The 60040-nt window shown below is 41.4% G+C and overlaps 2 protein-coding genes and 1 long non-coding RNA gene across 3 annotated transcripts; 2 read left to right on the forward strand and 1 right to left on the reverse strand.

Annotated features, from left to right (window-relative positions):
• Positions 1 to 11853: 11853 nt before the first annotated feature.
• On the reverse strand, positions 11854 to 23091 carry LOC115142819 (uncharacterized). Its single transcript, XR_003865565.2, has 3 exons — positions 17711 to 23091; positions 17103 to 17221; positions 11854 to 16970 (listed from the first exon to the last, which is right to left on the reverse strand). It is a non-coding gene; the product is annotated as an uncharacterized LOC115142819 (long non-coding RNA).
• A 4478-nt stretch (positions 23092 to 27569) lies between these two features.
• LOC115142820 (ubiquitin-conjugating enzyme E2 variant 1-like) lies at positions 27570 to 33473 on the forward strand. The gene is made up of 4 exons (XM_029682583.2): positions 27570 to 27664; positions 30664 to 30812; positions 31584 to 31709; positions 32212 to 33473. Exons 1-4 carry the CDS (start codon positions 27634 to 27636, stop codon positions 32356 to 32358), a joined length of 453 nt encoding a protein of 150 aa, XP_029538443.1. The 5' UTR covers positions 27570 to 27633; the 3' UTR covers positions 32359 to 33473.
• A 20559-nt stretch (positions 33474 to 54032) lies between these two features.
• LOC115143627 (transcriptional repressor scratch 2-like) lies at positions 54033 to 58424 on the forward strand. The gene is made up of 2 exons (XM_029684116.2): positions 54033 to 54557; positions 56464 to 58424. Exons 1-2 carry the CDS (start codon positions 54410 to 54412, stop codon positions 57294 to 57296), a joined length of 981 nt encoding a protein of 326 aa, XP_029539976.1. The 5' UTR covers positions 54033 to 54409; the 3' UTR covers positions 57297 to 58424.
• The last annotated feature ends 1616 nt before the right edge of the window (positions 58425 to 60040 follow it).

The raw sequence follows: 60040 nt of genomic DNA on the forward strand, positions 1-60040 counted from the left end.
GCGACCCCAATACTCCAAAACTGAGGTTTAATGAGTTTTTAGAACAAAAAATAGAATATAGATCAGGGGAAAGGGACAATGGAAGCACATGAAGAAAGTTTGGGAGGGTTTAAAGCTAAAATGGACACAGGAAGGTCATTTAGGAGGAGGACCGCCATCCGCAGTTCAGCTGAAAACAATGGAATGTGGGTTAAAAGAGACGTTGCAGGAAGCTAGAGAGAAAGAGACAGAAAAGAACAAAATTCAAGTATTTAAGAAAGAAGGGTCAGATACGAAGGGAGCGAGATTAATGAGAATCCTAATTGAGGGAAAACTTTGGGCGTTTAAATTAGTGCTATTTTCTGTTGTTCAGATGCCGGAGTAACAAATACAGATAACTGTAAATTGGGTCTATTTGCGGAGAATCTCAGTTCCATAGCATTGGTGGTTCAGTGGTGGAGTTCTCGCCTGCCACGTGGGAGGCCGGGGTTCGGTTCCCAGCTGAGGTGTAAAGAATAGTTATATATGTCTGAGTCTTTGGTTGTAATTGAACTGGTTGTTTTGCAGAGAAAGTTATAGTCACTAGTATTGGTATAAGATATAAACTGAACGTTTTAAATAGTTTGTTTGGTTCAAATTGAAAGACTAATTCATTCAACTTAATATAAGAACGGAGATTTTGATGCAAGGCGATGTCTGTTCACTAAATGATTTGTTGGGAATAATACATTGGGAAAAGAGTCGTAATTAAAATGCTAATTCAAAGACGAGACAGTAACTTAAATCAAATTAATTCTGAATAATAACGAGGGAACAATTACGATAGATTTGTGTCCATCGAAATGTTTTTATAAGATTAGCGAATTGAGAGATGTTGATTGATGTTGTAAACTCTAAATCAGGATTCAACAGATGTGATAAATTAGGTTTGGTTTATCGAACCCGAAATACTGTTGTTGCAGACAGCCAACCATTATTTACAATGAGTTGAAAATCGTTGCGAAATAAGTCAAGATTGAGCGCTTGTTGATGACATCACTAGCGAGGTTTCCGTCGCCACGGAAATGATGTCTTGACTGGGGGTGACAGAGAAAATGGTTAGTGTCCTTAAAAAGGAGTATGTAAATCGTCAGGAAAGATGCTAAAAACTAGCAGCTGATTCGCTGGGTGGGTATCATTGATTTGTGGCGTTTATTTGGACTGTAATTGGGCCGTGAGAGAGAGGGATTGGATGTCTGAGTCATAAAACATCGTGATGGTGGATTCTGATGGTTGTTGATTTTTGGTTTGATCGTTTGAATAGCACCAGTGAATTTGAGCACTGTTTCCATTATGTGGAACGGTGTCAGGGTATTAATGGTGAAAAGCAACCTCTATGGTAAAACATAATTGTACATGTTTCGGTAAACTAGCGAGGTTGAATTTGGTTATTTGAACATTTCCCTTGATACGTAACAGGGGCAAGTTGTTTTTCCTTGAGGAGCACGCAGATGGTGTTTTGTTTTATTGAGATGTAAATGTGAGTTGAAGGAGCCAAGGGAAAATACGTTATTTTTATTAAATATCAGGGATTATAATATTGGGGAGAATGAGGCCATAAACGACCAAATTGGAAAGGCCTGGAAGTTTTGATTAATCATTAAGGTTTGCAAATATATACACATAAAACATTTGTTAGGACTATTTGTTTTGGTGCAAAGGTATTTTAAAGAGACACGCTCAAATATGGAACTTTATGAGTTTTTATTTTATGAGTTTTAAATTACACAAGTGAATTTGGATTTTAAGGATAAAGGGTTCTTTAATATGTCTAGTGTAGTATAGAACTTGACTATAAAAGGGTGGGTTGACTCATGGACCTTATCATGACTGTCTTCTAAGGTCTGATCAGCCTTAGGGAGAGTCATTGGTATAATGAATGTGGTCATATTGAGTACTAGTTTTAAGGTAAATTCATTATAAAGGAGTTTAGGTTATGAGGTTAGGATAGGATATATATTAAGCCAATAGGGCAGGGAATTACATAGAAAAATAAGTTTCAGTTCTTAGGGGTGATAAATCACTGTAGACAAGGAATTCTGCACTCTGCAACATATATTAAATTCATGTTATTGTCAGATAGAATACTAAGAGTCCTTGAAGGAAGGATTTTGATATGATAAGCATTTGTTTTGAATTTTTTTGACCATTAGGGGTTTAAAAAAAAAAAAAAAAAAAAAAGTATTAAATTTAACAGGTATATAGGACATCTGTGATGATTTAGGATTATTGTTAGATGGATTAAGGAAATGTAAGGACTTTAGAGATTGACACTCATAGACATGATTTTGGATAAAGTCAAACAGTTAGAAGCTTAGTGGTATTTGAGAAATATGAGAGAAAAGGTTTAAATTGGTAAATATATATTTAAGAAAATATATAAGTAGTGCAGATAGTTCTTAAGTAGATAAGAAACTTGACAGGGAATTGGTACTGGATTGACGCCCAAGGGAGAATTGGACATGTGGAAAACTAAAAGGGGCTCCTTCATGATGTCAGACATAAAGATAATATACTAATCTTACCTAAGTCATTATTTAGAGTAGGTAAGGTTGATACCTGGGCAGAGTCAGGTATCAAAAGGGGGATGGGTAAATTGTGGTCTAGGATAGGATGGGGCTTATTGGATAAGAAAAAAAAAAAAAAAAAAAAATGTAAGCTAACAATTGGGCATAGAAGTTAAAGATATAATCAGATAAAACATATGAGAAATTGTTTGTTAACCAAGCCTGTATGTCCAGGATTGTATGCATTACAGGTGAACTACAGGTGAAGTCACTCAATCCAGTCCCAGAGGCTTGGGGACCATAGAAGACCCCTGGTGACAGCTAGCTGAAAGAGCTACCCAGATTCATATCGCACGGCGGAAGGGTAAGACATTTTTCACTGTCGGACAATAAACAGAGTTCGGGAGAAGAACTGGAATTAACAGAATTCCGGGGCCAACTCTCGAATGAAGTAACCCTACCTGTCCTATCACCCCTGTTTTTGTTCATAGAGGTGAAGATGTGTCTGGCTCTGGCTAAGTGATGTGTATTTTGTTCCAAAATAAGCATAAGAGATCCCTAGATCTGGGTAGATAAGAAGTTAGAATAGAGATTACACGGTAACCGACTTCGGACAGTTCTGGGATTGGAGAAGAGGGTATCCTTATAGCATGGAGGATCCCACAAGGGTGGATAGGTTTTCCATGATATGGGGAAATCTGGGAGCAATGTTGAACTTTGTAAAGGTGATGAAATCCTACTAACCATCAAAACTATTAAGCTCTCTGATGCAGGAACTCACACCCTCGGACTACAAAGGACGAGGACAGACATGATGGGTGTGTTTTCTATCAAGGTACTGCCAAGACCAGAGGTAACCGGACACACTCCTCTACCACCACTGTGTTAAAAAATACCATTCAGGTAATTAATGTTAGAGACTATTCGGCTATTGATTAATTAGAAACTGAGACTGGTTTTGATAGTAGGGACAATTTGTGGCTGTCTTATATGAGGTACACAGCTAAAACCCTGAGAGGAAAGGACTGTATTATTTGAAGTTATGCTAGACCTGTTCTGGCTACACCCATTTGCTGTAGGAGAAGGAGAGGGGTGGTTGTGTATTTTGAGAAGTTTTTACCAGGTTAAGCCCAATTCAACCCTCTGTTCCTCTTTGAGCCTTGTGTTTCCTGCAGTACCTCCTCATCGGGCCTCTTGGGGTGTTGAGGCATATGGGGGCAATTACGAGTGCATCACGGGTACAGGTAATGGCATTGATTATGGGAGATTGCCTGAAGCTGATTGCAGGAGTAACATAACCATTAATTCCACTTGGCCAGTTACAGGCCTAAACCAAACTAGTGGTCTGGCTGATGTATGGTGGATGAGTGAAGCCAAAAGAGGGCTGAGACCCATTCTTAGAGGAGAATGGCAAGGTACGTGTGGTCTGACCAGTTTGATAATTCCACTGACCATTGTTGATGTTGTTGCTGAACAGCTGCTGAGTTCTGTAACCAGGGGACCTGAAAACATTCCATCCCATGGGAGACAAATGTAGTAGTGCTCCATGGACAGAGGATGTAGTTGACATACACACTAACCTGTTGGGAGTGTCAGTGGGGATTCCTCATGAGTTTCAGGCCTTGGGTAGGAATGATGGACTCTGGCACTTACTACCTACTATGGGTCCAGCCATGGTGGATGCTGGACAGACTGCATGGATTAATTATATCTACTATGATCAACAGCGTTTTGTGAATTACTCCCGTGATGCACTCACTAGTATGTCTGAACAGCTTGAGGCCACATTTGGGGTTTCCAGACAGAATAGACTTGCCTTGGATATGCTTCTTGCCATTCAGGGGGACGTCTGCAAGATGTTCGGTAAACAATGTTGCACGTATATTCCTAATACCAGTCCAGATGATAGTTTTTAAACTTCACAATCTAAGGCGGGGTTGATGCACGATCTGCTAAGATGAGGTCCACGGGGGTGGAGGAGTCTGTTCTCTTGGCCTGGTTTGGTAAGTGCACTGGTAGGATGGTTACTGGATTTCTGACCCTAATTCTTGTATTATTTGTTATTGATGTGATGTGCTGCTTGCATCATACTGTGTTTTGACAAGTCTGTTACAGATGTGGTGAGGGCTTCAGGCATGATGCCTTTGCTTGATGCTCCAGTTGGCGATGCCGATACGGAAGCATGCTTTCAGGGGAGGATGGGACTGACTGATGATGACACATGGTTTGGAGTCCCTGGGTGGCAAGGAGCCCACTTGGTACAGGATAGAAGTAGCTGAGAGGACCAGATGGTTTCTAATAATTCTTTACTCTGTTTTCCATGACCAAAGTTTTATCCTACATCTTACATGTCAATAACAATAAAGTTTTATCCTGTTTTTGATAAGTGACACCCTTGGGGGGAACAAAGGCATACAACAAAGGCATATATAACTTGTTATTAGTAATAAACTTTTTATTATTTTCATGAAATGCTATGACTGCTGAAATAAAGGATAATTGAGTGACACCCTAGCTGGTGTCAAAAGGGGGACCTAAATTTCACACTATTTTCTTTTGTTCTGTTTTTGAATGAGCTGTTCTCTTTTGACATGAAGGTAGTTTACACTTTGTAACTGTTATATGATTCATTGCTGAGTTTTTGTTCACACCCTTGGGGTTATTTTACATTATAGCCATTACCATATATATGATTGAATATTATCTGCTGTTGCCTTGTGTGGATGTATGTATGTGTTATGCTACCTAGCTGATTTGAACCATTCTTAAAAGTATCAGGGCCATGGAACTTTCTCATGCTGGAAAAAATACAGAAGGGAGGGCACATTCAGAGCGTGGGGTTGCGAGAACAAGCGGTCTTTTTGGTTAGATAACAGGAGCCAGGTGCGAGATAACGGTATGGAGCATGAGACCCATCTTTCAGTTTTTGCAGCAATTTTAGGAGGGGGATCCAGTTGCTTTTAATGATTAAGCTTCTCCATTGTATGTCGTGTCCCATCTGGGATGGGAAGAGGGGGAAATTATTTTTCTTTGTGGGCCATTTCCGGATAGACATACCTAGTTTAGGATATTTTTCCTTTTTGGATTATGTCTTCGTTTTTGCTTGGAGTAATGTATCTGGACTATATCACATCTCTTAGGAGATGTGAAGAGAGGGTATCAGAAATTTTTCCTGCTGGAAAAAGCTGCCTAATGTGGACAATAATTTTTACTTTTATTTTGAGCTGTTCTCCGCTCTGTTAAATGAGGGTTATAAAGCCAACTTAGTACATAGTGGGATTGAATGGAGAACATGATGGTAATACATAAATATCTATTTCTGTTTAATACCGTGCCTTATTTCATAGTCCTTTTGGGAGAAGTTTCTCTTTGTGTCTGGATCCAGTTAGGTTGTGTCACGTCTCTGGTGAGACGTGAAGAGAGGGTTTTGTAAGGAATTGCTATTTCGTATGCAAGTGACTAACTTACTGCTAATTACATGGCTACAACTCACAGTAAAGCCTGTGGGGTCCCCCACAGGATAGCTCCCACATTACACACATAATCTCCTTTTATTTTTAACCGAACACTGTGCCCGAAGAAGATCCTACGATGACGGACAGACAACTGAGCCAATGGCGGAAGACTACAGACTACAACCAGCTGAACCAATCCGGAGATCCGATCTTCCTAGGGTCAACCTACTTTCTGTGACGTATATAAGAGCTGTGCTGACTGTTTACGCTCTCTCTGCCTGCCGTTCCACACGAACTAACGGAAGAGCCGTATTTACGTGTACCAGATATTCTCCCTCTGAAATAAACTGTCGCTTGTCGTACAATTTTAACACCTGGTCTGAATCGATCCTTAACCGGCTCACCCTTCTAATATCCTTTTATCAACACAACTCACAGTAAAGCCTGTGGGGTCCCCTACAGGATAACTCCCACATTACACACATAATCTCCCTTTTAACCGAACACTGTGTGCCCGAAAAGGATTTTACGATGACGGACAGACAACTGAGCCAATGGCGGAAGACTACAGACTACACCCAGCTGAACCAATCCGGAGATCCGATCTTCCGGAGTCAACCTACTTTCTGTGCCGTATATTAGGGCTGTACTGATTGTTGGCGGCCTCTTTTCCTGCTGTTCTGTGCGAGCTAACGGGAGAGCCGTAATTACGCTGTACTAGATATCTTCACTCTGAATAAACTGTCGCTTGTTATACAATTTACCACTTTGTCTGAATCGATCCTTGACCGGCTCATCCTTCTACATATCTAATTACTAACACTCGCCATTATTTTGAATGAATTAGTCTCTCAATTCAACCTAAACAAACTATTAAAACATTCAGTTCAGATCTTGAACAAACACTAACAACCGTATTTTTCCGGGCAAAACCTATAAATATTTGAATTACAATCTGAATGAATTTTAGTCTATCGGTGTCAAGGCTGAGATACGAACCCCAGTATCCCGCGTTGTAGGCAAAAACTTGACCTCTGAACCACCAACGCTATTGAGACAAGTCCCAGAATATATTACAATTCAAAGGTCCAAGCTTTTCCCCAGCGAGGATTCTCCTTACTCTTTCTATCTACTCCGAACTGCTTTTATATGTTTTTCGTTTCAGTGTCTCCAGTATTTTACCAAGCTCCCCGTCGACTGGGAGCCCGTTGGGCGCGGCAATACTGCCCTCTTCTGTCCATTCTCTGTATAATTTTCCCCCTCATTTCTTCCAGTCCTTTCCATCTTTACCTCCGTTAATTTCCAGTGTCGATTTCAATGTTTACAACACCTTCTCAGCCTCCTGACTAGTCATTGTTAAGTACATTTGGGGTGTTTATCATATCATTTTTTGAATTATTTCCAACACCAATTCGCCACTTTTTATTTAACGTTGCTACCTCCTTAGTCAATTAACAGTATGACTTCAAGAAATACCCGTAGGTCATTCAAACTGGTATTAGCTATTCCCACTCAATACCCAATGTACTACATTCATTCAGTGAACTTATCTTATTTCCAATAAAACCCATCTCATTACCCTTAGGTCATTTAAAATGTTATTGTGCGCCGACTAATAACTAATGTACCACAGTCACTCGATGAACTTATCTTATTTGGAATATAACACAGGTCTCTTGCCTGTACTATTATCCGTAGATCATTCAGCCCGTCATCAGTACGCCGACTGACTAATGTACCACAATCATTCGATTTGTCCTTGTCAAATCTTCATTCACACCAGTAAGTAGGCCGACTCACCCACACACCAACCAGTAGGTACGCCGACCCACCGAGTACGTTACATTCGCTGTTATATTGCCGTTCATCCACACTCACACCAGTAAGTTCGCAGACCCACCCTCATATAAACCAGTAGCTTCGTCGAACTACCTAGTACATTACATTCACTGTCATACCATAAAAGTGATCGATCAGTTCAAAATTGCATTTACCACTATGTATTCCCTATGATCCTTTACTAAACTAACCTAAACTAATGAAATTTGGTCACTTACATCAAACAGGTGTCTCACAAAAATACATTTGGATAATGCCAATATGCAGAACTTTAGTTTATTCACAATAGGTGTCTGCTTACCTTTTTAGTTGACCGGTCTAGTTTGTAAGGTACACCGTTCAACGACAGCAATGGTCAATTGAATCCTACAGACGAAGAACCATATATGTGACAATTTTTCCATTTTAAGATAATCAGTTATTTTTATATTATTAATTGTGTGTACCACATTAGGTGTTTTATGGTTGACAAAAAAATTACCATACCCATATCTTCCAACAAAAATTTATATTTCTTTGTTATTTCAAAAAATACTTTTTTTTATTGCCGTTTTAATTTTAAGAATGTGGAAGAACAGTATATCTCCAGTGATGATTTCAGTTTGTGGAAGAACAGTATATGTGACATTTTGCATGACTTGACTTGTAAGATGTCTTTTTTTAACACCTGATATGATGTTTTAATAAGTACTTTCAAGTACAGACGCCCTTCATGTAAATAACTTAAATGCAATATGTAGTTAATTCATTTGTATGGAGGTTCATTTAAAGGTGGTCTATCAACTTTAGCACTGATGACTTTTCTTAAAAGTTGAGTCATGAAATCTTAGTCTCATTTAAAATGAAGCCCTCAATGTGAACATACCATTGAACTACAAAACACTCACAATCTATACACAGAATGAGTTTGTCTTGCACCATTGTGTAACACAGCACTTTTAGAGTTAATGTTAATGTACGTATCATTACTGTCAAAGTTCAACTATGCAAGTGTTCAATATAGCTATTATAATAATAGGCGTTTTGTCTTATTTCTAACCTGTTCTAAGCCGGAGAGAATCAACATTTAACATTTACATTTAAGTCATTTAGCAGACGCTCTTATCCAGAGCGACTTACAAATTGGTGCGTTCACCTTAAGACATCCAGTGGAACAGCCACTTTACAATAGTGCATCTAAATCTTTTAAGGGGGGGGAGGGGGTGAGAAGGATTACTTTATCCTATCCTAGGTATTCCTGAAAGAGGTGGGGTTTCAGGTGTCTCCGAAAGGTGGTGATTGACTCCGCTGTCCTGGCGTCGTGAGGGAGTTTGTTCCACCATTGGGGGGCCAGAGCAGCGAACAGTTTTGACTGGGCTGCGCGGGAACTGTACTTCCTCAGTGGTAGGGAGGCGAGCAGGCCAGAGGTGGATGAACGCAGTGCCCTTGTTTGGGTGTAGGGCCTGATCAGAGCCTGGAGGTACTGAGGTGCCGTTCCCCTCACAGCTCCGTAGGCAAGCACCATGGTCTTGTAGCGGATGCGAGCTTCAACTGGAAGCCAGTGGAGAGAGCGGAGGAGCGGGGTGACGTGAGAGAACTTGGGAAGGTTGAACACCAGACGGGCTGCGGCGCTCTGGATGAGTTGTAGGGGTTTAATGGCACAGGCAGGGAGCCCAGCCAACAGCGAGTTGCAGTAATCCAGACGGGAGATGACAAGTGCCTGGATTAGGACCTGCGCTGCTTCCTGTGTGAGGCAGGGTCGTACTCTGCGGATGTTGTAGAGCATGAACCTACAAGAACGGGCCACCGCCTTGATGTTAGTTGAGAACGACAGGGTGTTGTCCAGGATCACGCCAAGGTTCTTAGCGCTCTGGGAGGAGGACACAATGGAGTTGAGCATAATTTGCAAATACATTCATTAAAATTCCTACAATGTGATTTTCTGGATTTTTTTTCTAATTTTGTCTGTCATAGTTGAAGTGTACCTATGATGAAAATTACAGGCCTCTCTCATATTTTTAAGTGGGAGAACTTGCACAATTGGTGGCTGACTAAATACTTTTTTGCCCCACTGTATATATTTTATGGCAGGGAAATTCGCACTGACACTTAATGTTAGCTTGATGGCTATTCGTTTTACCAATCTATGGTACAATGTTATTTGCAATTGTATAAAAATATATATAATTTAGGTCAAACACTTGCGTGGTGCAAAGGACTGTTTTTATTTGCAACTAGTAAGAACTTTTCTTTTTGTGAGAACCCGATTTATGTGAACGTATACAAGTTTCATATTCTTCACATAGTCACTGTGATAGTAAATGTCAATTTCTGTTTTATCTATTAATGCCAGGGGAATCCGTAATATTTTGAAAAGGACATCTTTATTTTTGTATTGTAAGGGTAAGAGTGCCGACTTTAAAAAATTGTATTCAAGAAACTGCGTTTTGGAAGTGTCAGTGGGGGAATACTATTTGGTTTTCATTTGGTACTAATCGGTCAGCAGGTGTTGCTGTTTTAAAAGGCAACTTTAAGGGTCATATTGAGTCATGAAGCAGATAATACTGGGTAGATGTCAACCGATTAATGGGAATGGCAGATTAATTAGTGGCCGATTTCAAGTTTTCATAAAAATCCGAAATCGGTCTTTTTGGGGCGCCAATTAATTTAACCAATATAACAGACATGTTTCATTATTTACTTGAGGCTAAATAGATTTTATTGATGTATTATATTAAGTTAAAATAAGTGTTCATTCAGTATTGTTGTAATTGTCATTATTACAAATAAATAAAAATCGGCCGATTAATCGGCATCAGTTTTTTTGATCCTCCAATAATCGATATCGGCGTTGAAAAATCATAATCAGTCAACCTCTACAGGGAGATGGATTATACCATTGGTAGATGTCAACCACGTTCAATTAACTCTTGTAAATACTTATGCTTCCAATAACAAGTTATTTTATTTAGAGACATTGAAAGGAAAATAAGTAAAATTATGTCTAAATTTCCATTGGCCAAAGAAATATGGGGTGGAGATTTTAATACAGTGTTACATGATAATCTAGATAGATGGCCTCCTAAGGATAGCAATTATGTTTGTGAGATAAGGGATATATGTACACGGTTAGGTGTTCTAGATATTTGGAGACATAAGAACACAGATAAGATTGTTTACATTAAGTACTAAAGATTTATCTATACAATCCTGTATTGATTTATGGCTGATATCTGAAGATATGGCTGACAAGGTTGATACAGTCTCGATTGAACCATCTATTTTAACAGACCACAAAGGAATCTCAATAAAGATAAATATGCATGGTTTGTCAACAAAAAAAAGTTAGTAAAGGTTACTAGAAAATGAAGACTTTACTAGAGAATTGAGTATTTAAGAAGGAAGTAGCATGAATTATTGATAAATACTGGAATTGTGCCTGTGTTATGAATACGTTTAGAAGTTACTGGGAGCTAATGAAATTTGATATAAGGCTTTTGGCCATTTCAATGGGGAAATAAATTGCTCGTGCCAAGAGAGAGAAAGAATATGACATAAAGGGAATAATGGATTATACAACAAAAAAACTGAATTTGCTAATCAGGAATTACTGGAGCTATTATCATTGCAAATACAGTTAGACTGTATCTATGAGGAAAAGGCCCAGGGAGCGTTTGTAAGAACAAGATGGAAATGGATGGAAGAGGGAGAGAAAAATACAAAATATTTATTTAATTTAGGGGGGGGAAGGCAGGCGAAAAGACTTCCATATGTAAATGAATGATTAATAATACTCCCAGTGACAATCCAAAAGAAATCTCGGCATGTTGCCCAGTTTTATCAGAGTCTATACATCAGCCCAGTCAACTTCCAATATGGATCTTTTCTTAGAAAAGGTAGCAAACATTGCTAAGAAGATAGATCATGATTTCAGGGATTTTTGTGATGATGAGTTATCTGAAATTGAGATAAAATACTGTATTAAAAGCCTTAAGGACAATAGCTCCCTGTAACGGCTTTCTTCCTGGGAAAGAGAGGACCAAAGTGCAGCGTCGTGAGTGTTCATCTTCTTTAATAATAAATCCCAACTGAACACTCCAAATTACAAAACAACAAATGTGAAACCCGAAAACAGTCCTATCTGGTGCATAGACACAAAGACAGGAAACAATCACCCACAAACCCCAACACAAAACAAGCTACCTAAATATGGTTCCCAATCAGAGACAATGACTTACACCTGCCTCTGATTGAGAACCATATCAGGCAAAACACAGAAATAAACAAACTAGACACAACATAGAATGCCCACCCAGCTCACGTCCTGACCAACACTAAAACAAGGAAAACACACAAGAACTATGGTCAGAACGTGACAGTCCCCTGGAAATTATGGTTTAATAAGCGAGTTTTATGAAGCATTCAATGATAAATTGATTCCTTTCATTCTTGCTATGTTTCAAGAATCAATATAAAAAGGGGAGTTATCGGGTTCCTTAAAGCAAGGTGTAATTACTTTGATTCTTGAATTACAAAACAACAAATGTGAAACCCGAAAACAGTCCTATCTGGTGCATAGACACAAAGACAGGAAACAATCACCCACAAACCCCAACACAAAACAAGCTGTGCTTCTACACCTGCATTGCTTGCTGTTTAGGGTTTTAGGCTGGGTTTCTGTACAGCACTTTGAGATATCAGCTGATGTACGAAGGGCTATATAAATACATTTGATTTGATTTCCAAACCCAATAAGGATACAACTGGAGACCCATTGGCCTGTTGAATAATGATAGGAAATAATTTGCCCTTGTATTTGCTAAGAGGTTGAAACAAAGCTTGCATCATATAATTCATGAAGAACAATCTGGTTTTATGCATGGTCGACACATTAGTAATAACATCAGGTTGGTCTTAGATATGATTGACTAAAATGACCTCATTCTTGATGATAGATTTCTTATATTTGTTGATTTTATAAAGCTTTTGACACTGTAGAACATGAGTTTATGTTCAAAGCAATACGTTTTGGGGGGTTTGGTGACATTTTTTGAAAGCATTCTAAACTGTATATAGAGGTTGTTCTAGCTCTGTAAAATTAGCTCACGGGACATCCCAAAGATTTGATATTGGCTGTGGCATTAGGCAGGGCTGCCCAATTAGTAATTTTTTATTGGTCACTCAAACTATGGCTCTTCATATCAAGCAAGGGAATTTTCAAGGTGTTTCAGAACTTGGCAATGAATTTAAACTATCTAAACTGGCAGATGATCACCATATTTTAAGAGACAGGAATGAGGTTTCTAAAGCAGTTTCCTGTATTGAAGCATTTTCCTTAGTTTCAGGTATGAAAATTAATATCGATAAGTCAGTCTTATTTCCATTCAAGGATTGTGTTTTACAGGAAGTATATGTTATCCCAATTAAAGATAAGGTTACTTATCTTGGAATTGTTATATGCAAGGATGAAATACAAAGGAGTGAATTGAACTTTAACCCCATTATTGAGAAAACAAAGAAGAAGAACCTCTGGTTGATGAGAGATATTTCGTTATACGGTCGGGTTTTATTGTCCAAAGCTGAAGGGTTATCCAGATCAGTTTATGTCTCGTTATCACTTAACTTACCCCCTAAAATTGTAAAGGACTTAGATAAGCTTCTTTATAATTTTATTTGGAGGAACAAGACTCACTATCTACGAAAATATATTCTCACAAATACCCAAGGACAAGGAGGTCTTGAGGTTTTAGATTTCAATACTCTAAATAATACTTTTAAAATAAATTGGATTCTGAAGTATGTTAAGAACCAGAACAGTATTTGGAATGTCTTCCCTAAGTATTTATTTGACTCTGTTGGTGGTTTAGAATTTTTGCTTCTATGTAATTTTGATAAAATCCCAGTAAAATTGGCCAAATTCCATAAGCAGGCAATTTTAGCTTGGATGTTAGCATATAAACACAATTTTCCCCCTCACAGATAATATATATGGAACAACAAAGATATACAATCTAAAAATAAGTCTATTTTCTGTTGTAATTAGTTTGATAATAAAATTATTTTGGTTGGTCAGTTACTGAATGAGGATGGATATCTACTCTTTCTTGATAAGTTTAAAATTCCAATAACCCCGAAAGAATATGCAATTGTTTTTGATGCGATTCCAAGGGGGCATGTATCTCTTTTAAATTCCTCTGTGGTTGATTTAAGTAACATAGATTCACATGAAAATATATTCATTAGCAATATTAACATCAAAGATAAATGTAGTAATAAACTGATTAGGAATATTGTTTGTGATACTACAATTCCCTCAGCAAGATTCTTTTGGACAAATATCTATGGTGATATACAATAGGGGAAAGCATGGAAAATTGCTAACAAATATTGTATTAGTAACAAAGTTATATTTAAAATGTTACATAGAATTTATCTTGTGAAACATGTTTTGGAAAGATTCAAGCTAAATATTGACTATAACTGTGATTTCTGTGGAATGGAGAAGGAGACAATTTTGCATTTGTTTTTAGTAGAATTTTTGGGATTGACATACAGAATTTTGTTACGAGAAAATAGGACCAGTTGTACTATTTGATGGTTTTGATATAATGATTTATTTCACAAATTCTGACATAGATAAAAATGTAGTAGATTTAATTAAACTGCTAATAATACTAGGTAAATTTCATATTCACAAATGCAAATGGTCTAATTCAAAAACCTAACATTTTTCACTTTATAAATGAATTTAAACAATATGGCACTACGTTAACTAAAATGAAAAACAAAAATGCAATTAAAACTTGTTGTATTATTAATACATATGATTTGTTTGTTTCACGGCTTCAATAAGTAGTGAGTGCAGGAGTCAGGCGCAGAGAGCAGGGTACTTCAAAAGATGTGGATCTTAAACAGTGGTGTCTTTGCGATGTAATGACAAATGTTGGGGAGAAAGATGGGGGAAATATATCATCTATAATAATAATATAATCTATAATATATCATCTATCTGTATATTTCAATCCATTTTATTTCAACTTTCGGGCTTGTGCTGTTTCTGGAAAAGTTACATGAGCCTTTGTCATAGTAATCTCTCCAGCCTGATGTTAAGGTTTTAAAATGTTTTGCAGAGGTTTTCTACAAAGCACTCAATGGATATACGTATGCCTGACATGAAGCTTCTCCGCATCTCAGAAATGTTTGCCAACTTTTCTCCACTTGCTGCCCCTCTTGTGAAAACAATGGAAATGTCAGCTGATGTGCCCCTGGTCGAGTCCGCCTTTGGGCCAGTGCAAGCTGGCAGTGTGCTTTCCTATCAACTTCCACAGCCAAAGACCTGTGAAATTGTGAAGATTGCCGATGCCCCTTCTCCACTAATACTTATGTTAGATGGCAACAGGCTTCAGGCTTCCCAGTGTGCTTACGTCCTTAGCCATCAGGAGCAGTTCCACGTTAAGGCATTAGAGACAACCTACGAGATGTCACACAAAGTCGAGGTTGCTACATGGGAGCAGAGCAGCAGCCCGGAATGGCATCAGCTCAGGAAAATGAGAATAACATCCTCTCGTTTCCGAGAGATTTGCCATGTCCGGGGAGAGACCTCAGCTGACCACCGAGTTGAGCGGATGTTCAAGGGATCTGGTGTGCAGACCGTGGAGATGAAGAGGGGGCTAGCCATGGAGCCAGTGGCTATACAGTAGTATTGCACACTGAAGAATGTTAACTTCTTTCCGTGTGGCTTCGTAGTGCACCCAGATGCTCCGTGGTTAGGATCCTCTCCAGGTGGCATCATATTTGATCCCAATGTGAGACCACACTTTGGACTCTTAGAGGTCAAGTGCCCAAATGTACCAAGTTAGGTTGACTGCCTTTACCTGAGGATACAGAATGGAGAGCTGAAGTTGAAGAGATTTCATGCTTACTACTGGCAGGTGCAAGGTCAAATTCTTCTCGCAGGTTGTAGCTGGTGTGATCTGTCATCTGTGCACAGGAGGACATCCTAGTTGAAAGGATATCTAAAGATCTACATGTTTCAAAAAATATAAGAGAGAAGGTTAACCACTTTTATTTTTACCACTACTTGTAGAAGTGTCTCACACCTGAATGGATCCCCTGCATGGGTGCCAAGTTTAGTGGTTTCATGAAAAATAACTATTGATGTTCTTGTGAAGAAAACTGCAGTAGAATATATTTGTTTAAAATAATGTATTTCAGCAAATGTTCAACAGTTCAGTTAATCAATTACACATCTCTAACATTGTATACAGTCTTGCATTCTGGCTATTCTGTGTTTACTTGATTTCTTTCCCCCACCCCTAAACCCATTGCCTAATTAAAGCCAATAAAAGCTCCACACAAACTGATATTCACTACAACACAAATGATTGATGCATGTTGTAGATTAACAAATTATTATTTTGCTGCTGATGCATGTTGTAGATTAACAAATTATTATTTTGCTGCTAGAAAATAAACACATGTACATTTACACTGGCTTGGCCCATGCTCTGACCAAAGGTCCGTTTTGATAGTTCACCAACAGGCAAATAATTGGTTGATGCTGCCTGAGATGATCAGGGGGGTGACTGTGTCAAACAGCTTGTGCTCCTTTACTCTGCAGATCATTCTTTCAACATGTACTCTCAGCCTGGCAATGGATTGGGACTCCCTAACCTCATGCGCTGGCATCTGTGTGCGTCTTGACAGAAATGCTGTCCGGTAGACCTTGCACGGAACAATGTCATCTACGAGAAAGCCCTTATCCACCATAATGGCCATGTCAGGGGTGAGTAAGGAAATAATTCCAGACTGCTTGAAGATCTCCTTGTCACTCACAGATCCAGCACACAACGATGACATAAAAGTGACAGCTCCATGTGGTGACATTCCCAACATCTCACTCTTCAGTAGTAGTGAAGATGGTGTCTGGCAGTGGAGTTCAGTGCAGTCGATCACTACCTGGGTGTCTGGATAGTCCTTGAGCCTAGGTGGCAGGTGAGCTTTGATGGTTTCCTTGGGGATCCATATCCGTGCTGATCCAAGCAGAGGAAGTTGGCCCAAGAGATGATAATCCGTCTCACTGTCGATTGGTGAATGCTGAACCAATGGGCCAAATCCTTCTGCTGAAGGGTTGAGTCATGAACAAGAAGAACTCGTCGATTGATAGCAGTGTCTGAACGAACGTAAAGAAAAACGTTTTAGTACAATATAGTCCTTACATTCGGTCCATAACAAAGAAGTTAATGTTTTAAAATTACAGTAAGATCAAATAATATTCTAAGTATTTAATGAAGTTGTCCCTTACCGGTTTTCTTCGAGTAACACTTGTTTCAGATGGATTGGTGCTTGTGACTTTTAAACCTGGTTTCTGCTGGCCGCTCAGTCAAGTGCCAGAAGGCCATCAGGTGGGTGTAGATTGCAAATCTAAAGACAGACCCAGAGTATTTGAATACCAAAAAAACTCATTACTATTATTGCCCATCTTCTCTGAGCATCAAGTAGCACTAGACATGACCAAGCTGCTATTGTAGCCTGTTTTTCTTGTTACTGCAATTCTACTGTAATTCACAGCAGCTATCATCACATCAGTGAATTTGTTTTAAATGTTCTGTTATTTAAACCTGGGAAGTGGACTAAGTGTTAACCCCCAAAAATGCTTCCAGGACGTTGCTGCAAACAAGATGTGGTTCTTAGTCCACTTCCCAGGTTAAATAACAGAACATTTCAAACAAATTCACAACCAATGTAAAGACAATATACATTCAATGTGCCTACTTATGCTACGATATGCTAGCCTAGTTTTAAATAACAATGAACATGTTCTTAAAGGTAAGATGGACTTTGGGATAATAATAATAATTCATAGTAAATAAAACAATAGTAATGCTGGATAATAGTAAATCATTACTATACCTTGTGTAAAAATGTATATCCTCGTCAGAACCAGCAAATCGCTGTAAACCAAAGCCATGTTGAGCGGTCAGTTTCTCCAGCTTGGCTCAAAGCTCCTCAATTTCTCTTACATGCTCATGGTTTGCCATTAGGGCGTGTCAAGGGCTGCAGGTTCAGGGACTGCACAGTAATCATGTGTCTGGACCTGATCAGAGACGGCACAGTCCATAGGCAGCAGCGCACCTTGTTATTCATCCTCCTCAGTTGGAGCAAGAGGTTTCAGTCTTCTTTCCCAAACACCAGGTCTCTTTTGAATGTGCCAGTTCCATGCGAAGACTGTAGGAACAACACCACTTTGTAGGTATTGTTGCCCCCCAATTTCTCCCTCAACAAAGTCACTCTCGATGAAATGTGTAGTACACACCTTTGTGTGTTAGGTGACAGTAAAGTTGTCACGACATACTGCCACCAACCACCTTTTTCTCTCTGAGCTCTACATCGACCGGGAAACTATGGAAACTCACAATACCATTACATTTGGAAGAAACTGAACAATGTTCATTAGTGTTAGAGTTGCGTAAATTCAAATCTGGTATCAGGATAAATATGACAATGAGTCACCGATTGTATACTATGTATTTTTTATTAGCTAAGCAATAAGTGGTAAATGCAATTTTCGTATATACGGGCTCTCTGTCCCACCTCGCAGGGCAAAACAGAGAACTGACAAGATGTATGTAAACAGTATTCTTTATACTAGAGGCTGGGCGTGGTTTAAACTTGCTCAGCCTATTGCAGGCGCTCAGGCGGGTCCCCGCCTCTTGGCGCTTCTGTTGATAGATGTAAGTGTTGCTGTGAAGAACATCCAGGCTCTCATGCTCCATACCGTTATCTCGCACCTGGCTCCTGTTATCTAACAAAAGACCGCTTGTTCTGCAACCCCACGAATGTGCCCTGTCTTCTGTATTTTTCCATCACTGACACTTTTAACAATGTTTCAAGTCAGCTATGTTGCATAACACATACATACATCCACACAAGCCAACAGCAGATAATATTCAATCATATATATGGTAATGGGCTATAGTGCATAACACAGAAACCTCATATTAGCACCCCATTCGCATGGCTGTAATTTAAACGTAGTCAACTATTTCAGTCAGAAATGCATCGACTACAGTTAGATAGCAAGTGTAGAGGACTGCTAATTCCTATGTAGGTGACATTACATTACTATTAATTCCTATGTAGGTGACATTACACTACTATAGCTGAGACAACGTATTTTCATAGTAAAACAGGTCGGGCCCCATACAGGATATTTCTCACACACACACTCACTGTAATCATCCAGAACACTGTCACAACAGGATACTCCTAGCCACAGGTGCTAGCCGGCAGTTCGGCCACAACTCCCCTGAAGATAGGGACGCACACACTTTACACACTGACCCCAGAAGACAGGGACGACGCACATACAGTACACACATAGCTGCCGAGGACACCCAGATAAGACACCCACAGATTGGCAGAAAGCCTAGACTTAGTGACTGAAGATAGCGCACACACCAGATCTCCTTTTCAGCTGAACATGGTGTGACGACCAAGAACAGGCATGGCAGGATTCTACGATGACGGACAGACAACAGAGCCAATGCCGGATGACTACACCCCAGCCTGATCCAATCCGAAGATCCGATCTCCTAGAAATCAACCTACTTTCTGTTCTGTATATGAAGCTTGTACCCACTGTTAGCAAGTGCCTTTTTGCTAGTCTCTGATGAGCTAACAGAGGGGCCCGTATATACGCCGTACCAGATATCTTCACTCTGAATAAACCTGTCGCTTGTCGTACAATCTACCACCTTGTCTGCATCGATCCTTGACCGACTCACCCTTTATCATATCCCATTATCAACACAAGCTAATGATAAAACAATAGCAGAAATCGCTCTGTAAGTCATCAACCCGGTAGGAAGTAAATTAGAAAGTTGGAGGCGGTATAATGCATAGAATAGAGCCTATTGGTTATATCTTCAGTCGCGTGCTGCATTCTGTTGTTATGTGAACGATTGGCAGAGCCTTGAATACAGACAGTAATGCTCCAAATGCGCTTCACTCATCGGATCTACACGATTCACGTAGGTCACCTATTTTGGATTCAAAACAGCGAATTATGCCAAGAGCTGACTAGTTTGCATCCCTGTGTTTAGTCATTGGCCCACTGTTACTGCAAGGAATTCTAATTGTTCAACCACAGGCTAGGGTTGGGGGTTATAAATTACATCCTGTCCCTTTGTTTGTGGAGGAATCACTGAAGACAGGGGAGAATGAATACCTCTCAGCATAACATCTATGATTTGTCCTCTTTGAATAAAACTATTTTTCTCCCCCTAATTTGCCTTGGGGTCTGTGTTATTGGAGAGTAACGTCAACTGCTAACGACAGATTATTGGTAATGGTGAGAGGTTAGCATGTCTTGGGAGTATGTTCCTCTGTAACTTTCTCAATCATCATTATTCACGATTCATTCATGATCCTCCGTAATCATGGTAGCATCCACATTAATGTAGAAGTGTTCAGAAACATACTATATTCTTATTTACAATAAAATTGCTCCAAAATGAAACAATACATTATTTACCATTCATTACCCTGAAATATCTCAATCATATCACGTGAAAGGAGTTCCCATAGGTCGTTTGGTGACCCGTTACTCTACTCAGAGAACCACGGTTATATCCGTAGCTCAGCATTTTCATGTATGTATTTATTCAAATGGAATACAGTTGGATAATAACTTCAACATATACTCATAGCATCTCTGAATCTTTAGAAGGCTCCATAACATCAGCTGCCCAGCTGCTTCCCTTTGTTGCGTTTCCTATTAGGACTGGCCTGAATCCCAGACGATAAAGCTTCCTGAGCAGAAAGCAAGACTTTACAAAGGTTATCAGAATGATCTAAATTAGATTCTTACATTTGTTTGTCTTTATTGAAATTGCATGGCATGCACAAGTCATCTCCCGACATCCTGGGGACCTCGGTCAATGTCGAATATTGCAGTGCATCCGGTGTGACCATGCTGAATAAGTGGTTATACAAGACAGTGTATTTCACAACAAGAGGATTTCAAACTAAACCAAAAAGAAGGGATGCAATCAATTTATAACATTTTTGACATGCGTTTTTCTGGATTTTTTGTTGTTATTTTGTCTCTCACTGTTCAAATACACCTACCATTAAAATTATAGACTGATCATTTCTTTGTCAGTGGGCAAATGTACAAACTCAGCAGGGGATCAAATACTTTATTCCCTCACTGTACATATAAAGAGCTGTGAAAACGCGGTCACTTGTCTGAATTGCTCTGGTACATACAGCTCCCATACATCACTAAAGATGTCTGAGAAACATTTGAATTTGTAGCTTTCAGCTTCTCTGTCTGCAGGACTGTTTTGGGAGTGGGTGGTTTTGGAGCAAGAATAGTGTTGTGGTGCCATGACCTACCTGACTTTCGTTCCAGGATGGAGTAGCAGTCGGGTGTCTGTTTTGTTTGTCTTGTCCCATCCCGTGTATATATAATTTTCTTTGTATATATTTCATACATATTTTTTTATATTTTTAATCTCAATTTCCATGTACGGACTGAACATACTCTCCTGCAACCCGCCTCACCCAATGTGGTTTGGATCTGCTTTTTCTATACTTTAGAACCGGAACCCCCATCAGTTAGCCAGTTAGTTAGCTACTGCTAGCGGTCATCACCGTTAACTTGGACATCAGCCAGCCTCAGCCTGATCAATTCCTGCTAGTCTGCACAGCATGATTTCAACCCAGAGCATATCGGAATGCTTTTTCTATACCCCATCTCTGGATTCCTACCGCAAGCGCTGAACCTTTACTCCAGTTCATCGCAGCTAGCTAGCTGCTATCCGAGTGGCTACTCCTGGCTAACGTTTCTGTCCCGACGCAAGCACCAGTTAGCATGGAGCTAACCTCGTGCTAGGCCCATCTCCCGGGTAGCCGACGAGATCCATCAGACAATACCTGGGTTTCAATACCTCTTTTGCCAATTGGCCTGGACCCCTTGCTGCCGACACGGAGCCCCGCCGATCCATCACGACTGGTCTGCCGATGTAACCACCCGAGGGGGTTTCAACAGGCTCTTCCGTTGCGACGTCCCCCTGAGGCCCATCTGCTAGCCTGCTAGCCCCGGCCTGCTAGCTGTCTGAATCACCGTGTCCCCAGCTCGCCTAGCTACTCACTGGACCCTATGACCATTATGCTACACATGCCTCTCCCTAACGTCAATATGCCTTGTCTATTGCTGTTTTGGTTAGTGATTTTTGTGTTTTTCACTGTAGAGCCTCCAGCCCTGCTCAATATGCCTTTGATAGCCCTTTTGTTCCACCCCACACACATGTGGTGACCGCACCTAGCTTAAATGGTGCCTCCAGAGACAAAACCTCTTTCACCGTCACTCAATGCCTAGGTTTACCTCCACTGTACTCACATCCTACCATACCCTTGTCTGTACATTATGCCTTGAATCTATTCCTCCATGCCCAGAAATCTGCTCCTTTTACTCTGTTCCGAACGCACTAGACGACCAGTTCTTATAGCCTTTATCCGAACTCTTATCCTACTCCTCCTCTGTTCCTCTGGTAATGTAGAGGTTAACCCAGGCCCTGGCGCCCATTCCCCAGGCGCTCTCATTTGTTGACTTTTGTAACCGTAAAAGCCTTGGTGTCATGCATGTTAACATTAGAAGCCTCCTCTCTAAATTTGTTTTATTCACTGCTTTAGCACACTCCACCAACTCGGATGTCTTAGCCGTGTCTGAATCCTGAAATTTCCATCTCTAACTATAACAATTTCCGACAAGATAGAACTGCCACAGGGGGCGGGGTTGCAATCTACTGCAGAGATAGCCTGCAGAGTTCTGTCATACTATCCAAGTCTGCCCAAACAATTCAAGCTTCTACTTTTAAAAATGCACCTTTCCAGAAACAAGTCTCTCACCGTTGCCGCTTGTTATAGACCCCCTTCAGCCCCCAGCTGTGCCCTGGACACCATATGTGAATTGATTGCCCCCCATCTATCTTCAGAGTTCGTACTGTTAGGTGACCTACACTGGGACATGCTTAACACCCTGGCCGTCCTACAATCTAAGCTAGATGCCCTCAATCTCACAAATATTATCAAGGAACCTACCAGGAACAACCCTAAATCCGTAACCATGGGCAGTCTCTTAGATATCATCCTGACAAACTTGCCCTTTAAATACACCTCTGCTGTCTTCAACCAGGATCTCAGCGATCACTGCCTATGTGCATAATGAGTCCCCTCATCACGGTCAAACGTTCCCTAAAACACTTCAGCGAGTAGGCCTTTCTAATCAACCTGGCCCAGGTATCCTGGAAGGATATATTTTATTTATCTGTTATTTTACCAGGTAAGTTGACTGAGAACACATTCTCATTTGCAGCAACGACCTGGGGAATAGTTAGAGGGGAGAGGGGGATTAATGAGCCAATTGTAAACTGGGGATTATTAGGTGACGGTTTGAGTGCCAGATTGAGGTTTAGCCAGGACACCGGGGTTAACACCCCTACTCTTACAATAAGTGCCATGGGATCTTTAATGACCTCAGAGAGTCAGGACACCTGTTTAACATCCCATCCGGAAGACAGCACCTGACACAGGGCAGTGTCCCCAATCACTGCCCTGGGGTATTGGGATATTTTTTTAGACCAGAGGAAAGAGTGCCTCCTACTGGCCCTCCACCACCAGCATCTGGTCTCCCATCCAGGAACTGACCAGGACCAAACCTGCTTAGCTTCAGAAGCAAGCCAGCAGTGGTATGGAGGGTGGTATGCTGCTGGCAATTGACCTCATCCTGTCAGTAGAGGATGCCTGGTTGCTCTTCAAAAGTGCTTTCCTCACCATCTTAAATAAGCATGCCCCGTTCAAAAAATGTAGAACTAAGAACAGATATAGTCTTTGGTTCACCCCAGACTTGACTGCCCTCGGCCAGCATAAAAACATCCTGTGGCGTTCTGCATTAGCATCGAATAGCCTCCGCAATATGCAACTTTACAGGGAAGTCAGGAACCAATATACTCAGTCAGTTATGAAAGCTAAGGCTAGCTTTTTCAAACAGAAATTTGCTTCCTGTAGCACAAATTCCAAAAGGTTTTGGGACACTGTAAAGTATATGGAGAATAAGAGTAGCTCCTACCAGCTGCCCACTGCACTGAGGCTAGGAAACACTGTCATCACCGATGAATCTACGATAATCGATCATTTCAATAAGCATTTTTCTACGGCTGGCCATGCTTTCCACCTGGCTACCCTTACCCCGGCCAACATCTTAGCACCCCCTGCAGCAACTTGCCCTCCCCGCTTCTCCTTCATCCAAGTGCATGCTCTTCAACCGATTGCTGTCCGCACCCTCCCGCCCGACTAGCATCCCTACTCTGGACGGTTCTGACCTAGAATATATGGACAACTACAAATACCTAGGTGTCTGGTTAAACTGTAAACTCTCCTTCCAGACTCACATTAAACATCACCAATCCAAAATTAAATCTAGAATCGACTTCCTATTTCGCAACAAAGCATCCTTCACTCATGCTGCCAAACATACCCTCGTAAAACTGACTATCCTACCGATCCTTGACTTCGGCGATGTAATTTACAAAATGGCACCCAACACTCTACTCAGCAAACTGTATGTAGTCTATCTCAGTACCATCTGTTTTGTCACCAAAGCCCCATATACTACCCACCACTGTGACCTGTATGCTCTCATTTGTTTATGTGTAACTCTGTGTTGTTGTCTTTGTCACACTGCTTTGCTTTATCTTAGCCAGGTTGCAGTTGGAAATGAGAACTTTTTCTCAACTGGCCTACCTGGTTATTAAATAGGTTACATTTGAAAGAAGAAAATATAATAATTAAAAAACAGCAGAGGGCGCTGTCTTTGGCCTCTTCAGGTGGGCTGGCGAGGGTCTGGGGGGTGGACACCCAGATGCTGGGGGCCTGGTTGGTGAGGGCCTGTGGGCTGGCACTGTGCAGGGGTGACACCATGTCCTCCAAAGGAGACAAAATGAGAGGAGACTGGGATGGCACTGTACTTATTTAATTTTTTGCTTGAATTACCTGATCGTCATTTTGGCTGGTGTCTCCATGATGGTTCAAAAGGGTTGGTAGGAGAGAGAGAACTAGGGCGGGACACCACTGGAGAGGATTTCATTAGGGAAGGGTGTTTGGCAGGTGACCGGGGGAGAGAGGGCTGTTTAGCAGGAGAGCAAGGCTGAGAGGAACAGGAGAGGGAGGAGAGTTGGTCAGAGGGTGAGGGGTCAGAGTTGGCGGCATTCCGTTGGCTTTCAGTCGTTTTTTCTGTTGACAAGAAAATGTGTTAGTGCTAAATACTTTTTGGGGTGGGTGGGTCATAATAATAAGGAATGGGTAGGCCTAAATTAGAGGAACTTAGCTGTCTTTTCTAAACCTCAAATAACACAGCATAGACAGGTTACATTGAGTGACATATGCAAAAGCCGAACTTCATGTACATTTTATGTACACTTTTTATGTATTCGTCAATTAGAATGTACTTTTACTTTTCTTCTTACAACTAGGTCTAAGAGAAAAATACTACTCCAGAATTTAAGTAGTTGTTTATCGATTAAATGACCTGATTTCATACCTTTTTGCACCAGCAGAAACAAGACATGTCAATTACCAATGACTGGGCTAACCCAACCCCTACTTGCCTTTAACTTAACCAATCACATGTATTGCCTAAATGTAACCATTCACATTTGTTTGTGCCTTTATGACAAGATGGAATAGGCTGCCAGATGGCCGACATGTTTCGTGACATTGGCAAAAGTCAAACCATTTTCCAGAATGTCAGTTAAATGCATCTGCATTCTTCAATCAACATGTAGGCTACTTTTGCTTTTAAAAGAATGTACACACTAGGTGCACAATAGATGTCAAGTCGATTAGGTGAAAAAAACCTGGTTTAAGTCCCAAATACATATCAAGGTTGTATTATTAGTTACAGTCGGATGTTTACATACACTTAGGTTGGAGTCATTAAAATTTGATTTTTTTTTTTTTTAAACATTTCTTGTTAAAAAACTATTGTTTTGGTAAGTCGGTTAGGACATCTACTTTGAGCATGACACAAGTAATGTTTCCAACAATTTCTTACAGACAGATTATTTCACTTATAATTCACTGTATCACAATTATAGTGGGTCAGAAGTTTACAAACACTAAGTTGACTGTGCCTTTAAACAGCTTGGAAAATTCCAGAAAATTATGTAATGGCTTTAAAAGCTTCTGATAGGCTAATTGACATCAGTTGAGTCAATTGGAGGTGTACCTGTGGATGTATTTCAAGGCCTACCTTCAAACACAGTGCCTCTTTGCTTGACATCATGGGAAAATCAAAAGAAATCAGCAAAGACCTCAGAAAAAAATTGTAGACCTCCACAAGTCTGGTTCATCCTTGGGAGCAATTTCCACACGACTGAAGATACCACGTTCATCTGTACAAACAATAGTACGCAAGTATAAACACCATGGGACCGTCATACCGCTCAGGAAGGAGACGCGTTCTGTCTCTTAGAGATGAACGTACTTTGGTGGGAAGACGCTGGAGGAAACAGGTACAAAAGTATCTATATCCACAGTAAAACAAGTTCTATATCAACATAACCTGAAAGGCTGCTCAGAAAGGAAGAAGCCACTGCTCCAAAACCGCCATAAAAAAAGCCAGACTACGGTTTGCAATTGCACATGGGGACAAAGATCATACTTTTTGGAGAAATGTCCTCTGGTCTGATGAAACAAAAATATAACTTTTTGGCCATAATGACCATCGTTATGTTTGAAGGAAAGGGGAGGCTTGCAAGCCGAAGAACACCATCCCAACCATGAAGCACGAGGGTGGCAGCATGTTGTGGGTGTGCTTTGCTGCAGGAGAGACTGGAGCACTTCACAAAATAGATGGCTTCATGAGGAAAGACAATTATGTGGATGTATTGAAGCAGCATCAATCAGTTAAAGCTTGGACAATGACCCCGAGCATACTTCCAAAGTTGTGGCACCACAACACCAGCTCTGTCAGGAGGAATGGGCCAAAATTCACCCAACTTATTGTGGGAAGCTTGTGGAAGGCTACCCAAAGCATTTGACCCAAGTTAAACAGTTCAAAGGCAATGCTACCAAATAATAATTGAGTGTATGTAAACTTCTGACCCACTGGGAATGTGATGAAAGAAAAATAAAAGCTGAAATAAATCACTCTACTATTATTCTGACATTTCACATTCTTAAAATAATGTGGGGATCCTAACTGACCTAAAACAGGGAATGTTTAGTCTGATTAAATGTCAGGAATTGTGGAAAAACTGCATTTAAATGTATTTGGTTAAGGTGTATGTAACTTCCGACTTCAACTGTAGGCTGTCTTGTACACATTTGCAGCTAAAATATTTTTTGCAGCATTCAAAAAAAAAAAGAGGTCAACGCTAGTGCATTGTGTACGGTATAAGGTGCCATTGGCACCAGCTGAAACAAGCCATGTTAGTAACTAATGAAGACTGATTCATATCCACATGACTAAATTGGCTTTCAGACCATTGTGACGTCATATGTCATTTATGGTCGTTTTTAGTGGTAATGGTGAATTTAGTTTTATTTTGACAGTCGACTCCACACAAAAATAATGCTCAAAACAGTGGTGTATTCATTCCGCCAAAAACAGCTGCACAACGACAGTTTCTATTGGACAAATTCAGGTAGGTCCCGCCACGTTTCCTTCCGTTTAAGAAACGTTTTGCAACAGAATCGGCGGACTGAATTACACCCCAGAACACTTGATTTGCACTGACGCACTTAAACGTGCGCGTCCCCGCTATTCAATGATAAAAATGGCGGCCGCCGCCGGATCAGGTAAAGTAATTCCCCGTTCACACATTTGTGATATTCATTTGATAAGCTATTATTTTACGTTTACTGTAATAGTGGTTTATTTTACCTTCCAATATGAGCCATTCATCTCAAAAACTCCACATTTCCCCAGACAGCATGTTTATTAATGTTAGATTAATGTGGGTGTTAGCTCAGCCAGTATTGCGCGCTAACTAACGTTAGTTTAGCTGGCTCTTCGGTAATTTTTCTGTTTTTGCCCAACTCTTGTGCTTTTAAAACATGACTTGATTCTGCCATAAACCATAAACGATGTTATCGTCATAATTGACTATTGGTGAATGTATTGTGGTTGTTTAGCCATCTGCGCATGTAGCTAACGTTAGGTAGCCTATTCAACTGCAGCGTCATGTTTCTGCAGAGCTAACGTTAGCAAGCTAGCTAACGACACTAGCTGAACCGACACAATTTGCAAAGCGAGAAACAGAACTAGTTAACTAGCATGCATGTTTAGAATAACTAAGATAACTAACTATATCGCTGGAATCTTTCAGAATAGATTTATCCTACTTCATATCAGCGGTTGAGTGAAATGTTCATTTGAATCAGCATTGAGTATTGAACTATTTTGGATACGTTGATGCTAGCTAACGTTAGCTAGTTTTGTCAACTGGTCATTAACTTTGGTACACACCAGGGGCTATTCATTACGCTAATAATGTTGCAAAACGTGTCTTAAACGGAAACAAACGAAACCAAGATACCTACCTGAATTTGACTCATATAAACTCTCGTTTTAGTGACTAATGATTACACCCCAGTGGTACACACCCATAACCTGAGAAATGTGTAGCTACAGGCAATTGCACGTGTCATATTGAGGTGCATGAATAGTTGATTGATAAGGGATAGCTAGTTAAAGGCCCAGTGCCGTCAACGTGATTTCCTGTATTTTATATTTCCACACGGAGGTTCGTATAATACTGTGAAAATGATTTAAAATGTAAATTATTTTAATGCCCTATTAGTGTACGACAGTGGTCACCAACCCTTTCTTATGTCAAAATCACTTTTTTTTAAAGCAAGCAGATCTATAGCTTTTCCTCCTTTTTTTCATGACTTAAACATAAGCCCACGCAACATGAAAAACGGCACTGTAGCAGTGGAGTTTAGGCCCAATACATTATAATCGCATATTGGCTTTGCTTGAATTGTCCTGCCAAAACATTGTTCTTCTTTGAGGTAGGCTATATGATTGCACCGGTAATGGATCGGTTGTATTGCTTGAGGCACAGTTGAGTGACCATAAAAGTTAAATAATTTGCTATTTTGATTTTACTGGGCTGATGGTGCCTGCATCGGATGGTCAGTCTCAGGGGGAGAGAGCAGCAGACCGAGGGTCCGCCTCAACGTCCCTCTGCTCTCCCTGTCCTCTGACACTGACCAAAAAGGGGGCACCATTTTAAAGCAGATGGCAAAACTTGTGCCCCACCGCATTTTTTCTTCCTCGTGCATAAATTCTAGTTTTTACTCCAATGACCAGAAAATCCTATATTAATATATATTTTAAAAAATACCTATGCCTTTTTTTAATGCAAGCAAGCCCTAATCGATACAAATTCCTACTCATTCATTGCGAGTGGCAGTAGGAAGAACGCCTATTTTATGACAAGTGTTGACAGTGCTGAGTATAAACACAAACTCAATCATAAAAACAGCAGCTCTGTGCTGTGTTAATTGCTGTGACTAATGACAACTAAGATTTATTTTACACCTGCTACGTTAGGTTACTGCAGACATGGTAATCTGAGTCATTTGATTGGTCAAGCAGTAGGTCAATAGGTGCATTTGATTTGCTTTCCGACCCGTCGGGATGGCAGTTTGTCCTTCAGACACCACAAATAGTTCAAAATGGGAATACTTCGCCTACCCGGCACGCAGGGCAGCTGAATTGGGTGCACCTACCGCCAACAACGCGAGACACACAAAAAAATATTTAGTGGGTTTTTACTGAAATGTTTGATCAACTAGGAATGCCTTGGAGATTGACCAGTTGACACTGCTAGCTAACTTGAAAGTTAGCTACCACAGTGTTGCTCCTGCCTGCTCTGTACAAGAGTCCTCCTTAGGACTAGCTGGCTAAGCTAGCACGCCGTGTCCTTCATTCCAGCCTGCCGAACGAACACCTGACCTCGCCAATGTTAAAATAACTGCCGGAAAAGGGTCCCCGACAGGTGGGGGGGGACAAAGGACACTGTTTTTTACTAGCCACCATTGTCGCCCCCTTTCTCTTCTGTGCGGTTTAACGGCGATTGGTATCCAATGTTATGGTGCATTACCACCATTTACTGTACTGGAGTGCCCCTGCTTCCTGCATATGTACTGGAGTCATAGCTTAAAAATGAACCAATATAAGTATAAAGAGGGGTTCCTGCACATGCAGGAATGCACATGCAGGAACGCCCCGAATTGCGGGCTGCAGTTGCACCTTTCTCCTCAGACCACTCCAACAGTCCTAGCAAAATTCTTGCTTAAGAAATTGACCTTCACTAAGAAGTTTTTTTTTTTTTTTTTGCATTTTTAATTGAAATGCTCCCCCAAAAAAGCTACTTAGTTGTTACCCAGAATTTATTTGATATTTAGATCATGTCTGCATTGGACCTTTGACATTACATGGCTCCTACTATAATGTATTTGATTAGCTGAGGGTTGTGGGTTTTAAATTCATCACTATCGAAATACATACTTACATGTGTGCCTGAAATTGAATGAAAGGACTGCATAATCAGTAGACCTGCCAAAGGCAAAATCTCATGTTTGGCAATGGGGCCAAATTGAAAGCTTATGGAATGGACATTTTTATTAAAATGACTACTATGTTCAGTCTTGCGTCATGATTGACTTTTTTTTTTTTATATACGTAATTCAATAGAACCAACATGGCACCCTTGTTTGTGTGCTGTAGCTACTAGGCACGTGTGGTTGAAAAAATGTCTGCTTTGAACCTTTTCTGTTTTAAAAAGGCGTCAAAGTACCCCGTAACTTCCGGCTGCTGGAGGAGCTGGAAGAGGGCCAGAAAGGCGTTGGAGACGGGACGGTGAGTTGGGGACTGGAGGACGATGAGGACATAATGCTGACTCGCTGGACAGGCATGATCATAGGGCCTCCCAGGGTAAGAAAAAAAGCTAACACCACACACACACACCATAGGGCCTCCCAGGGTGGGAGGGCTCAAACGCACACCAAACAACGCCACATACAAATCCTTGTTTACTCCGGCCTGGTTTCCTTAATTCCTATCAAATTTTATTGGTCACATACACATATTTAGCTCATTGGAAGAGAGGAGTTTTGTTCAACGGTAGATTTGGCTGCCAGTGTAACAACGAGCGAAATAACCTTGGGAACAACACCGTTGTAAGACAGATCTATTTACAAAGGAAAAGTGGATGTGCATAACAACTTTATTGAGAGTATGTTTGGTAGAAATACTATGTTCCCCAAAAAATAAACTTGTTATTTTTGAAGTGGTGGCAATGAGTTTGGCGCCACAGCTAAATGAATGCACACGACACAGCAGGCCAGCTCTTAACCATGCACATGTAGCTAGTTCTTGGGTAATGGCTAGCTTATGAAGTACGATGTGTTTTTGTTGACGTTGCTTGTGAGCATAAACATAGCATAAATCACCTTTCACCCAGTCGAGGCAAAGCCCACAAACCGTAAGTGGGACAGCATTGAAATGGAATGGGAACATTCTAATTCTACTGGGATGGCCAAACAGATATGCAGCAGCACAAACATAGGCCTAAAACAAACGTATTATCATAGAGCACCGCTGATTATAACCAAGACAGTTACCCACGACCATGCAGTCTTTATCTTGAGCTGAAACCTATTTCAAGACTTAAATCTTGCCTTTTTTCTGATGTTTTTCTTCCAGACAATCTACGAGAACAGGATGTACAGTCTAAAGGTAGAATGTGGACCCAGATACCCGGAGTCTCCCCCTTTTGTCCGATTCGTGACCAAGATCAATCTGAATGGCGTACACAACTCAAATGGTGTGGTATGTCCCAAGTCATACATTTCCTGTTCGGGTTGGATCAATTACCACAAATCAAAAGCAACCTTTGTATTTGAGTGTGTAGCCTGAAAGACTTCAGCCTACAGCTAGCGAAGCACATCTGATTCATTACCTACAGACGTAGGATTGGTTTTCCAGTTCATGCAGATGAGTAGATACCCTGGGCACCTTTCTTTTGGTGTTTTTCAGAGTCACTAGAAAGGCCTCTTTAGTGTCCTAAGTTTTCATAACTGTGACCTTAATTGTCTACCGTCTGTAAGCTGTTAGTGTATTAACAACCGTTCCACAGGTGCGTGTTCATTAATTGTTTATGGGTCATTGAACAAACATGGGGAAACTGTTTGAACCCTTTACAATGAAGATTTGTGAAGTTATGTGGATTTTTACCAATTATCTTTGAAAGACAGGGTCCTGAAAAGGGGACGTTTTCTCGTTTAGCTGTGTAAGTTTTGAGCCTCACATGTATGTAACCTCCCATTCTCAGGTGGACACGCGGGCAGTGGCGGCACTGGCCAAGTGGCAGAACTCGTACAGCATCCGTGTGGTGCTGCAGGAGCTCCGGCGGCTCATGATGTGCAAAGAGAACATGAAGCTCCCCCAGCCCCCCGAAGGCCAGCTATTCAGCAACTGAGTCCCCTGACCCTGACTAGCCCTGCTATCTCAACTCTCCTTCACTCTCCCTTCATCCAACACACAAATAAATATACACATTCAATACATGCACATAATGATTCCTCACATGCACACAAATCCGCACATGCAGCATACATGTACCCCTCTTATTTTTCAGAGACTCTTGAAACCTCTGTTCTCACGTAAGCTCTTTTTGCCAGGCCCCTTCCCCTTTGTCCTAAGTCATGGCCACTTTGTCTCTCGAGACCTTCTCGTTGGACAGAGAGATGGTTGCACAGGTGGACTCCACCCATACCCTACCCTGACACCCAATGCTCACCACTGTGCAGACCAGACATTGATACAAATTACTTCATCTTTTTTTTTTATCTTTGTGTTCTACATCCAGATTGTAAAATAACATAAATGATCTTATTGAGTGTACCTATCTTATGTGTGTGCTGGGTTCTTCAACCATGGATGATGGCATTTACTTTGTACTGTAGGTATAACAAGGGTGGAAATCAAGATGACTTGCTGCTCCACGAAAGAAAAATAGACCTGTGCCCCCACCGCAATGTGGCCGATAAAGTTTCCACTGTTTGGCTCTTAATTTTGCAAGAATTCTGCTCCCCCAGTTGGACTTGTCAGAGGCAGTGGTTTGGGATCTACAGCGTAGTCTTGCCAGTGTGTTTCAGAAAGCTAATAAATAAACATTGCGCCCCCCTTAAACATTCAATGTCTTTCAGGATAGCTTTGGTCTCAAACTGAGTAACCAGCTTTTTGATCCCGAATATGTGAATTTATCAGCCTTGGCACGTGTACGGTACATGGGATTGGGGGGGGGGGCAATAAAGGTTCTATTGGTTTCTCTTAAAGTACATGGGGTTTGAAATGCTCATCTTTTGTGCTTTGCACCTTTTTTCAGGTTCACCACATTACTGTGGCCTCCTATGTGGAGAATGAGTTTTTGTTTTGTCTTTAGGGTTGACCGGTTTACTCAGAGGTCATCGCATACAGTGGGCTCACTGACTGCAACGTATGGCTGTAGTTGTTTATTTCATAACGGGTGTGAATCTGGGTGAAGGTGACCTTTGCATGGTTTTATTTGAATTAAACCTCGTTACTTTTGCATGTGTTTGTCTTCTGATTTTCAATCCATTTTTGGTAAGGCCGGCGTTCAGTCAAACCCGCACCGTGGAGTGATAGGATTGGGTCTACTCTAACAAACTGCATGTTTGACCTGAATTCAAAATAAGTGCTTTTTTTTGGTTAGTGTATTATCACATGTCTTAGAATGTTCCTGTGCTACAATAATGCACATTTTTACGATGCCAAAGTGGTATCCATTCGTATTTGAAGGGTAGTTAATTCAAGTTATATTTACCCAATCCTATGGATACCTACTAGGTCTTCTATGGAATTTGCACAAATGTTACGCTAGAGAGTGGAAGTGTATACTACTAAAGTATAGGGTCTCCCTGCTCTTGATGGTTCCATTTTCTTTTTCACTTCAAAACATCTCAACTTTATAACTATAACAAATGTTAACACTTTAGCGTAGAGTCACATAACAGCTTAGTAGACTTTCATTGGGTATTATAAACATTTACTGTACAGTTTCTTTCCATATCTTATATTAATCCATAATTAATACAAAATGTGTGCCTAATATGTTCCCTGTAGTGTTTCCAAAAAGACTGACACCTTGCAAACAAATCTTAGGATGTTCTACAAATGTTTCTGTCACGTGACACTTCGCTTTGACTGAAAGACTGTCGTGGCTGCAGATTTTCATGATATTAGAATGGCTCTCCTGATCTGATTCTGCTGGATTTTTTTTTCTCCCATTTTTGATGCCAGATAGTGTGCAGCAGCATTAAATCAGGCCACCCACCCTGGTTAGATAGGGAAATATGGGGGGGACTCATTTAGGAAGTAAGCCATCATCCCTGAGCAGGAAACACGTCTGCTAAGAAAATGGGGGTTGTTCTCATCCATCTTGATAGAGTGACTTGCAAGGTGCAGCAGCTCTATGGGAAGCAGACCACTGGTCCCTATTCAACAGCTGTTGCCTCTTGTGGCTGCTGCTCCTCTCCTGCAAGGCTAACGTGGAGACAGGACAAAGAGAGTCACGTGACTGGGGTGGTTTTGATGGGATAGCAGCACAAAACCATCACAATGAGAGAGACAGCTGGGGGTGCCCCAGTCTCCTATAGGCTACATCACACAATATGGAGCACTCTGGCAAAAGTAGAGTACACCGTTATTTCAGCGGCATTATTCATGTGCCTCAACGTAGGAGCGCTGATCTAGGATCAGGTCCCTCCTGTCCATGTAGTCTCATTCATTATGATATAATAGGCAAGTCCAATCCTAAATCAGCACTCCTGTGACGATTTATGAATACAGCCCCAGGAATTGTTAGGTATTCTGTCAGGAAAAATGTATTGTGGTTAGGCAATTATTTGCATTCACAGGAAAGTCCTAGAATCACATAATTCAAGATTAGTTATGTTTGTTTATTTCCATCTGAATGTCCCATGGTAAGAATTCTAAGGAAAGAATACTTGTTTTTTTTGATGAACCATTGCGTAACACTTTACTTAAAGCCTGCAGGTATAACGCATCATAAGGCTTCTATGCTTGTATATGACCCTTTACAATGTCTTACTATGATCTCATAATTATTTGGACAAAATTCAAACGGTGAACAGTTTTTTCCTGTCCTCTCACTATCTGCCTCACACCTTGCTTTCAATTCCGTTCCGCAAATGGCAACCTCCAGGAAATGTCCAGTAAACTAAGCCCCCCCCCCAAAAAAAACAAATCTCCCTGCATTTGCTTCATGACAAGACACTTTCTAATCAGATTATAAGTATTGGCTTTATATAGACAGCCCTTTGTGTGGTAAGGGAAAGGAAAATAGACATCCCCGTCCATCACCCTAAATGTATGTGCTGTGATGAACAATCCTTCCATCACCTTGACTGTATCTGATATAAAAAATGTATTGGTCACATACACATGGTTAGCAGATTTTAATGCGAGGGTAGCGAAATGCTTGTGCTTCTAGTTCCGACAGTGCAGTAATATCTAACAAGTAATTAACAATTCCCTAACAACTACCTAATACACACAAATCTAAAGGGATGGAATAAGAATATGTACAGTGGGGCAAAAAAGTATTTAGTCAGCCACCAATTGTGCAAGTTCTTCAACTTAAAAAAAATGAGAAGAGGCCTGTAATTGTCATCATAGGTACACTTCAACTATGACAGACAAAATGAGGGGGAAAAATCCAGAAAATCACATTGTAGGATTTTTAATGAATTTATTTGCAAATAATGGTGGAAAATAAGTATCATCACCATAGCAGTATGGAATTCTCAATCATTGAATGGGTCTAATTGGGAAGCAGGACACAGGTGTGTGTGTAGGATGCAGAGTCAGGGACTACTGAAAAAAAAATAGAACATGAATAAGAATATAAAATAGAATATGACTTGCTGATCAATATGACCAATTCCATAGACTTAAGAGACCACGTAGTGGTACTAGTTTTCAGCTTTTTGCTCAAGCTGCCCGTAAAGTAAACACTATACCAAAGCAACAGTAGAGGTTGAAAATGAGGATGTTAACCCTTGATGAAAATGAAAGCGTAGTTATTTGGGTATCATCGAAAAACCTTCTACATTTTCTCCTATTTTGAAATATACAGTACATTTGGAAAGTATTCAGACCCCTTGACTTGTTCATACATTTAGTTACGTTACAGACTTATTTTAAAATTGATTAAATGAATGTTTCTACAACTTGATTGGAGTCCAATTGTGGTAAATTAAATTTATTGGACAGGTTTGGTTTGGAAAGGCACACACCTGTCTACATAAGGTCCCACAGTTGACAGTGCATGTCAGAGCAAAAACCAAGCCATGAGGTCGAAGGAATTGTCCGCAGAGCACAGAGACAGGATTGTGCCTCAACATGTCTGCAGCAGTGATGGTCCCCAAGAACACAGTGGTCTCCATCATTCTTATATGGTAGAAGTTTGGAACCACCACTTCTTTTCCTAGAGCTGTCCTCCCGGCCAAACTGGGCAATCAGGGGAGAAGGGCCTTGGTCAGGGAGGTGACCAAGAACCCGAAGCTCACTCTGACAGAGTTCCTCTGTGGAGATGGGAGAACAACCATCTCTGCTGCACTCCACCAACCAGGCCATTATGGTAGAGTGGCCAGATGGAGGCCACTCCTCAGTAAAAGGCACATGACAGCCTGATCGGAGATGGCAAAATGCACCTAAAAGACTCAGACCATGAGAAACAAGATTATCTGGTCTGATGAAACCAAGATGGAACTCTTTGGCCTGAATGCCAAACGTCACGTCTGGAGGAAACCTGGCACCATCCCTACGATGAAGCATGGTGGTGGCACCATCACGTTGTGGGGATGATTATCAGTGGCAGGGACCTGGAGGGAAAGATGAACGGAGCAAAGTACAGAGAGATCTTTGATGTAAACCAGAGTGCTCAGGACCTCGTACTGAGGCGAAGGTTCACCTTCCAACAGGACAACGACCCTAAGCACACAGCCGAGAATGCAGGAGTGGCTTCGGGACAAGTCTCTCAATGTCCTTGAGTGGCTCAGCCAGAGCCCGTACATCTCTGGAGAGACCTGAAAATAGCTGTGCAGCAACGTTCTTCATCCAACCTGACAGAGCTCGAGAGGATCTGCAGAGAAGAATGGGAGAAACTCCCCAAATACAGGTGTGCCAACCTTTTAGCGTCATATCCAAGAAGACTCAAGGCTGTAATTGCTGCCAAAGATTCTTCAACAATGTACTGAGTAAAGGGTCTGAACACTTATGTAAATATGATATTACAGTTGTTGTTTTTATATATAAAAATGTGTACAAATTTCTTTGTCATTATGGGGTATTGTGTGTAGATTGATGAGTAAAAAAAACATTTTAATCCATTTCAGAATAATGCCGTAGCGTAACAAAATATGGAAAAAGTAAAGGGGTCTGAATACTTTCCAAATGCACTGTAACTATATTCAGAAACTATTCATACCCCTTGACTTATTCCACATTTTGTTACAGCCGGAATTCAAAATTGATTACATTGAAAAGTCAAGGAGTCTGAATATTTTCCGAATGCACTGTGCATTCACCTGACAGTTTATTTGGTACACCACCCCGTTCATGAAAATGGATCACTACAGACAGTGAGTCACAGGGCTGTGGCTTGTTATATAAACCTGGCATCGAGGCATTCAGTTACTGTTTATTTGAACGTTAGAATGGGAAAATCGAGTGACCAAAGTGACTTTGAGCGTGGTATGATCGTTGCAGCCAGGCTCTCCAGATCCAGTATCTCAGAAACGGCCACCCTCCTGGGCTTTTCACGCAAGACCGTGTCTAGGGTTTACCGAGAATAGTGTGACAAACAAAAACATCCAGTCAGCGGCAGTCCTGTGGCCGAAAAAAACAGCTTGTTGATGAGAGACTTCCAAGGAGAATGGCAAGAATCGTGCAAGCTAACAGGCAGGCCATAAACAGACAATTACCGGCACAGTACAACAGTGGTGTGCAGAACGGCATCTCGGAACGCACAACTCGTCGGTCCTTGTCACAGATGGGCAATTGCAGCAGATGACCACTGCTATAAGCTAAAAACAAGAAGAATCGGCTCCAGTGAGCATGTGATCACCAACACTGGACAATTGAGGAGTAGAAAAACATTGCCAGAAACATGTCAGTGAATTCATTTTACTTGAGTGGTCTGCGCAGTCCCCAGACCTCAACTCAAAAGAGCATCTTTGGGAAGGCTGTTCTGGAGGCAACGGAGGGTCTGACCCGTTACTAAATGGGTGAACCTAATAAACGTCATGTGTTCATCAGACCAACTGCCTGATTATCATATGAAATATCTGTATTCGCACACCATCTCAATAATTAACTCCATTCCCTGATTGCACTCCATTTGTTGCATTCACATGTAAAGCACAGACCACAGAGAGAGGACCATTTGTGGGCGGTGTCAGATGGTCTACTGACACACACATACTCCCACACCATTCTCCAGCATGACCCGGTGTGCGGGCTGCGCCGAGCAGTTTCGAGAGGCCCATCTGCTCGTGGGGTCAATACCACTCACACACATTTATACACTCACTCTCGCCCAAAGAGGGAGAGAGAACCATGACTAAAGTGCCACTTAGCTGAATGGGAAAGATTGTTTGCTTAGTGTTGAGTTTCATTTCGAAGGACGTGCACATGCATGTATCATTTTGGGTCTGCTGCTTTGAGATTTCTGTTGAATATATGCTGTGCCGTGCTTGGTGAAAGTCCCGTGTACCGTTGATTCAAACAGCTGCTGATTAAGTTGATCGTCCTCTGTCATATGTCCCTGTAGACCAGGGCTGCCTAACCCTCTTCCTGGAGATCTACCGTCCTGTGGGTTTTCAGTCCAACCCTAATTTAACACACCTGATTCTATTAATTAGCTGCTCAACAATACCTTAACTAGCTGAATCAGATATGCTTAATTAGGGTCGGACTGAAAAGGCAGCCCCTGCTATAGACCTTCTCATTATATAAACAAACTTCTTGATTTTGTTTCCATTTTGCGGCATTGGAGAAAAATGTGAAGTGGGAAGTGAGTTCTTCCTGCCCTGATAACAATGACCAATAAACATGTGATCTATTGGGAGACTGAGTGCTAGTTCAGCTTATTTGGGGGCTGCAGAGGAGCTGTTGACTAAGTTGCCAGTCTTCTCTCATCTATAGCATATCTCATTTATATATCATTTTTAAAAACTCACCACAAGCACCCATTCTAAGAAAATATACTTCTCTATTATCAGAGATAACCTGAGTTGCAGTCAGTTTCGACTGGAGCAAGCTGCTTTGTCAGTGCTGTCATGCCACACGTCTGAACCCAGGCTAGTTGTTTCCCATTTCCCCGTTCTAATCAACTACAGAAACTAAAATGGCTGATAAACCAATTAGACTGATTAGGGAAATGGAGTCATTTATGCGAGGTCACTTGGGCACTGTAAATCTCCCTCTCCATGTCACAGCCCCAGGGCTCAGCCCCTATAGCCTGGGCTCAAGGGGAGCAGCTGAGGTGCTGGCGGTCGCATGGCTTTAAGGTGACGGAATGTAGCCCTCTACCATTCTCTGACCCCTCCACCCTCCTTATACCCCCTCACACCGCCACACGCCCCATTATGAAACCCTGAGCAGATGGCCCAGGACAAAAAGTGTGAGAGATTCCTCCCCCCTACACACACACCCTCCCCTCAAGCACACAGCTCAGCACTACAGCTGGCCCCTATCACACCCATTGTAACCTTTCCTCGAACCCCCCCAACACACAGACACACACACACTTTCCTGAAGCAGAAGTTATCTACGTGCCCCTCAATTAGGCAGAATTGACGACTCTTTCGAGAAACGTTCCTGTTTCAGCATATGCAGATACAGCGATTATTCTACCGGTACTTCATTTTGCGAAAATTTGCTTTTTTAATGCGGACATTAGCCAAACGTCATGTCCTCTGCAGGTAATTCTCCCTTTGACAGTGCAATTGAACAGCGAGCGCTGAAGGGCTTTTTGGCAAAGAGCCATTTAATGTAAGTGCTCTCAAGGCCACCGAATGACACTTGTAGATACAATGACACCATCAGTTGATTGTATATTGAATAGGGACAATTGAAGTGATATATGCTCCTCAGGGTCAAAAATATGCATTATTATTAGCAACCATGAAGTCCAAGGCAAGTGTCCTCCTAGGAAAGTTAATTAACTATGTATGTTTCCCAAATGGCACCCTACTCCGTATGGGCCCTGCTCAAAAGTACTGCAGTATAGGGAATATGGTGACATTTGGGACACAACCTCTGTGGCAGAGTGTGGAGGCCTTTATCAATATTAGGACGACAATGGGACTTTTAGGCAATAAACTCTGGTTATTTCATTAATGCAGTATACACAAATAGTACGACATAATACATTTTATGGGGGCATGGCTTATAGTGGACACCTGTCCTTTTTCTGAGACACAACAACATGCATCAAATAGGCACTCGTCTGCCTTTCCAATGTTGTATAATGTCAATGATCTACTGTCTGAAGCTGACCTTTGCATGTTGTTTGTACATTCATTTTGTGTTTTTTCTGTTTGTAAAATGGCCGCAGTCCTTGTGTTTTAGCGCTATCAACAAAAAAAAACAACATTTTCTTCTACGCTGCCTAGTATTCACACCCCTTGACTTTTTCCACATTTTGTTGTGTTACAGCCTGAATTTAAAATGGATTACATAGAGATGTTGTGTAGCTGGCATACTACACAATACCCCATCATGTTAAAATGGCATTATGTCTTTTGACATTTTACAAATGATTTCCAAATCAAATTTATTTATATAGCCCTTCGTACATCAGCTGATATCTCAAAGTGCTGTACAGAAACCCAGCCTAAAACCCCAAACAGCAAGCAATACAGGTGTAGAAGCACGATGGCTAGGGAAAACTCCCTAGAAAGGCCAAAACCTAGGAAGAAACCTAGAGAGGAACCAGGCTATGTGGGGAGGCCAGTCCTCTTCTGGCTGTGCCGGGTGGAGATTATAACAGAACATGGCCAAGATGTTCAAATGTTCATAAATGACCAGCATGGTCCAATAATAATAAGGCAGAACAGTTGAAACTGGAGCAGCAGCACGGCCAGGAGTCATCATGTCAGGTCCTGACAAGGTCCTAGGGCTCAGGTCCTCCAAGAGAGAATTAGAGAGAGCACACTTAAATTCACCCTGGACACCGAATAGGACATGAGAAGTACTCCAGATATAACAAACTGACCCTAGCCCCCCGACACATAAACTACTGCAGCATAAATACTGGAGGCTGAGACAGGAGGGGTCAGGAGACACTGTGGCCCCATCCGAGGACACCCCCGGACAGGGCCAAACAGGAAGGATAACCCCACCCACTTTGCCAAAGCACAGCCCCCATACCACTAGAGGGATATCTTCAACCACCAACTTACCATCCTGAGACAAGGCCGAGTATAGCCCACAAAGATCTCCGCCACGGCACAACCCAAGGGGGGGGGGGCGCCAACCCAGACAGGAAGATCACATCAGTGACTCAACCCACTCAAGTGACGCACCCCTCCTAGGGACGGTATGAAAGAGCCCCAGTAAGCCAGTGACTCAGCCCCTGTAATAGGGTTAGAGGCAGAGAATCCCAGTGGAAAGAGGGGAACCGGCCAGGCAGAGACAGCAAGGGCGGTTCGTTGCTCCAGAGCCTTTCCGTTCACCTTCCCACTCCTGGGCCAGACTACACTCAACCATATGACCCACTGAAGAGATGAGTCTTCAGTAAAGACTTAAAGGTTGAGACCGAGTTTGCGTCTCTTACATGGGTAGGCAGATCATTCCATAAAAATTGAGCTCTATGGGAGAAAGCCCTGCCTCCAGCTGTTTGCTTAGAAATTCTAGGGACAATTAGGAGGCCTGCGTCTTGTGACCATAGCGTACGTGTAGGTATGTACGGTAGGACTAAATCAGGGAGATAGGTAGGAGCAAGCCCGTGTAATGCTTTGTAGGTTATAGCAGTAAAACCTTGAAATCAGCCCTTGCCTTGACAGGAAGCCAGTGTAGGGAGGCTAGCACTGGAGTAATATGATCAAATTTTGGGGTTCTAGTCAGGATTCTAGCAGCCGTATTTAGCACTAACTGAAGTTTATTTAGTGCTTTATCCGGGTAGCCGGAAAGTAGAGCATCGCAGTAGTCTAACCTAGAAGTGACAAAAGCATGGATACATTTTTCTGCATCATTTTTGGACAGAAAGTTTCTGATTTTTGCAATGTTACATAGATGGAAAAAAGCTGTCCTTGAAATGGTCTTGATATGTTCTTCAAAAGAGAGATCAGGGTCCAGAGTAATGCTGAGGTCCTTCACAGTTTTATTTGAGACGACTGTACAACCATTAAGATTAATTGTCAGATTCAACAGAAGATCTCTTTGTTTCTTGGGACCTAGAACAAGCATCTCTGTTTTGTCCGAGTTTAAAAGTAGAAAGTTTGCAGCCATCCACTTCCTTATGTCTGAAACACATGCTTCCAGGGAGGGCAATTTTGGGGCTTCACCATGTTTCATTGAAATGTACAGGTGTGTGTCATCCTCATAGCAGTGAAAGTTAACATTATATTTTCGAATGACATCCCCAAGAGGTAAAATATATAGTGAAAACTATAGTGAAAATGAAAAGCTGAAATGCCTAAATAAGTTCAGGAGCAAATATTTGCTGAACATGTCACATAATAAGTTGCATGGACTCACTCTGTGTGCAATAATAGTGTTGAATATGATTTTGGAATTCTCATCTTTGTACCACACACTAAGGACTAAGGTCCCTTAGTCGAGCAGAGACTTTCAAACACAGATTCAACCACAAAGACCAGGGAGGTTTTCGAATGCCTCGTAAAGAATGGCACCTATTTGAAGATGGGTAAAAATAAAGAAAAGCAGACATTGAATATCATTTGGAGCATGGTGAAGTTAATAATTACACTTTGGATGGTGTATCAATACACCTAGTCACTACAAAGATACAGGAGTCCTTCCTAACTCAGTTGCCGGAAAGGAAGGAAACTGCTCAGGGATTTCACCATGAGGCCAATCGTGATTTTAAAACAGTTTAACGACTGTGATAGGAGAAAACTGAGGATGGACAAACAACACTGAAGAAGGAAGCCTGTACACAATAAAAAATATTCCAAAACATGCATCCTGTTTGCACTAAAGTAAATCTGTAAAAAATCTGGCAAAGAAATTAACTTTATCTCCTGAATACAAAGCGTTATGTTTGGGGCAAATCCAACACAATACATCACTGAGTACGACTCTACATATTTTCAAGCATGGTGGTGGCTGCATCATGTTATGGGTATGCTTGTCATCGGCAAGGACTAGGGAGTTTTTTTAGAATAAAATGAAACGGAAGCACAGGCAAAATCCTAGAGCAAAACCTGGTTCAGTCTGCTTTCCTCCAGACACTGGGAGACAAATTAACCTTTCAACAGGACAATAATCTAAAACACAAGGCCAATTATACACTGTAGTTGGCTTAGTTAGAGTTCTGACTTAAATTGGTTTGAAAATCTATTGCAAGACTTGAAAATGGCTGTCTAGCAACGATCAACAACCAATTTGACAGAGTTTGGAGAATGTTTGTCATAATATTGTGCAGATATTGTACAATCCAGGTGTACAAAGCTCTTTGATACTTACCCAGAAAGACTCACATCTGCTTGCTTCGTTGCCGAAGGTGATTCTAACATGTATTGACTCAGGGGTGTGAATACCTATGTAAATTTGATATTTCATTTTCAATAAACTTGCAAAAATGTCTAAAAACATGTTTTCACTTTTTCCTTCACTTTTTCCTTATGGGGTATTGTGTGTAGATGGGTGAGAGAGAAAAATCTATTTAATACATTTTGAATTCAGGCTGTAACAAAATGTGGAATATGGGGTATTTTTCCACATTTTGTTACGTTACAGCCTCATGAATCTACACGCAATACACCATAATAACAAAGTGAAAACAGGTTTTTAGAAATGTATGCAAATTTATATTTAAAAAACTGAACCCTGGGAGTACGTGATGCCGCGGAGCTGAGCAGACGTTGACAAACCGAGCTCTTCAAAGTTATTCTATTTTTACCTAAATAACAATGTTGAAACAATATTCTAACATCAGCTGATAAATTGTCAAGTACTTACCTTCCCAAAGAGCCATGGACCTCCGACCGAGAGGCAAGAAGGACGACCAAAACGTTGTTGATTCCCATACTCTTAGTAAAAGTAGTTATCTTCAACTCACAATCTGTGGATTCTATTCAATTAGATAGATTCAAATTGTATGTTAAACATCACCACATAGTTGAAAGATGGTGCCGGAGAACAAGGCTGACGTTTTACGTATTCCTAACCAATTGTGTTTTTTTGTTTGATTCTTTGTGTTGTTTGTAACTTATTTTTTTACTTATTTTGTACATAATGTTGCTGCTGCCGTCTCTTTTGACCGAAAATAACTTCTGGACATCAGGACTGCGATTACTCACCACGGACTGGCAGAATCCTTTTTTTCCTTTAACGAGTCCGACAATCCCGAAGTGAATGATATACTGCTTCCCTGGGAACATGCCCAAATCAAATCAACGTTTATTTGTTATGTGCGCCGAACACAACAGGTGTAGACCTTTCATTGAAATGCTTACTTACAAGCCCTAACCACCAGTGCAATTTTTAAGTAAAACATAGGTATTAGGAAAACAATAGATAAGTAAAGAAATAAAATAAAAAACTGTAAAATGACAGTGAAAATAACAGTAGCGAGGCTATATACAGGTGGTACCGGTATAGAGTCAATGTGCGGGGGCACCGCTAGCCATTTGATTACCTGTTCAGGAGTCTTATGTCTTGGAGGTAAAAGCTGTTGAGAATCCTTTTGGTCCTAGACTTGGTGCTCCGGTACCGCTTGCCGTGCGGTAGCAGAGAGAACAGTCTACGACTGGAGTGGCTGGGGTCTTTGACACTTTGTAGGGCCTTCCTCTGACACCGCCTGGTGTAGAGGTCTTGGATGGCAGGCAGCTGTTGGGGAATAATCAGAATTGGTTGGTAACATAGGTAAGATGTTTTATATTCATCATATGTTTGTAAGTTACTTCTCATCAGAATGTTATTTTTGTATAATACTGTGGCGGGGTTGCAGTTATCTGTTCTACGTCAAGACTAAGTTGTTTGGGCCGGAGAGAGGGGAGAGGTCAAGCGTGTATCTCTTGGCTCCACAATGTCTGTGTGCCAGTCAGTGTGTCTCTGTGATCTTGTCAAGATAGGATGGATTTGATATATGCCTGTTGATATGGGGGATTGGTTTATGGTTCTGAGTTTGAGAAAATAACATAGTTTAGGAGACAAAGCTGAACGATTTATTATGTCTATGCTGTCTGACTATGTGTGTTCTTTGCTATTAAAGGATCTCAGCTGCAATGTGTAAGGGGGCTCTCAGAGAATTAATTGATAGACACTGAATTGATCTGAGAGTCACAGGGTTGTGATAGAGCTCATATAATTAAAGATGGACTTTGATAACTAACTCTGACTTGTGTGTGGTTTGCTCTCATGATTTGGTAAATAGAGGAAATTTCCACGACACAGCTTAGCCCCAGTGATGTACTGGGCCGTACACACTGCCCTCTGTAATGCCTTGCGGTCAGAGGCCGAGCAGTTGCCGTACCAGACAGTGATGCAACCTGTCAGGATGCTCTCAACGTTGCAGCTGTAGAGCCTTTAAAAAAATAAAAAATAAATGTTTCTCCCCAATTTCGTGGTATCCAATTGTTAGTAGTTACTGTCTTGTCTCATCGCTACAACTCCCGTACGGGCTCAGGAGAGACGAAGGTTGAGAGCCATGTGTCCTCCGAAATACAACCCAACCAAGCCGCACTGCTTCTTAACACAGCTCGCATCCAACCCGGAAGCCAGCCTCACCAATGTGTTGGAGGAAACACCGTACACCTAGCGACCTGGTCAGCGTGCACTGCGCCCGGCCCGCCACAGGAGTCGCTAGTGCGCGATGAGACAAGGATATCCCTACTGGCCAAACCCTCCCTAACCCGGACGAAGCTAGGCCAATTGTGCGTCGCCCCATGGCCCTCCCGGGCACGGCCGGTTGCGACAGAGCTTGGGCTCGAACCCAGAGTTTCTGGTGGCACAGCTAGCACTGTGATGCAGAGCTGTAGAACCTTTTGAGGATCTGAGGACCCATGCCAAATATTTTCAGTCTCCTGAGGGGAAATAGGTTTTGTTGTGCCCTCTTCACGACTGTCTTGGTGTGTTTGGACCATTCTAGTTTGTTGGTGATTTGGACACCTAGGAACTTGAAGCTCTCAACCTGCTCCACTACAGCCCCGTCGATGAGAATGGGTGCGTGCTCGGTCCTCTTTTTCCTGTAGTCCACAATCATCTATTTTGTCTTGATTACGTTGAGGGATAGGTTGTTATTCTGGCACCACCCGGCCAGGTCTCTGACCTCCTCCCTATAGGCTGCATCATCGTTGTCGGTGATCAGGCCTACCAATGTTGTATTGTCTGCCAACTTAATGATGGTGTTGGAGTCATGCCTGGTCATGCAGTCGTGGGTGAACAGGAGTGCAGGAGGGGACTGTGCACGTACCCCTGAGGGGTTCCAGTGTTGAGGATCAGCGTGGCAGATGTGTTGCTACCTACCCTCACCACCTGGGGGGCGGCCTGTCAGGAAGTCCAGGATCCAGTTGCAGAGCGAGGTGTTTAGGCCCAGGATACTTAGTAGCTTAGTGATGAGCTTTGAGGGCACTATGATGTTGAACGCTGAGCTGTAGTCAATGAATAGCATTCCCACGTAGGTGTTTATTTTGTCCAGGTTGGAAAGGTCAGTGTGGAGTGCAATAGAGATGGCATCATCTGTTGATCTGTTTGAGCGGTATGCAAATTGGAGTAGGTCTAGGGCTTCTGGGATAATGGTGTTAATGTGAGCCATTACCAGCCTTTCAAAGCCCTTCATGGCTACGGATATGAGTGCTACAGGTCTGTGGTCATTTAGGCAGGTTACCTTAGTGCTCTTGGGCACAGGAACTATGGTGGTCTGCTTGAAGCATGTTGGTATTACAGACTCAATCAGGGACAGGGACAATGTCAATCAGGGACAATGTCAGTGAAGACACCTGCCAGTTGGTCAGCACATGCCCGGAGCACACGTCCTGGTAATCTGCCCAGCGGCCTTGGGAATGTTGACATGTTTAAAGGTCTTGCTCACATCAACTGTGTAGAGAGTGATCACACGGTTGTTCAGAATAGCTGATGCTCTCATGCATGCCTCAGTGTTGCTTGCCCTCGAAGCGAGCATAGAAGTGATTTAGCTCGCGGCTGTGCTTGGTCAGGGTGTGACAAAAGTGGTCAGAATTGAAGGAATGATGGATGGCGCTAAATACAGGGCATTCTTGAGGGGACCCTGTTTCAGTCTTCAAGAGATTTGAGACTGGGACAGAGGATCACCTTCCAGCAGGACAATGACCCTAAGCATACTGCTAAAGGAACACTCGGGTGGTTTAAGGGGAAACATTTAAATGTCTTGGAATGGCCTAGTCAAACCCAGACTTCAATCCAACTGAGAATCTGTGGTATGACTTAAAGATTGCTGTACACCAGCGGAACCTATCCAACTTGAAGGAGCTGGAGCAGTTTTGCCTTGAAGAATGGGCAAAAATCCCAGTGGCTAGATGTGCCAAGCTTATAGAGACATACCTGTGGATGTTAACAAACTATAATTTTGGAAGTCGGTTAGGTGCATAACACAAGTAATTTTTCCAACAATTGTTTACAGACAGATTATTTCAATTATAATTCACTGTATCACAATTCCAGTGGGTCAGAAGTTTACATACAGTAAGTTGACTGTGCCTTTAAACAACTTGGAAAATTCCAGAAAATGATGTCATGGCTTTAGAAGCTTCTGATAGGCAAATTGACATCATTTAAGTCAATTGGAGGTGTACCTGTGGATGTATTTCAAGGGCTACCTTCAAACACAGTGCCTCTTTGCTTGACATCATGGGAAAATCAAAAGAAATCAGCCAAGACCTCAGAAAAAAATTTGTAGACCTCCACAAGTCTGGTTCATCCTTGGGAACCATTTCCAAACACCTGAAGGTACCACGTTCATCTGCACAAACAATAGTACGCAAGTATATATACCATGGGACCACGCAGCCGTCATACAGTTCAGGAAGGAGACGCGTTCTGTCTCCTTGAGATGAATGTACTTTGGTGAGGAAAGTACAAATCAATACCAGAACAACAGCAAAGGACCCTGTGAAGTTGCTGGAGGAAACAGATACAAAAGTATCTATATCCACAGTAAAACAAGTCCTATATAGACATAAACTGAAATGCCGCTCAGCAAGGAAGAAACCACTGTTCCAAAAAGCCAGACTACGGTTTGCAACTGAACATGGGGGCAAAGATCATACTTTTTGGAGAAATGTCCTCTGGTCTGATGAAACAAAAATATAATTATTTGGCCATAATGACCATTGTTATGTTTGGAGGAAAAGGGGGAGACTTGCAAGACGAAGAACACCATCCCAACCGTGAAGCACAGGGGTGGCAGCATCAAACATGGGGGTGCTTTGCTGCAGGAGGGACTGGGTCACTTCACAAAATAGATGGCAACATGAGGAAGGAAAAGTATGTGGATATATTGAAGCAACATCTCAAGACATCAGTCAGGAAGTTTGGTCGCAAATGGGTCTTCCAAATGGACAATGACCCCAAGCATACTTCCAAAGTTGTGGCAAAATGGCTTAAGGACAACAAAGTCAAGGTATTGGAGTGGCCATCACAAAGCCCTGAACTCAATCCTATAAAAAATGTGGGCAGAACTGAAAAAGAGTGTGCGAGCAAGGAGGCCTACAAACCTGACTCAGTTACACCAGCTCTGTCAGGAGGAATGGGCCAAAATTCACCCAACTTATTGTGGGAAGCTTGTGGAAGGCTACCCTAAACATTTGACCCAAGTTAAACAATTTAAAGGCAATGCTACCAAATAATAACTCAGTGTATGTAAACTTATGACCCACTGGGAGTGTTCTGGCATTTCACATTCTTAAAATAAAGTGGTGATCCTAACTGATCTAAGACAGGGAATTTTTTACTTGGATTAAATGTCAGGAATTGTGAAAAACTGAGTTTAAATGTATTTGGCTAAGGTGTATGTAAACTTCCAACTTCAACTGATAATATATACATTTGTAAAAAATGATAGAAAACAGTTTTGCTTTGTCATTATGGGGAAGTGTGAGTAGATTGATGAGGGAAAATGTTTTGAATACCCTGTATTTTGTACCTGTTTTGTATCATTATTGTTCAATAAGAAAGAAAAAAATCACAAGTACTATTGAAATGAATGTCTCATGTAGTACAGTACTCCTGTGTTTCTCCTATTGTCTGTCTGTACTGCTCTACCATCCATCCAGATCTGGCATCATGTCACAGCTTTCTTATTATAATGCACCTCATTCTCTCTTCTTCTGCACTTTTCATTTTCGGCAGCATCTGTAGCGTGGGCCTCCCAGTTCCCCGGAGAGCCGGTTTTCCTCACGCCACGACAACGGGCGGATGCCTCGGAGAGAGACCGGTGGGACAGAGGGAATGACAGGTTTGATTGATGACCCCCGAAACGGAGAGGAGAGAGAAGGACAGAATCTTTTTTTATCATGATTGAGGCTCGACTAGATTAAAAATGTAGTTGTACAACCCCCTTTTGGCCCCGGCAGCCCCCCCCCCCCATCATAACACCCGATGAATAGAAGTTTTTCTCATCCTCTTCCGTAACTTCTCATCAGACCTCCTTGCTTTAATATCTTTGGGTGGGATGAGGGTGGAATGCCTTTTCAAGTTACTTTTCAAGCATGGGTTTTGTCATGTGCTTGTCCAATGCAGAATCCCTGTGGACATTGTAGTATTGTTTCTCCAAACAGAAATTCAAACTAAAGTTTGGAGCGGCAGGGTAGCCTAGTGGTTAGAGCGTTGTACTAGTAACCGGAAGGTTGCAAGTTCAAATCCCAGAGCTGACAAGGTACAAATCTGTTCTTAACTGACTTGCCTAGTTAAATAAAGGTACAATTAAAAAGTTGAGGGTTTGTCCTGTACAGAATCCCCTAGAATTGTCTCTCCCAGCAGACATAGAGCTGAAGTCAACTAAATGTTTGTATGCGTTACGTTAAGTGTATGACCAAACTAAAATATATTTTTTTATTCTCCATTTTCAAGTCAGCACATACTTAGAAATGAGTGAGTTAAGTGAACAAGTGTAGTGAAAGTGAAAGCAAGTTCATTCTTCTCTTTTCTCCGATTCACTCACTGGTAACTGCTGATTAAATGGAAAAGACAATCAGGCTCATTCATTGGCTTGCAGCTGTCTCATTGTCAGGTGGTGAAGAAAGCGACTTTAGCGAAGTGCTGAAAAGACATTCTTAGTGAAAAGGACCAGGATTTGTTTTGCAGAGGGTCCTCCACTAATGACTGGATGCGATTAGCACAAATTATCTCACTTATCGCTACTAAAACAGACCCCAATAGCCACTCTCCCGTTACACACTCTATGGCCCTATTTACTATGCAGTAAGCTAGTCAAATGGGGCACAGTCGCACACAAGATTAATCAATTATGTGTATAGAGGAAAAACACACAAATGTGAAAACCAAACATGTGCAATGTTGTATTTTGTGTATATCTTCACCGATTCGCAGGGCTGCACATTTTCTACAATTAACTTGTGCCTTCTATGAAAAGAGTCTTGTTTTTCCCCTAAAGGAAATAAAACAAAATAAGGCATATTGGCTATATATACATATATATATACAGTACCAGTCAAAAGTGGACACACCTACTCATTCAAGGGTTTTTCTTTATTTTTCTCTATTTTTCTCTTTGCTTATTTGAGCTGTTCTTGCCATAATATGGACTTGGTCTTTTACCAAATAGGGCTGTATTCTGTATACCATCCCTACCTTGTCACAACACAACTGATTGGATCAAATGCATTAAAAAGGTAAGAAATTCCACAAATTAACTTTTAACAAGGTATACCTGTTAATTGAAATATATTCCAGGTGGCTAGCTCATGAAGCTGGTTGAGAGAATGCAAAGAGTGTGCAAAACTGTCATCAAGGCTACTTAAGGTGGCTACTTTGAAGAATCTCAAATATAAAATATATTTAGATTTGTTTAACACTTTCTTTGGTTAGTACATGATTCAAAAGGTGTTATTTCATAGCTTTGATGTCTTCACTATTATTCTACAATGTAGAAAATAGTACAAACAAAGAAAAACTCTTGAATTAGTAGGTGTGTCCAAGCTTTTGACTGGTACTGTATATAAAATGCATATTTTTCCTTTTTTTTGTACACTGTTTGTGTATTTTCAAAAATCCATCCAGAGACATTTCAAGCCACGTATCCATAATTCCCCGTCACCCCTCCGTTCACACAGGAGTCAACCGGTCACAGCCGCCAGGCCGGAAGTCACTACGGGGACCATTGAGGTTGACGTGGAGGATAAGAGATTCTTATGTGGACATAAAACTGCCAGAAACCTACAATAAGAAATGAGAGAGAAAAATAACAGCTGTTGTGGCGGCACTGATGGCAGTATCTCTGTCAAGTATGTGAATGTAAAATGTATGTAAACAACATATCAAAAGCATTACCAATGTAGAATATTCAGAGGTGGTTTATGCTCAAAGGATACACATTGCAATATGACACCCTCCATTCTTTACATCTAAATCAATCTGTATGGGTGAAAGCTACAATCACATTTTAAAGCATCTGTCTTCAGAAAGTATTTATACCCCTTGACTTATTCCACATTTTGTTGTCTTACAGCCTGAATTCAAAATGGATGAAATAGATTTTTTCCCCACCGATCTACACACAATACATCATGATGACAAAGTGAAAAGATGTTTTAGACAGAAATGTAATTTACATAAGTATTCTCAACCCTGAGTCAATACTTTGTGGAATCACCATTGGCAGTGATAACAGCTGTGTCTTTCTGGGTAAGTCTGTAAGTGCTTCCCACAACTGGATTGTGCAACATTTGCCCATTATTCTTTTCAAAATTCTTCAAGCTTTGTCAAATTGGTTGCTCATAAATTCTAGACAACCATTTTCAGCTTTTGCCATTTTAAGAAGATTTAAGTCAAAACTGTAACTCGGCATCTCAGGAATATTCACTGTCTTCGTGGTAAGCAACTCCCATGTAGATTTGGGATTGTGTTTTAGGTTATTGTCCTGCTGAAAGGTGAATTCATCTCCCATTGTCTGGTGGAAAGCAGACTGAACCAGGTTATCCTCTAGGATTTTGCCATTGCTTTTCTTTTTTATCCTGAAAAACGAATTTAATGATTACAAGCGTACCGATAACATGATGCAGCCACCACTATGCTTGAACATATGGAGAGTGGTACTTAGTAATGTGTTGTATATGGATTTGCCTCAAACATAACACTTTGTATACAGGGCATAAAGTGAATTGCTTTGCCACATTTTTTTTTGCAGATTTACTTGTGATTTACAGATTTACTAGTGCCTTGTTGCAAACAGGATGCATATTTTTATTCTGTACAGGCTTCCTTCTTTTCTCCCTGTCAATTAGGTTAGTATTGTGGAGAAACTACAATGTTGTTGATCCATCCTCAGTTTTCTCCTATCACAGCCATTAAACTTTGTAACTGTTTGAAAGTCACCATTGGCCTCATGGTGAAATCTCTGAGCGGTTTCCTTCCTCGCCGGCAACTGTTAGGAAGGACGCCTGTATCTTTGTAGTGACTTGAGGTATTGATACACCATCCAAAGTGTAATTAATAACTTCATCATGCTCAAAGGGTTATTCAATGTTTGTTTTGTTTTTTTACCCATCTACCAATAGGTGCCCTTCCTTGTGGTTGAATCTGTGTTTGAAATTCACTGCTCGACTGTGGGACCTTCCAGATAATTGTATGTGTGGGGTACAGAGATGAGGTAGTCATTCATAAATCATGTTAAACAGGCAGCTATTTCCCCACTGTTTTTTTGTGGGATCTTGTTTATGAGTAGTTGCCTGTGAGCACTACTTAGCTTCACGTTTCTATTTTATTTTATTGTTTTGTGCGTTTCACTATATAAAAGATGTGGAACCCATATCACACTGCGCCTTGCTCCGAATGTTATTTTGACGATCGTGACACTATTATTGCACACAGAGTGAGTCCATGCAATTTATTATGCGACTTGTTAAGCAAATGTTTACTCCTGGACTTGTTTAGGCTTGCCATAACAAAAAGATTGAATACTTATTGACTCAAGACATTTCAGCTTTTCATTTTTAATTCATCTGTAAAAAAAAAACTCGAAAAATATAATTCTACTTTGACATGATGGGGTATTGTGTGTAGGCCAGTGACAAAAAAATCTCATCTTAATCCATATAAATTCAAGCTGCAACACAACAACATGTGGAAAAGGTCAAGGGGTGTGAATACTTTCTGAAGGCACTGGATATTGCCATTTGTTAAAATCCATATCCCCACTTATATAAGCATGATAAATAAATGATAAATACATTATCAAAGAAGATTATAATTATGAAATGAAATTATTTTAATCCGCATTTAGCCTTTGAAGATTAAAATATCAGAAGGTGGGGAGGAAGAGGCACATAACAGTTTTTTGGGGGGGCAGTCAGCAATAAACTGTTAGCTACTTCATTGGAAGACAATAGGGGACAAGATGTTGTGTGTAGTGTCACCCACATGCTTCAGCGGTGCTATTGTCTGCTCTCTCTCTGTGTGTGGAGCGATGAAGGGGTGAAAGAGACGGGGTGAGAGGAGGGGGAGTTGACTGGGGTTGGCTGCAGTGTGTGCGCTCGTGTGTGTGTATGTGCGTGTGTGTAGGTGCTCGTGCGGGGATGCACAGACGGCTCGTGGTAATTTGATGTGTGTCCCCGGGGATGTTTGATGGATTAATGCTAAGTAGGCTCCCTTTTCCAAAGGCACCACCTGATCTTTGGGGGTTCGTGCCCCATATAAAAGCCTGCGCTAGTGCTGAGCTCAGCTAGTCTAGCCATCTCCTCTCTCTCACACGGTCTCTATCTTTCTATCTCCACTGTCTTTCTTCCTCTGTCTTTACTTTCTCCTTTGACTTTCACTTTTTCCTAGCACTTTCTTTTCCGTTCTTCCGGTTTCCATTCTTTCTGGCATTCAGACTGATGCTATTCAGACTATTCAGGCCTGGGAGTTTTAGTAGTGAGGGAAATCTCAGAGCATCCGTTTGCGTCATTCACCTCCATTTTGGCTTTCTTTGACTTGGGGCCTTTTCTAAAGGGCTGTCCTGAAGTAGCGTGCAGGTCTTTAGCTTTTTCCTGCGTTGTTTTTTTATTCATATGTGGCATTAGGACCAGCCCGTCAAGAAAATGCCACGTTCCTTTTTGGTGAAGCAACTGAAGGTCCACGATTACTCCTCCTCCTCCAATCATCAGCATCACTCGGACGGATCGTACACGCTCACACGTGCCATCACCGAGTCCGCCACCAACTTGGCGGTCCGTTTGAGTGAAAATGGTGAGTTGAGATGACTTAACTTTTCTGTCTACCCATTGCAAACATGTAGTAAAAAACACATTTTTATTGTTAATGTGCTTATTGTTAATGTGCTTGTTGTATATAGTTTAGAGTTGTAGGTTTCAAGAAAAATTCAATAGTGTATTTGTTCAGAAATGGAATGAAAAACATACTTGTTAAATTTGTTTTATAAATGGACCAACCCCTTGATACATGTTTTTCCTTAAGCCCTGTGATGTTGCTATTTAATCCCTCCACCGGCCAACCCTCCCCACCCCAGTCCGCCCCATGCCTCCAGTGACGCTAAAGAGTATTCAGGTCACTCTGGACCAATCAGTTTAATACAGAGCAGATCACACAACAGGCTTTGGCTTTAATACTATTGTGTACATGCATAATGGTACACATGGATGCGTGCATTAGGCTCGAAATCCCATCCAAGCCTTTGTGAGGTCTATAACCTCTCCACCACCACCAGAAAGCAGATATCCACATGCGACTGGTTTGTCCTTAGCTAGTGCTGTTGCCCTTGAGGCTTTACCTGTTATCATCCCCACCCCCTCCAGTCCTCTAGCTCTTCATCCCTTCATCTCATCTGATCTTACAGGATGCGAGATACCCACAGGGAGGTCAAATTGTAGCAATTCAAACCCCTCTCTTTCTTTCTCCAAAATCCATTGACAAAATACTGTTTCTTTTCTGATAAACCGACAAAACTCAATGTTAAATGGGTATATTAAAAAAATGTATTCATTAGAAAATATCAACTTAAATGGAAAAGGGCAACATGCTTTGTAACATCCTTAGTTTATCATTGATACAAAAAATGAGAGGGGAGTGCAATCAACCTTAGATGTATATGAGGTTTTGTCAATTGATGCTATGATTTCAGGGAAAAACACTTCCATAGAAATGTGTGGTGTGTTGTTAGTGGAATGTCCATCATAGCCACAGAGCTTTGGCTCGCCGGATCATTTGGTCCCAGAATTAGGATGCCAGCTGTCTGGTTCCCTTTGTGTTGCAAGGGGGAGCATAATATATTGTGCACTGCTGTAAAGATCAGCCTATAACCCCCCTTTGCCTTCCCCTCTCCATTCCCATCCCCAAATCACACTGCACCTGTCATTCAATCTACCCATTACCATACTCACAGGCACTTTCAACACACCACAGATGGAGAATGATCTGATTAAAATGATTTAGCGCTTTGTGGGATTTCTCTACCTAGACATTCATTTTTGTTTTGGCCCCCGCTACGATAACAGATTTAGATATGATGGGATGGCGACAGGTGTATCAGTTGTGGAGAAGTGTGTTTAATTTTATGACTGTTGTGTCCATGTCAGTGCATAGAACTTGCATTTAGTCTGTGAGGGTCTTTTTGATAGCTAGTAATGATAGTCCTTGTATGTGTCCCAAATGGCACCCCATTACCTACATAGTGCACTAGTTTTGACCAGAGCCATATGGGCCCTGTTCAAAAGCAGTACACTATATAGGGAATAGGGTGCCAATTGGGGTGCATAACTTGTTTTGAGCCGGATGAGTATTGATCGGTGCAAGACTGTGCACTGTAGAGTCATTCATATTTAATTCGCAAAGCTTGCTGAACCAAGCACTTGCAAATGGTTTCCTGTATACAGTTTCATATTGATCCGGAATGCATGGAAGACTCAGATCAGCTGTCTTTCACTCAATGGCTCAACAATAAAAATAAAAAATGCTTTCAACTGGAATCAGAAAGAGTGCTGGAATCATAAAACCATAGAATCTTAGACAAAAAAACATATCTTGTGAAATGCATTTAGCTAAAAATATGTATAAAGGATATACATTTAAAATGCCACAATTGTTGCCAAAAATGCACTTATTTATTCCAAATCTTCCTCTTCCAAACCTGCTACAGGCTACATCCAGGATTACGTCATCCCCTCAATATGCCAGAGCACAAAGGACCCTGGCTTGAGGAGGCAGACCGGGCTCTCCGCGGGGCCCCTGTACTCCCCAGGGAGCACAGGGGGCAGCGGGGGGGAGGACTACTCTGACCATGACATGGAGCAGCCCGACAGCCCCTGCTCAGGCATGACCACCGAGTCGGACAGCAGCAGCTACACAGTGGACGCCTTCCTCATCTGTGACGGCCGCTCTCGGAGAAGGGCCAACCACGGGAAAACAAAAACTAAAGGTGAGGAGAGAAACAGCATTGCAGAAGTGGGCTCCACAGGATCCACAGGGTCCAAGGCTGCCAAAGGAAAGCCCGGAAAGTCTAAGGGACCGGGGCGCCACACGTGCAGCGAATGCAGCAAGACCTACGCCACCTCGTCCAACCTGAGCCGTCACAAGCAGACACACCGCAGCCTGGAAGGCCAGCAGGCCAGGAAGTGCCCCACGTGCCATAAGGCCTACGTGTCCATGCCGGCACTGGCCATGCACATGCTCACCCACGACCTGCGGCATGAGTGTGGAGTGTGCGGCAAGGCGTTTAGCCGACCGTGGCTGCTGCAGGGTCACATGCGCTCGCACACGGGCGAGAAGCCGTTTGCCTGTGCCCACTGCGGCAAAGCGTTTGCGGACCGCTCCAACCTGCGTGCCCACATGCAGACGCACTCGGCCTTCAAGCACTATGATTGCAAGCGCTGCGGCAAGAGCTTTGCACTGAAGTCCTACCTGATCAAGCATTACGAGTCGGCCTGCTTCAAGGGCTCCGGAGACGAAGAGGACTGCTGTCCCGAGGACTGATCAGAGATTTACACAATATCAGCTTATTTACCCAGGTCTGTTTCACTGAGATAATATCTCCTTTACAAGAGAGACCAATGTTGTGTTCATTCGGGCAGTGTTTCCCCAACTCCAGTCCTTGAGTACCCCCAACAGTACACATTTGTATTGTATTCCCAGAGAAATACACCTCATTCAACTCATCAAGGGCTTGATCATTAGTTGACAAGTTGAATCTGTTGGGAGTACTCGAGGACTGGAGTTGGGAAACATTAGGGCATGTAACAGAAATGTTTTAAAACACATCGCAACTGAAAACTAAAATGAAGGTTAAACTTGTTTTATTATTGGACTTATCCAGATAGTCCCTTGCCTTGTTTCAGTCTGTTTTCTTCCATTTGGTGCCTAATGAACACAACCCTGGTCAAAGACTGCACTCCTCACCACTCGTCTTTCTCTTCCTGCTTTTTGATAGAGAGCAATAATAATGAAAATGAGGGTTGTTCAAGAACATAGAAGATAACTGACGATGATGACTGAATAACATTAAAATGTTAATATTTTTTATTCTATAATTGTTTTATGGATTCGTATTCATTTATTTGCAATAATTTACATTCCATTATTTTTTAATATGCCAATTAGCTCTTAATTTCCCTGCAACATGGCTTCCACGATAAACATTTGTGTATTTATTAATTTTATGTATTTATGTATTTATTTATCAAATAATAAATGTATTGGTTAACTAGGTTGTTAATTAATTCTAAATGTATTTATTTGATTTGATTTATGAATTGAACATCTTATAAAATGCTGTAATATATTTCAGAGATAAAGTAGCCCTATATCTGGTCTCATTCACAACAATTGTTGATGTATTCATGTTCTACATAGGAAATGCTCAATATGCCCTTTTGTTTTTGAATCTATGCACAGGCTATAAGTGTAAGCTACATTGTAATACTTAGACACGAGAATCCAGTTAATTTGTTACACCATTATTATGAAGGATTGGTCCCATTAATTATTTGCCCTATGTAAAGCTGTTGAATTTGAATTGTACTAAACTTTGTATGTAATCGGAAAAGCTATGAACTTTTCAATTACCAAGTCATATCAATAATTAAAAGATGATATTTTCACTAAGTTGCTTTCTGTGCCTTGTGCCATTTTCAAGGCGTCAACTATCATCAACTCAACACACATGATCACTCGAGCAGTGGTGGCCGGTGCCGTTTAATGATCATTTTTTTATGAGCATGGCTTTGTTTCTATTACAGCATACTGGATGACTGTCATTCATATTCCATTCACCCAGCTCAATGTAACATTGATTGTTTTGGGCTACTACACGATACTCAAAATGTCCCTATACCCATCATGAGGTTGGTACAACCTAGCCTATGAATGAAAGTTTACAACGCAGGTCGAGAGAAATTTGAGTAATCAAGGTGACAGACAGTGACATATTCAATACCGCCTTGCACACTCTTGCCAGCATCTAGCTGATTTAGGGCGTAATCATAACTCCAACAGTTGCAAATGAGAGTTGGACAAATTCAGGAATGTTTATTCCCATTTCGTTACGTTTGCATCCGTTTAAGAAACGCTTTTGAACAGAATCGGGGAATGAATACGCCCCTGATCAAATGCAAACACAGTTCGCTTTCATACCAATCACATACACACAGTATGATCATTTGCTCATTGTATACAGTACCAGTCAAAAGTTTATATACACCTACTCATTCCAGAGTTTTTCTTAATTTTTTATTATTTTCTACATTGTAGAATAATAGTAAAGACATCAAAACAAAATATCTTTTAGATTTGAGATTCTTCTAAGTAGCCACCCTTTGTCTTGATGACAGCTTTGCACACTCTTGCCATTCTCTTAACCAGCTTCATGAGCTAGTCACCTGGAATGCATTTCAATTAACAGGTGTGCCTTGTGAAATGTTAATTTGTAGAATTTCTTTCCTTCTGAATGCATTTGAGCCAATCAGTTGTGTTGTGACAAGGTAGGGGTAGTATACAGATGATAGCCCTATTTGATAAAAGACCAAGTCCATATTATGGCAAGAACAGCTCAAATAAGCAAAGAGAAACAACAGGCAATCATTACATTAAAACATGAAGGTCAGTCAATGCAGACAATTTCAAGTTTCTTCAAGTGCAGTCGCAAAAACCATCAAGCGAACCTGGCTCTCATGAAGACCGCCACAGGAAAGGAAGACACAGAGTTACCTCTGCTACAGAGTATAAGTTCATTAGAGTTACCAGCCTCAGAAATTGCAGCCCAAATAAATGCTTCACAGAGTTCAAGTAACAGAGACATCACAACATCAAATGTTCAGAGGAGACTGCGTGAATCAGGCCTTCGTGGTCGAATTGCTGCAAAGAAATAACTACTAAAGGGCACCAATAATAAGAAGAGACTCGCTTGGGCTAAGAAACACGAGCAATGGACATTACACCGGTGAAAATCTGTCCTTTGGTCTGATGAGTCCAAATGAGAGATTTTTGGTTACAACCGCTGTGTCTTTGTGAGACGCAGAGTAGGTAAACGGATGTGTGGTTCCCACCATGAAGCATGGAGGTGGAGGTGTGATGGTGTGGGGGTGCTTTGCTGGTGACACTGTTGTGATTTATTTAGAATTCAAGGCACACGTAACCAGCATGGCTACCAAAGCATTCTGCAGCAATACGCCATCCCATCTGGTTTGCGCTTAGTGGGACTATCATTTTTTTCCCAACAGGAC

The sequence above is a fragment of the Oncorhynchus nerka genome, linkage group LG15 (assembly GCF_034236695.1).
Source record: "Oncorhynchus nerka isolate Pitt River linkage group LG15, Oner_Uvic_2.0, whole genome shotgun sequence".
NCBI lineage: Eukaryota > Metazoa > Chordata > Actinopteri > Salmoniformes > Salmonidae > Oncorhynchus > Oncorhynchus nerka.

Bases quoted from the DNA above. Each gene is read 5' to 3' on its own strand.
- LOC115143627 (XM_029684116.2), top strand. From the start codon at position 54,410: ATGCCACGTTCCTTTTTGGTGAAGCAACTGAAGGTCCACGATTACTCC. The intron at 54,558-56,463 runs GTGAGTTGAGAT...AACCTGCTACAG, and splicing joins GGTCCGTTTGAGTGAAAATG to GCTACATCCAGGATTACGTC.
- LOC115142820 (XM_029682583.2), top strand. From the start codon at position 27,634: ATGATAAAAATGGCGGCCGCCGCCGGATCAG. The intron at 27,665-30,663 runs GTAAAGTAATTC...TGTTTTAAAAAG, and splicing joins GGCGGCCGCCGCCGGATCAG to GCGTCAAAGTACCCCGTAAC. The intron at 31,710-32,211 runs GTATGTCCCAAG...TCCCATTCTCAG, and splicing joins TACACAACTCAAATGGTGTG to GTGGACACGCGGGCAGTGGC.